The 63,045-nt window shown below is 45.9% G+C and overlaps 4 protein-coding genes across 8 annotated transcripts in view; 3 read left to right on the top strand and 1 right to left on the bottom strand.

The window, feature by feature from the left end:
• The first annotated feature begins 2,337 nt into the window (after positions 1 to 2,337).
• On the top strand, positions 2,338 to 15,642 carry LOC143834483 (vomeronasal type-2 receptor 26-like). Its single transcript, XM_077331310.1, has 6 exons — positions 2,338 to 2,555; positions 5,289 to 5,580; positions 9,017 to 9,814; positions 11,294 to 11,521; positions 12,254 to 12,380; positions 14,726 to 15,642. The coding sequence occupies exons 1-6, from the start codon at positions 2,338 to 2,340 to the stop codon at positions 15,640 to 15,642; spliced, it is 2,580 nt and encodes an 859-aa protein (XP_077187425.1).
• Positions 15,643 to 21,128: 5,486 nt separating this feature from the next.
• Positions 21,129 to 30,000, top strand: LOC143834484 (vomeronasal type-2 receptor 26-like). Its single transcript, XM_077331312.1, has 5 exons — positions 21,129 to 21,155; positions 23,384 to 24,190; positions 25,809 to 26,036; positions 26,843 to 26,969; positions 29,087 to 30,000. The coding sequence occupies exons 1-5, from the start codon at positions 21,129 to 21,131 to the stop codon at positions 29,998 to 30,000; spliced, it is 2,103 nt and encodes a 700-aa protein (XP_077187427.1).
• Positions 30,001 to 37,264: 7,264 nt separating this feature from the next.
• LOC143834241 (vomeronasal type-2 receptor 26-like) lies at positions 37,265 to 45,693 on the top strand. The gene is made up of 5 exons (XM_077330894.1): positions 37,265 to 37,519; positions 39,633 to 40,445; positions 41,615 to 41,842; positions 43,587 to 43,713; positions 44,783 to 45,693. The coding sequence occupies exons 1-5, from the start codon at positions 37,265 to 37,267 to the stop codon at positions 45,691 to 45,693; spliced, it is 2,334 nt and encodes a 777-aa protein (XP_077187009.1).
• Positions 45,694 to 49,724: 4,031 nt separating this feature from the next.
• The window catches only part of LOC143834378 (zinc finger protein RFP-like), a 14,134-nt gene continuing 813 nt past the window's right edge, over positions 49,725 to 63,045 (bottom strand). Inside the window, exons 2-8 of one of the 5 annotated variants that reach the window (XM_077331186.1) lie at positions 60,483 to 60,918; positions 58,353 to 58,448; positions 56,495 to 56,725; positions 55,583 to 55,605; positions 54,760 to 54,878; positions 53,351 to 53,383; positions 49,725 to 52,468 (exon numbers count right to left, since the gene is read on the bottom strand). In XM_077331186.1, the coding sequence (XP_077187301.1) occupies positions 53,361 to 53,383; positions 54,760 to 54,878; positions 55,583 to 55,605; positions 56,495 to 56,725; positions 58,353 to 58,448; positions 60,483 to 60,887 (897 nt within the window). In that variant the 5' untranslated portion in view covers positions 60,888 to 60,918 and the 3' untranslated portion in view covers positions 49,725 to 52,468; positions 53,351 to 53,360. Of the gene's footprint in view, positions 52,469 to 52,858; positions 54,879 to 55,582; positions 55,606 to 56,494; positions 56,726 to 58,352; positions 58,449 to 60,482; positions 60,919 to 63,045 lie in introns of those variants that run through there. The other 4 variants (XR_013229764.1, XM_077331187.1, XM_077331185.1 and 1 more) reach the window with 4 other exon arrangements.

Below are 63,045 nucleotides of genomic sequence, written 5' to 3' on the forward strand. Positions count from 1 at the left end.
CTTCCCTGGGGCCAGGAATGACCAGTAAGTTGGTACCTGCAGAACGTAAAGCCCTGTGTGGCGCATAGAGAATGTAGGTGGTGTACGCAGAAAGTCCAAAGAATACAGGTGCTCTACTTTTATAGAAAAATCATAACCTTGGACTAAGTCTTGGCATTCTAGCTCCTAAAACAATGTACTGATGAAAGTTTGTCTGTGACAAAGAAACTATAATGCATGTGATGGGTCTGTCTGGCGAGAAGATGGGTGAAACCTCAAAGGCTTCCCAAGAAGTAAACCATAACTGTGATTACCAATACAAAACTAAAGATGTTAGTGCAGCTTGATGACCCAAGATTGCAGTATGGAAAGCTGTTAAGGTGTGGCATGCTATTAGTAGTTGGCTAATTGAGTATCATGGGTATAAAAGCAAAGGAAGGAGCTTAGGAGTTGATGAAATTAGTGCCATCCATTGTCCCAGTGCATTTTTAAATTTTATTTATTTATTTTTTCTGGGATTTATAGTCCACCTTATCTTTGGGAACTTTTGGATGGGGCCAGTGAATCAGATAATGTCTACTGGGCTCCCCCTATCTAAGCCACCTCCAGACTGCAGGAGAACTGAGCAATATAATACCTGTCTAGTCTATGCTGACATTGTTGCACAATTTAATTTCAGTTTAAATCTCATTTTACTGTATGTTTGTAATTAATGTTATTATGTTTACACGTTGTACACCACCCTGAGCTGGTCTTCTGGGAGAGCAGTATAAAAGTCAAATAAATAATAACTCAGCAGATCATAATTTATAATGTATGTATAAATTTAAATTTAATTCAAATCAAGACAATAGCAATAACCTATCTACATTAATATCCCAGACCTTAAACTCATAAATTAACAATAAATATGGAACATTAAAATTAACCACCTGCAAGGAGGTGGGAGGGAGGGAAGGGGAAGAAAAAAGCCATTTGTTCGTCTGCTCCTGAAATCTCAGGATAATCTTATCTGAGGAGACTAGGAATCTCCTGGAGATAAAACATCTGGATAACATTTTTGCTCAATGCATACACTGCCTTTTGGGCAGTTTGAGGCACAACTGGCATATCTCTGCATTTCAGCCAGGCAGTGCAATAGCAAATTATTGCAATATTAACAGTAGGTTAGCAATCCCCAACCTGTGGGCTGCGGACCACATGTGGTCCTTCGACTTATTGGAGGTGGGCCGCGAAGGACGCCTTCTCTCCCCCCCCCGGCCCTTTACTTCATCCCCCCCAGCCCTTTACAACAGGCTTCGGGTGTCATTGTCTCCCATCACTCCCAGATGGGACTATCTCGTTGTAGAAAAACAAGCTCAGGGTTCACATTGATTTGTCATTGTCATGAGTTAAGATTCCCATGCAAATAAAATGTTCCTTATGTTCATTGTTGTGGCGTGTCTGTATCTTATTTTGAAGGGATGTTTAAACATTACCATAGCGATCAGAGAGCATTAGGGCAGTGGTTGAGAGTAGAGGAGTAAACTACTCCCCCCACCACCGGGCCTCAGTAAAAGGCGTTGAGTGGTCCCCGGTGAGTGGTCCCCGGCGTTGAGTGATCCCCGGTGATAAAAAGGTTGGGGACCACTGCAGTAGGTGATTCTGGGGGTGCTAGCTATAAACTACCCCTCAAGGCAAGGAGGGGTCTGGCTACTAACAGAGCAGACAACGGAGACTAGATGGACTTTCAGGGAGCTTCATATGGTCCTGATATTTTGGGAATAACAAATGCATATTTTGTAAGCATCCATACACATCAAAATGGAACGGTTTTCTTAAATTCCATAAAGGCCACTCTGACTTCACCCATCTGCCTCCTTGCTGAACTGTGAAAAAAAAACATAGGGCCAAACTGCCAAGTCTCAAAAATACATCTTTTCCAGTCATGCACCTGCGCATGGCGCAACACACTATGGGTTGCTGCCGATGCGGTATTTTCCCTTATAATGATGACAATCACGGTGATTTTCTCTTCCACTTCCCAACCCTCAAGAGTCCTTTCCTAACATCACCTTTGAAGATAATTATATAAACCTCAAAATCAAAAACCACGCATGGTAATTTGTCAAGGGTGTTTGAAACCACCAGTGCATAAATGCCTCCAGAGACATTGGGCTGAGATTTAGAGTAACTGGGAGGGGGGGAAGTCATGCCATGCTGATGCTGTGAGATCCAGAGTTATCCCCCTGGATCAGAATCTGTTGCTGGGCTCCTTCAGTATAAGGACAGCCTCTCCGCTGCTGGTGTTGCAAGACGTTTTGTACTTCTTGCAGTTAACCAGATAAGGGGAGCCGCTTTAATCAGCCGTTCCCAAGGATGATCCTGCTGCAGCTGTTGGTGCTCCTTGGGCTGCTGCCCCATCTCTCCTGCAGGGTCCTGAAGGCAAAGTGCCCGTTCCGTAGGATAACTGATCGGAAAAGCCCACTGAACTATTACAGGCCAGGAGACCTGGTCATTGGTGGAATCACCTCGACAGCAAACATCATACTTGAGCTGTACAATTTCTCCAAGCCTCCCCGTATTAGATTTCACAGGTAAGTAATTATGGATTGATGAATTGAATTAAGCAACAGGCACCCTAGATAGAAGTCCCAGGAATGTTTTGTCTGCTTGTTGTTGTTGTTAGGTGCGAAGTCATGTGCGACCCATCGCGACCCTATGGACAATGGTCCTCCAGGCCTTCCTGCCCTCTACCATTCCCCGGAGTCCATTTAAGTTTGCACCTACTGCTTCAGTGACTCCATCCAGCCGCCTCATTCTCTGTCGTCCCCTTCTTCTTTTGCCCTCGATCGCTCCCAGCATTAGGCTCTTCTCCAGGGAGTCCTTCCTTCTCGTGAGGTGGCCAAAGTATTGGAGTTTCCTCTTCAGGATCTGGCCTTCTAAGGAAGAGTCAGGGCTGATACAGACCCCTTAACCTGAACCGACTCCACTTTCTCTTGGAAGGCTGAAGGTGGGAGCAAAATCAGCAATAGATCAAAGCAGGATCAAGGTTATAGCTTTATGTTCCCATCTGATGGGATTGCCATATTTATGGATGGAAAATAAGGGTTTTCTCATTCCCGAGATAAATTTACCACCCAGTTACTGGGCATCTTTTTAGGCATTTTGCTGTATGTGACCTTCTAGATAAATAGAGTTGTGGGTAACATTAATCTACAAACAAGGTACAGCTTTCTAAAATGTAGCAGTTCTTCCTCGAGCTGTCTCCAGCTTCCTTTAAGTACTTGACCCTACTCACAGTCATAACAAATTCAGGGAGTTTTTTTGTTTTTTGTTTTTGTCATGATAATTTGACACACACACTCCCCCAAAAAATCTAGAGGCATATCAAGGAGGCAGAACTAAGCAAATCAGATGAATGGAGTTTGGGGCACCTTCATTTTAGAAGGCAGGATCCTCCAAACCTCTGTTTTTTAATGGAAAATGCTCCCCTCTCAATGAGAAAGATGCTTTCATTTTTCGTAATAAAAGTTAGAATCATAGAATCATAGAGTTGAAAGGGGCCATACAGGCCACCTAGTCCAACCCCCTGCTCAAAGCAGGATCAGCCCTAAGCATCCTAAAGCATCCAACTAAAGTGTGTATCCAACCTTTGCTTGAAGACTGCCAGTGAGGGGGAGCTCACCACCTCCTTAGGCAGCCTATTCCACTGCTGAACTACTCTGACTGTGAACATTTTTTTCCTGAGATCTAGCCTATATCGTTGTACTTGTAGTTTAAACCCATTACTGCATGTCCTTTCCTCTGCAGCCAATGGGAACAGCATCCTGCCCTCCTCCAAATGACAACCTTTCAAATACTTAAAGAGGGCTATCATGTCCCCTCTCAACTCCCTTTTCTCCAGGCTGAACATTCCCAAGTCCCTCAACCTATCTTCATAGGGCTTGGTCCCTTGGCCCCAGATCATCCCCGTCACTCTCCTCTGTACTCTTTCAATTTTGTCTACGTCCTTCTTGAAGTGAGGCCTCCAGAACTGCACACAGTACTCCAGGTGTGGTCTGACCAGTGCCGTATACAATGGGACTATGACATCTTGAGTTTTTGATGTGATGCCTCTGTTGATACAGCCCAAAATGGCATTTGCCTTTTTTACCACTGCATCACACTGCCTGCTCATGTTTAGCTTACAATCCACAAATACCCCAAGGTCTCGTTCACACACAGTGTTACCTAGAAGCGTATCCCCCATCCAGTAGGCATACTTTTCATTTTTCTGACCCAGATGCAGAACTTTACACTTATCTTTATTAAATTGCATCTTGTTCTCATTTGCCCATTTTCCCATTGTGTTCAGATCTCGTTGAACTCTGTCTCTATCTTCTGGAGTATTTGCCAGTCCTCACAATTTGGTGTCATCTGCAAACTTGATGAGTAGTCCCTCCACCCCCTCATCTAGTTCATTAATAAATATGTTAAAAAGTACCATGCCGAGCACCGAGCCCTGAGGTACCCCACTACTCACCTCCCTCCAGTCTGATGAAACACCATTGACAACAACTCTTTGAGTGCGGTTCTCTAACCAATTCCCTATCCACCTAACTATCTGTAAATCCAGATTACAATCCTTCAATTTATCCATCAGAACATCACGGGGAACTTTATCAAAAGCTTTACTAAAATCCAAGTAAACAACATCAACCGAATTTCCCCGATCCAGCAAACCTGTTACTTGGTCAAAAAAGGAAACCAGGTTGGTCTGACAGGACCTGTTGGAGACAAATCCATGCTAACTTCCTTGGATCACCAAATTGTCCTCCAGATGTTTGCAGATCGCTCAAAAGTTGCATTGTCACACATTTTAAACCCTACTACCTAAAAGGAAAAAGAAAAAGCCACCAACCATTGGTGGTGTACACCAGATGAGATGGCACGTGCATTGGATGCACTGTAGATATGGTCCAAGGTAGTATGCTTCTAATGTGCAACAGTGACGCATTGACCGTTTCTACACCGAAGGCTTTGTGCCGGGCTGCAGACTGGAGTTTGAGCTGGGTGGGTTGTCCCGTCTCTTCCTGCTCCCACATGGGGGAGCATTTGGCCTGGTGTACCTCGCCCACCCCAGATTTGTGCTCCCACATGGGAGCCAGGACAGTGAAGGTCAAAAAGGACCAAATTGCAGAAAGCTTCAAAGACAGCAGCCACAATTAAACCTATTGTTTATTATATTTGCTCGCAAGCAGAGTGCCTGAAAAAGCCCTAAATGAGAAAGAAGCAGGATGGTTAACATTGACTAGCAAATGAAATGTAGCCTCCATATTGCGTTGCAGTGTGAATATGGTGAAGTTCTTGGACCTCCTGCCCTTCTTGTTTGCCACTGAGGAAATCAATAAACAACCCAGGATCCTGCCCAATATCAGTCTGGGGTACAACGTCTATGAAAATCATTTCAATGCACTAATGACTTCTGATGCGGTGGTAGACCTGCTTTCTGGTGGGCAGAAGAATGTTCCAAACTACAGCTGCGGAGGACAGAATAAGCTCTTGGCTGTTCTTGAAGGGGCCAACTCTGAAACTTCCAACCAGATTTCAACCATCTTAAGCATCCACAAAATACCTCAGGTATGAATTAAGCCAATATCTCTAACCTGTGGTTGGGCCTGAAGCCAGACTGAAATGGGTCCAATGACAAAGTTTCATTTAGGAATTCCTTTACTTGGTCCAGAAAGACCCACTCCCCAAGAACAGTAAGTGCGAAATGGGGAGGAGGTAGTTGGTGGGATCCAGAGATGGTTTCTTCAGCAGAGGCCGAACCATGGCCTCCTTTAGCCCCCTCCTTTAGCCCCTGTCATTAGGGACAGATTGATTATTTCCCAGCGAGGCCTCCCAATCCTTGTATTGTCCATTTTAAGGAACCATGAGGGACAGGGGTCCCATTGAAGCAAGGAGCCTATCCACTTAGAAGAAGAAGAAGAAAAGTTGGTTCTTACATGCTGGTTTTCTCTCCCTGAAGGTGAGGCTGAAAGAGCCCTAATATTACTGCTCAGTCAGCCAGTAATTTGTAAAATATGAAATAAGTTAACATTTTGACTCTAAGAGCAAAGATTCATAGTAACACCGAGTAGAACAAGGGAAGAGAACAGAATATGCAAATGTATCTGTTTCAGGCCACAGGACAGTGTAAGAAATACTTTAGCCCTAATAAATTTACCTCCTAATTAAATTAACCATGACACAGCATTTCTGCTTCTTCTAAAACAGCCTTTCTCAACGTTTTTGAGAAACCCCAGAAACATTCTTCAGACTTTGAGAAACCCCAGAAGTAGCTGTGTACACGCCCACCCAAGCCCCCTCGCCTTCCCACCGCCTTCAGGCCCATCACTGACTATTTTGGGAGGGGGAGGCGGGTTTACATGACCATATATGGTCATATCACCTGATAGATGTTTAAGAATTTTTTAAAATGTATTAAAACTTAACTCTCACCCATTCAGAAAACCCTTCCAGGGCCATCAAGAAACCCCAGGGTTTCACAAAACCCTTTTTAAGAAAGTGTGTTCTACCAGAATGCACTCCAGAAAATTGTCTTGCACATTTTCTGATACAATCAAAATATATAGACCTTCCTAATAGCCTCAGGAAGACCATTAAAATATGTGGGGACCAACTCAAACTAAAAGCGGATTAGCTACGCTATGTGTTTACATATACCCTGAGCACACTAAATGATCTACTGCAGTGGTCCCCAACCTTTTTATCACCGGGGACCACTCAACGCTTGACAATTTTACTGAGGCCCGGTGGGGGGGGGGGTAGTTTACTCCTCTACTCTCAACCACTGCCCTAACGCTCTCTGGTCGCTATGGTAATGTTTAAACATCCCCTCAAAATAAGATACAGACACGCCACAACAATGAACATAAGGAACATTTTATTTTCATGGAAATTTTAACTCATGACAAGGACAAATCAATGGGAACCCTGAGCTTGTTTCTCTGCAACAAGTGATGGGAGACAATGACACCCGAAGTGTGTTGTAAAGGGCCGGGGGGGGTGAAGTAAAGGGCCGGGGGGGGAGAGAGAAGGCGTCCTTCAGGGCCCACCTCCAATTAGTCGACGGACCACATGTGGTCCGCAACCCACATGTTGAGGATCGCTAATCTACTGCATACCACTAGACATACAGTTGGGGTTCTTCTGATCTGTTGAACATGGAATCACACTGGAAGGATTTACAACAAGCATCCCGTGGGTTACAAAACCTACTTAATGAAGCAAAGGGGGGGAAAAGCTAGGTTCCTTCTTTAAAATCTATTGTCTCTAATTTGATATTCCTTCCTTGAGAATCAATGATCCACTTTGTGATCCAAATGACTGCTGCCAATTGTCTGTATAACTTAATATTTGGAACTGCAAGGCCTCCCTGGTTTTTGTCATCTCGTAAGAGCCTCTTGTGGCGCAGAGTGGTAAGGCAGCCGTCTGAAAGCTTTGCCCATGAGGCTGGGAGTTCGATCCCAGCAGCCAGCTCAAGGTTGGCTCAGCCTTCCATCCTTCCGAGGTCGGTAAAATGAGTACCCAGCTTGCTGGGGGGTAAACGGTAATGACTGGGGAAGGCACTGGCAAACCACCCCGTATTGAGTCTGCCATGAAAACGCTGGAGGGCGTCACCCCAAGGGTCAGGCATGACTCGGTGCTTGCACAGGGGATACCTTTACCTTTACAAGACCTGAAATCTTATCCTTTACTTTTTCGTTTTAAACCTGCCTTTTATACCAGACCTAGGCAGAGTCAGCACTTGCTTTCTTTATTCCATTGTCAATCCTGTTGAATTCAAATCACTTTGAACTCAGGTCTTCTTCTCCCCCACCCCCTCCCCATTGAAACAGGAAAGTCTTCTGCACGTGGTTAGGGTGGTTCAGAAGGTGGGGGGGGGAGCCAAACCTCTTTCTTTCTTTTCTTGAAGGAGGGGGGGAGAGGAGCCAGGCAGGGAGCCTCTTTCTTTTCTTGGAGGGGAGGGGGAGAGGATCGAAAAAGACAGAGGAGGGAGGAAAAATCCAGGACCGACAGAAGTTGAGAGAAATTAGGGGCTTCTCCTTTAAGGCAAGCGTGTCACATGACCAGGTGTAGCCTATCAGAGGTTCTCTATCACGGAGATTTCTTTCCCAATCTGGATACTGGGCATTAAAAGCACTCCAAGATATCGCACAATAAAGGTAGGGTCACTCCAGATCAATCCTTCTTGCTGCAGAAGGAAAATTTAAATCGCCCAAAATCCAAACGGAAATCGCATTCTGTGTAGAGGGCAGGAACTGAATCGGTCTGGGGTTGGAATAAAAGCTCCGTGCAGTTTACACCCTAGAGCTGTGATCCCCAACCTGCGGGCCGCGGCCCGGCGCCGGGCCGCAAAGGCCATGGCGCCGGGCCGCGGCTCCCTCTCCCCGCCCCCCCCCCCCGCAGTAAAAAACTTCCCAGGCCGCAAGCTTGCGGCCCGGGAAGCTTCTTACTACGAGAGGGCGGGGAGAGGGAATCAGGGCCGGGCCGCGCCCGCGCGGCCCGCAGGTGCGGCCCGATCCACGGGTGCGGCCCGCGGGCGCGGCCGGGCGCGGCTCGCGGGCGCGGCCCGATCCGCGGGTGCGGCCGGGCGCGGCTCGCGGGCGCGGCCCGATTCGCGGGTGCGGCCCGCGGGCGCGGCCGGGTGCGGCCCGATCCGCGGGCGCGGCCGGGCGCGGCCCGATACGCGGGCGCGGCCGGGCGCGGCTCGTGGGCGTGGCCCGCGCGGTCCCTGCGGGCGCTGCCCAATGCCCTGCCGGTCCCCAGCCTAATAAAGGTTGGGGACCACTGCCCTAGAGGGAAGGCAGATTAGGTTTAGCTCCCTTCCGGTGGTGTCTCCAAGACACTTTTGAGGTGCAAAACAGCCAGGTTCCCCATTTTGCAAGAACTGTAATGTACCTATGAGACAGAGTCTACATCCACATGGATGACTATTCTAATGGTGAGCATTTTTAGAATTATTAATAATTATTATAGGCCAACACCTGTCTCTTCCTCTCCTGACTAGATCAGCTATGCTTTTGTTAATCATGTGCTCAAAGATGAGACTCAGCTGCCTTTTGTGTATCGGCTGGCACCAAAGCAAAATGTGTATTTCATGGGGATTGTCAAAATGCTCCTGCATTTCCGATGGATGTGGATCGGTCTCCTGGCTCCAGACAATGCCCAAGGAGAAAGATTCCTGAGGACCATGAGCCCCGTGGTCATCAGAAGTGGGATTTGCATTGCCTTCACAGAAAGCATCCCAAAGTTAAACAGAGATGCCAAAAAGTTCATTTCACACACATATTCACTTTTCAGGCAGAGAAAATGTAATGTACTTGTTTACTATGGAGATTCTAACAGTGTGATTACCCTGGGATTGATGATCAAAGAAGCTGAAAAAGGACAAAAAGCCACTGTGGGGAAAGTTTGGATCACAGCGGTCTTGCGTGATCTCACCTTGAGGTACTTCTTCAAGGTGTTTGATGCCCAGCATCTCCATGGTTCTTTTTCCTTTTTGATCCAGAAAAGTATGAATACTAAATACGACAACTTATATTCCTTTTTCTCTACTCTCAAAAAAATCGGAGAGGGAGCATTTTGCTGTACGTTTTCAAAGCACAGGCTGTCTGTGAAAGGCTGGACAAGATGCCGAGAGAAAGAGGAACTGGAGACCCCATCCCAGAAGGAGCTTGAAAGTATCCTGTCTCAAGATAGCTACAGTATTTACAATTCGATCCAGGTGGTGGCACATGCCTTGAACGCTGCCTATCAAATGTCAAACGGAGGCTTGCTGGGACTTCAGAAGATGCAGCCGTGGCAGGTATTCCTTCTCTTACTACCTCAGACTCAGAAACCTTTAATGCCATACAATCTCTTACTGCCTCAGAAAATGTCTGTCAGTTCTTCAGTTACCTATTTGTACTCTGAGAAGCACATTTCCAAGGCAAAGATGGCCCTGATGCAGCTCAGTCTGAGGAATGCCCAGTGACCCAATCTCCATTGATTGAGGTGTACTGGAATGTTATGTATGCAGGAAACACATAGAGGTAGCCACTCCTTAATTAACCATTTAGGATTCTTGGAATACTTAATGGAAACAGATACATAGACATGTCTATACACGTATCGACATTGTTGATAAGGTTAGGGGATTTGTTAGACAGGTGATACCCTCAGAAGGAGGTACGGGGGACATGCTCATGTGCATTGGACATCAGGATATCAAGATCATCCACATATTGTGTTATAGAGCAGTGGTCCCCAACCTTTTTATCACTGGGGACCACTCAGCGCTTGACAATTTTACTGAGACCCAGTGGGATGGGGTACTTTATTCCTCTACTCTCAACCACTGCCCTAACGCTCTCTGATCGCTATGGTAATGTTTAAACATCCCTTCAAAATAAGATACAGACACGCCACAACAATGAACATAAGGAACATTTTATTTTCATGGAAATTTTAACTCTTGACAATGACAAATCAATGGGAACCCTGAGCTAGTTTCTCTGCAACGAGAGAAACTGGGAGTGATGGGAGACAATGACACCCGAAGTGTGTTGTAAAGGGCCGGGGGGGATGAAGTAAAGGGCCGGGGGGGGGGGGAGAAGGCATCCTTCACGGCCCACCTCCAATTAGTCGACGGACCACATGTGGTCCGCAGCCCACATGTTGGGGATCACTATTATAGAGGATTTGGAATGATAATATGTTCCATGCTGCCACCAAAGCCATATGACTCCCATCCCAAGCACATTTATTTATGCCTAGAAACATGAAGCCGCCTTATGCTGAATCAGACCTTGAGTATATCAAGGTCAATATTGTCTACTCAGAGTGGCAGTGATTCTTCAGGATCTCAGGCAGAGGTCTTCCAGATCCCTAAAAAAAACTGAAAATGTTGGGGATTGAACCTAGGACTGCATGCCAAACAAATGCTCTACCACTGAGTCTTTCCCACCCATATAGAGCTATAAAGAATACCTAGCAATGTAGAAATATAGTAACCATCAGAAATTGATATTTACTGCTTTTTTACAGCTAGAATCACTGGGCCTTCTTGGCTCAATGGTAACAGTGGCTTCTGCTTGTACAGTTCTCTTTACAATGTAAAGCCAAGCTTATAATTCCAAAGATTCACACTGTCATTGTAAAAAATAAATAAACTGATTCTGGAGGCCAAAAATAAACTGATTCTGGCCCTGAATCATACAAGACTAAATCTCTGAATAGGCAAGGCTTAAATAGATAATATGGCTTCCTGTATATCTAAATGCTTGTGTTTTCGATCTCATTCTAGCTTCATCGTTTTCTCAAAGACTTTCAGTTTCTTAATAATTCCATGGAAGGAGCTTATTTTGATGAGAACGGAGACATGGCCGTTAACTTTGATATTGTGAACTGGGTGGAGACACCCAATCAGTCGATTATTAGAGTTAAAGTTGGGAGCGTAGAGAGACAATCATCTCCAGAGATAAAGTTCACTGTCAATCAGGATGCCATTACATGGCCCAGATGGTTTAATAAGGTGAGGGGAAACATGGCTTTCAAATAATTCGCGTTTACCGCTGTAATCAAAAGTCTGTTTCTACGTAAGTTATCTAAATGAGAAAATTTCTATTTCGTCATTTTATGGTTTAATAGTGCAGTGAATAAGAATGGCAGGGGAAAGCATGATGGAAGACATGTTGGAAGAGCAGTCAACATCAGCTCTTACTTGTAGTGATTTCCAGAAAGGTGCAGTTAGCCTGCATTTGCTCTTCTTTACTAGATATGGACTGTTGCCTCAATGCTGTCCTAAGTTGCCCTGTGACCTTAGCTCATAGCCCTTTGCTTTCTTCTTCTGTTGTTCCCTGGAGGTGGCTATGTGTCCTCCTTGGCCAGTACAATCTCCCAGCCCTTTGTAAGGATTTGACCTCCTGTAAGGAATCAGTTTCCCTAAATGATATCCTAACACCACCTCAACTTCCCCAACACAATCTTCTTCTCCAAGCATCAACCACTGTTTCAAGTGTCTCTGGAATCTTGCTGTCCAGTCCTGCCTTCACCCCTTAACCTTCTATTTCACAGTAGCTGAAGCACATGCAGTAAACCAGGGTTCCTGCCAAGCCACTGTGTATCATCAGTTCTGCCCTTGGTTCTGCCCAAAGCGCACTGGAGGTCCCATTGAGTCATTTACAACTGGATTTCTGTAGAGAACGTAAGGACATAATAAGCCAACTAATGCATTGTCCTTGACACTCCTTTTCTTTATGCTTAGACCCTGCCTTCCTCTCGGTGCACCAAAAGCTGTCGCCCTGGATATGCCAAGGTGATTAAGGAAGGAGAGCCTCTCTGCTGCTATGATTGTACTCCCTGCACGGAAGGGACAGTCTCCACTCAGGAAGGTAGTTGGCACAAAGAAAAGGGCTAGTCCTTCGGGAACAGAGCAAACACTCGTGGGCCATTCTCCTGGAAAGATATTTAGATGATTTAAGCCATGACTTAGGCATATTTTTAGATCTTCTGAAACACTTTGTACATATTATTTATTCATGCAAGCAGAGTAAAAAAGTTTAAAATCTCAGCAGCGGACTGTGAGAGTCAAAAGATCAGCAGAGAGAGGGTTTAGCACGAGCCACCTGTGATCACTTTGGGCCCTACAAAACATGCCATTCATTCTGTTTGTGAGTGGAACAGCCTTATCATTAAAGATATAGGTCTGCCATCATTGTAGATAGTATGCCTTAGTAAACTATTCTTGAAAGGTGAGCAAATTACAATCTACGGCAGGGGTAGTCAACCTGTAGTCCTCCAGATGTTCATGGACTACAATTCTCATGGGAATTGTAGTCCATGGACATCTGGAGGACCACAGGTTGACTACCGCTGACCTATGGCGTGCATAATTGATCAGAAAATACTGCCATCTCTGAAAATTGGCAACTGGCATGAGGATGAAGAAGGAGGAGGAGGAAGAGGAGTTGGAGTTTGTTTTTAAACCACTCTTTTCACTGCCCAAAGGAGTCTCAAGGTGGCTTATGATTGGGGGAGCTGCAGTGCCAAATCTAAGAGGAATCGGAATATCCTGGCTGATCCTATCTAAAGAGCCCCCCATGCTATTCATAATGGAAGCCAAGGGTCTTTATTGGTGGCAGATAGAAATAAACAGAAAATGAAGTCAGGAGTGGCAGATTTGTCCATCAGCTTCACCATTGACTGTGGGAATTGGAACATCCTGACATAGATTCACTACAGAACATCCCTCTGGTATGCCTAATATATACTCACAAGAAGCCAGGAAGAACAATCAGGGAGGCTGGAAAATATTCCCACTGTTACCAAATTAAGGGGGCTTCACCATTTCCCTGATCTATCAGAACCCATTTGCCTAGGTTCAACTGTCATAATAGGCCCTGAGAGAGAGAGATTTGAATCCTGTCATGGTAGCTTGCTGGGCGATCTGGGGCCAGTCACATCCTCTCAGCATAGCATACCTCACAGGGTGATTGTTGTGAGGAGAAAATGGAGGACAGGAGAACAATGTGACCCACTTGAAGGTTCATAGGGGGGACAATGGCAGCACAGACTGTGAGGGTAAATAATATATGCCTACCAGGAAGTGTAACCACTTTCCTGAGGTACCAGAGCACATGTGGTGTATTTCTTTGGGCGCCAGACTATGATCAAGAAGATCCACAGTGGAATTCCTGATCTTTCACTAATAGCTACTCAGGGACCTTGGGCCAGTTACACACTGCCAACTAGACCTACCTCACAAGGTTGTTGTTGTCTCCCCACTGCGTAGAAAGGCAGCATACAGAGAGAGGATAGAACACGCTTCCTCCTTTATCAAATAAAGGGTGTCTGAGAACAAACCTGAGCTATCAGAGACAGTTTAGTATAGTGTTTAGATCAGGGGTAGTCAAACTGCGGCCCTCCAAATGTCCATGGACTACAATTCCCAGGAGCCCCTGCCAGCATTCGCTGGCAGGGGCTCCTGGGAATTGTAGTCCATGGACATCTGGAGGGCCGCAGTTTGACTACCCCTGGTTTAGATTATCAAACTAGGGTCAAGGAGATCCTAGTTCAAATCCCATCTGCCACTGAAAGATCCTGGGTGACTTCGAGTGAGTCACACATTCTCAGCTACCTCATAGAGTTGTTGTGAAGGAGACAAGAAAGTGAACTACCCAAGATCTTCCTTACTGTTGTTTCGTTTGGCATTGTTTCTGCTGTTTTGGAGGAGGCAGGACTTCTCAATTGTATTCAAGCTACAGTTAAATATCACAAGAACAGCAAGTGACTGGGTTGATGAGCAGAGAAAGCAGGTAATTAAAAAGAAGAAGCTTCAGTCACATAACTTTGGGAGAAACTGTGGGGTGGGAGAGAATATGTCAACTTGTTGTCTTGGGCTTGCTTTACCACTTGCTCCACTGTAATTTGCATAATGTAGAGAATGCCTCATAGTCCGTTTATGCACTGGAGGTTTCACGCCGGGCTGCAGGCTGGAGTTTTAGCTGTGGCAGGTTGCCCCACCTATTCCTGCACCCACACGGAGGAGCATTTGGCTCAGTGCGCCTCATCTGCCCATGATTTGTGCTCCTGCACGGGATCTGGGGCAGTGAAGCTCCCAGTGCATAAACGGTCATAGAAAAACACACCTTAGGATCTTTCAGTCCTTTGTTGTCTATCTGATTGGCAATAGATGTCAATAGTAGATATCATACTGAAGCAAATACGTTCTTTTCAGATGCAAGTCATTGTCATAAGTGCCTGGAGGATCAGTATCCAAATAAGGCCCGAGACCAATGTGTTCCCAAGCATATCACCTTCCTGTCCTATGAAGAACCTTTGGGGATCACCCTAAATGTCCTTACTCTTTTCTTCACTTTAATCACGAGTTTGGTTTTGGGAATCTTCATTAAATACCTAGAAACTCCAGTGGTCAAAGCAAACAATCAGGACCTCTCCTACATTCTCCTTGTCTCCCTCCTACTTTCATTTCTCTCCTCTTTGCTGTTCATTGGTGAGCCAAGGAAAGTCACCTGCCTTCTCCGACAAACTGCCTTCAGCATCATCTTCTCCATTGCTGTCTCTTCAGTGCTGGCCAAAACTGTCACTGTGGTGGTGGCCTTCATGGCCTCAAAGCCTGGGAGCAGGATGAGGAAATGGCTGGGGAAGAGATTGGCTAACTCCATTGTCTTTTCCTGTTCCACCATTCAAGTGGGCATCTGCACTCTCTGGCTGGGCATCTTTCCCCCCTTCCCGGACTCTGACATGCACTCCCAGCCTGGAGAGATCGTACTGCAATGTAACGAAGGGTCCGTCGCCATGTTCTATGCTGCCCTTGGCTACATGGGCTTTCTGGCCGCCATCTGCTTCACGGTGGCCTTCCTAGCCAGGAAGCTGCCTGGGGCCTTCAATGAGGCTAAGCTGATCACCTTCAGCATGTTGGTGTTCTGCAGTGTGTGGGTGTCCTTTGTGCCCACCTACCTGAGCACGAAGGGGAAATACATGGTTGCCGTGCAGATCTTCTCCATCTTGGCCTCCAGTTTGGGCTTACTGGGATGCATCTTTCTTCCCAAATGCTACATTATTCTACTGAGGCCCCATCTGAATACAAAGGAACAACTAATGATGAAACATCAAGAGGGCATCTGCTTTTGAGTACATTTTCAAATAATTTGGTTGTATTTTATATAAAATTGTTGTCTTTTATAATTTCACATAATAAAGCCCAGTATGTTACCTGTGTCGTTTTCTTGTTCCATGTAAACTCCCCTGAGTCTTCAGGGAGGGCAGTATATAAATACAATAAACAAATAAATAAGCATGCATGTGCTGGATGTACTTGTTACCTGATTGGTCCTTGATGTCACTCACCCCCCCCCCCCAGATCATCAAACAAGTAGGCAATGTCCACCCCACTTCCTCCACCTCCTTCTTCCAGCCAGAAAAACAGCCAGCTGCTCTGCTGACCTACCTCCAGGAGGTAAGATGGCCAGTGAGTGGGGGCTGGAAGGAATGGAGAGCCTGGGATGTGGCTCAGCCCCGCCTCCGCACCCCCTGTTGCAGAGGCAGGAAGGCCCCAAATCCCCAAAGGCTGCCCCAAGAGGGATACCACTGGCGTGCAGCATTTGCAAGACCTCCAAGGGCCGCCAACCCTTGGAGCATGCCGGTACTGCCCCAGATGGTGCAACGAATGGTGTTTGTGGGGCCTCTGAGAGCCAGCAGCCCTCAGCATGCTGGTGTTGCCCTGGTCAATGCGGTATGCGGCATTTGTGGGTCCTCCAAGAGCAATTAGCAACATTCCAGCTGGCAATTTTCAATGTGATTCTTGCATGGCTTGCAAACTTATGTTGTCAGTAGAGCATTACAGATTTGAGGAAGCAAATTTTCTAATGGAGATTAAATGCTTTGTTAATTGTAACTCTAAAAATGTATATTGTATCTTATGCAAACGCAATTTAGTTTATATTGGAAACTCAGTTTCTAAAAATGCATAGAATGGAACATTTATCTCATATTAGAAATAAAATTATTGAAGCTCCTATGGTTGACCATTTGTTGACCAATCATAACCATGAACCCAATGATTGGCCCTTTTTGGTTTAGAGATCGTAAAGCGGAAACCAAACAGACAAATACATTTCACAAAAAAATTACAGTATTTGCTGACGTATAAGAATACTTTTCCGCCCTGAAAAACATGCCTCCAAGTGGGGGGGTCATCCTATACGCCGGGTGCACTTCAGTTGGGATAGACATAGCTGCCCATAGTGGCCCATAGTACTGTATTTTGAGTGGAAATGTTGGGGGGTCGTCTTATACGCCCAGTCGTCTTATACGCCGGCAAATACAGTACTTCAAAGAGAAGCATTCTATATCCACAGGCCTAATGGACTTAACTCTTCATTGGATTTGTTTTTTTGTAACTATGGTTTTATGAATGACTAGGCAATTTTTTGCTGCAATGTATTTAAGTCTCTCGGATCAGTATGTCAATGGCATACATGGACATTTTAGGGTGCAGACTAAGAATATGGGTTTGAGGAGGGGAGGGACATCGATGAGCTATAATGCCATAGATTCCAGATTCCAAAGGAAGGTGGCATATCCATATAGGATCTCCTCTACCGTCTAAACTACCTAAAACTGTTAGGTTATGTAAAACTGAAACTCTGAGAATCATAGGGTTGGAAGGTGACATACAGGCCATCTAGTCCAACTTGCTTAAAGATGCTTTGGGCTGATCCTGCGTTGAGCAGGGGGTTGGACCAGATGGCCTGTATGGCCTCTTCCAACTCTATGATTCTATGATTCTATGACTAGATGGCCTGTCGGCCCCTTCCAACTCTATGATTCTATGATTCATATAAGAGCAACCTAAAACATTGATAGTCTTATCGAACTATAAGGTAAGCTCCAGTCTAACTTCGTAAACTCCTTTGGGTGAAGACTGGCTCTCTTTGTGGTGCCAGTAACTCCAGAGGACCTCTACAAATCATCGTTAATACTGTGCAATCATTTGTATATTCCATGAATATCTTGAACTGGGCTCTCATTCAATTCTTTTTTTTCTTCTTTGCCTACCTGCTATGTTTCACTCTGTGGGTTTTTGCAAACATGTTTTCTGCACCAGCACTCCAGTCCACTGCAGAAGTGATTCCCCCACCGCCATCAATCTTATTCTAAAAGTGACCATGACATGACACAATCCCAGTGGGTTTACTAAAGATCACCTTTGAGACAAACAACAAGGGCATGAGAAACATAGCAATTTTCTGTGTTCAGAAAATTGTGTTCAGTCTGCCTGTCTTTCTTTTTTATATACAAAACTTTGCCCAAGATTTTAAAAATATAACATCAAAAGAAGAAGATACAAAATACCAAATAAGAAAAGAGAAGAGAAGAGGCTTCCAGTTCCCACTTATGACAATTATTAATCAAGTTGATATCTGCTACACTAGCAGATAAAAGAATTTTTAAAAACTATGCTTTTCTGTACGTTCATTCCGCCCTCTTTAGTCCTGAAAGCTGTAAACTAGCGATCCCCAACCTGTGGGCCACAGACCACATATGGTCCTTCAACTAATTGGAGGTGGGCCCCGAAGGACGCCTTCTCCCCCACCCCGGCCCTTTACTTCATCCCCCCCCGGCCCTTTACAACACACTTCGGGTGTCATTGTCTCCCATCACTCCCAGATGGGACCATCTCGTTGCAGAGAAACAAGCTCAGGGTTCCCATTGATTTGTCATTGTCATGAGTTAAAATTTCCATGAAAATAAAATGTTCCTTATGGTCATTGTTGTGGCGTGTCTGTATCTTATTTTGAAGGGATGTTTAAACATTACCATAGCGATCAGAGAGCGTTAGGGCAGTGGGTGAGAGTAGAGGAGTAAACTACCCCCCCCCCACTGGGCCTCAGTAAAAGGCGTTGAGTGGTCCCCGGTGATAAAAAGGTTGGGGACCACTGCTGTAAACCATTATTTCATTTTTTGTTTGGATCATGCAGGAAGTCAGTAAAAATACTGATATACTGAAATATATACTGATATACTGAAAAAATACTGAAATTGATAGTTCTGGAAGGGCCCATATCTCTGTCAGCAACTCATTCCACCAGCCGGGATCAGGTCCTTCTCTGGGACTGAGGACCACCAAGAAGTTGGAAGCAGCTGAGCGAAGCACTCTTGGGGGGATGTATTCCAAGAGTTGCTCCACTAATCGTCATTCACTCCAACCCCATGAAGTTACACACTGTTTGTCCTGACAAACTTGTTTTCTCCAGCATTACACCTGAATATGAAGCAACTCAAAGCAACAGGGATGTTTTGCAGGTGACTCTTCCCCTCATACGTTTCCAGATCATAGTGATTTACTCTGAATCCCAAAGCTCAAGGGATTTTGTCTCCAAAGAGGGCTTCTGAAGTCAATAGCGTAAATATCAGACTCAAAAACATAGATGAGGCAATTTCTTGTACTGAGCCTGAAAGGGCCAGGGTATAAATACCTCCTGGGCTACTGAGAGGGTGCCCAGAAATTTAGGACAGGTGGAGATTATGCCCTTCATTTCTGGAATGATGGCTCATCTCCATCTGTGTTGGCAAAGCCACAGCATCCATGCTCTGGCATAGGGAAAGGGCAGCTTCTCCAATTAGCGGGACGTGTTGTTGAGAGCAGCGGGAGTCGGGCAGGACAGGGGACAATCGCAATAATTCCTGGTATGATGCTGCTGCTGCTGCTCCTGATTCTGCTCCTGCCGCTCCTTGCTCCATGCAAGGAGAAGAAACTCCCACTCCATCTAAAAACCAATCAGCCCGATCCACTGGATTATTACAAGCCTGGAGACCACCTCATCGGTGGGATCGTCTCAACGACAAACACTCTGTTTTTACCGTACGTTTTCCATCCTATGCCTCCTAATACCAGCTTTCTTGCGTAAGTCATTTTGATGCTCTGATTCATGCTTTCTCGGGTGTCCCTTCTTACTATGGATAGGGTTGTGCTGTTGTTGTTTTTTTCTGGGGAAAATTCCTGGTAAATTTGTGGCCTTTGTCCAAACCTGGTTTCCGTGAGGAGAAAAATTTAATTTAGATCTTGCCGGGTGTGCAGCCTTTCTCTTTGAGACCATGGTGTCAGCAGTGGGAATAAGCTGTGAAGTGACTAAATTGGTGAACATCACTAAGTTGTTCAGGGTGGTGGGAACCAAGTAGGACTGTGGGGATACATAGAGCTGAGGGCCCTGTCGGAATTGTCAGCTTTCCGCAGGGCCTGCAAGACAAGAGTTCTTCCACCAGGCATTAGGTTGAGGCCAGGGTAAAACCCCGGTGTTTTCATCAAGGACCCCTTCCCAAATTCTGTCATAGTCTACTAGAGTCTATTAGACCAGCTCCCACTCACTTCTGGTGGAAGAAGACTTGGCCTCCGTCTGATCCATCTGAACCGTCTGAACAAGGTGGGATGGGATAGATTATCTGTATTTTTGACCACTTCCTTCTTTTATTGTAAATTGGGGTTTTATGGGGGTTTATTGTATGAGCCTCTTGTGGCGCAGAGTGATAAGGCAGCAGACATGCAGTCTGAAAGCTCTGCCCATGAGGCTGGGAGTTCGATCCCAGCAGCCGGCTCAAGGTTGACTCAGCCTTCCATCCTTCCGAGGTCGGTAAAATGAGTACCCAGCTAATGACTGGGGAAGGCACTGGCAAACCACCCCGTATTGAGTCTGCCATGAAAACACTGGAGGGCGTCACCCCAAGGGTCAGACATGACTCGGCGCTTGCACAGGGGATACCTTTACCTTTCCCTTTATTGTATTTTACTGTTGTATTCTGTGAACCGCCGCGGGTTCCTAGGAAATGCGGTGGTATATAAATCTAAATAATAATAATAATAATAATAATAATAATAATAATAATAATAATAATAATAATAATATAATATGCAAACCTTTAATGGCATTCAAAAACAATACAACTTACAACAAATACCTTCACGACAGAAGATTTTTACAGCTAGAGCTGTTATAAAGATGTATGTCTTTGGTTGAGGCCAGGACATGGAAGATCTGAGGGGCACCTCCAGGTTAAACATCTATAGCAGGGGTAGTCAAACTGCGGCCCTCCAGATGTCCGTGGACTACAATTCCCAGGAGCCCTTGCCAGCGAATGCTGGCAGGGGCTCCTGGGAACTGTAGTCCATGGACATCTGGAGGGCCGCAGTTTGACTACCCCTGATCTATAGTAAGCATCTTTTGATGGCACCCCTGGACTTTCCCCTGAGGCATGGGAAGGGGGAGATTGCTGGAAATAGGTGAGGAGGTTGGGGTTTTATTTGGCATGTTGCTCCTGAACGGAAGATGCAAATGCGATACTTGTTTCCTTGCAGCCTAGGTGACATAGAATATTGGTACATCTTGCCCTTTTTGTTTGCCATTCACGAGATCAACCAGAATCCCAGGCTCCTGCCCAACATCACGCTTGGCTACAACATCTACGAGAACTATTTTAATGAAAGGATGACTTCTAACGCCATGGTAGACCTTCTCTCTATCGGACGGAAGAACATCCCCAATTATCACTGCGGTGGACGGAAGCACCTGATCGCCATTGTGGAAGGGACTGGCTCAGAAATCTCCAACCAGATTTCAACCATGTTGGCCTCCTACAAGATCCCACAGGTATGAAGTGTTTGTACTATGTGATGTGTGCACACTGGAGCTCTCCTAATAATGTGCATTTTTTCTTGTTAACCTGCCCACTTGATGTACAACCTATGGCCAAATTTCTTGCTGAGATATTATCTGGTCTGTTTTCAGATTCTGTTACTGAGAAGATAATCCATCTCTTGTCTGATTCTGATGACTATGTGACATATGAAATGTCCTTGTATGCCCTGGCAGCAAGGAAAATAAGAAACAACGTTGTCAGTACAACTGCAAATACAATTTTATTTGTGTGTGTGTGTGTGTGTCTGCTGCTTTTAATGTTTTATGGTTTTATGTAGTAAAACTATTATAAGGTGCCATTTATTTTATATTATCACATATATCTTGCAAATGTGTTGTTTATATTTTTATTTTGTAAAGGCCTATGGCCATAGACAAATACATCTTATTAAATCTCAATCTAATGGTTAACACATTTGGGGCAAACCCAATGAAATAGTATTTATTCATTTACAGAATTTCTACCCTGCCTTTCTCATCAGAGCCACCGAAGCCTCTAACAGATTAAAAACATACATAATAAAAAGTACACCAGAACCAAATAAAAATACACAACTCAAGTAGTTAAAAACAGGACAGGAAGGAGAGATTGCTGGGGAAAACCAGGCAAAACAAACAACAATAAAGCCTTCACCCGCAGTTGGAAGATATCAACAGAAGAGTTCAAACTAGAAGAAGAAGAAGAAGAAGAAGAAGAAGAAGAAGAAGAAGAAGAAGAAGAAGAAGAAGAAGAGTTGGTTCTTATATGCCACTTTTCCCTACCTGAAGGAGGCTCAAAGCGGCTTACAGTCGCCTTCCCATTCCTCTCCCCACCACAGACACCCTGTGAGGTGGGTGAGGCTGAGAGAGCCCTGAGATTACTGAAGAAGAAGAAGAGTTGGTTCTTATATGCCGCTTTTCCCTACCCGAAGGAGACTCAAAGCGGCTTACAGTCGCCTTCCCATTCCTCTCCCTAGTCTATCAGAGGAGAGAGATTCAGAATTTCGGTGCCATGACTGAGAAGTCCCTCTACCTGGTTGCCCCCCACCTAACCTCAGAAGATAGGAACACATAAATTAGGACTCTGGAAGGATGGCAGTGGTTGGGTGGTTTTGTGATGTAGCAGGCATCTGGAACGAGGTTACGACCCAAGCAGTGGACACAATCCCACAAGGCAAATGGCAGCCCCAGGGAGCAACTGAGGTTGCAAAAACAGCCACAAGGGAAGGGTTGATCAACACATTTGGTGGACACAGTCCAAATCGGAGGAGAAGAAAGGCTACCATTTACAAATTTTAAAAATGCACAGGAGATCCGTTCACACGTCTCCCAGGCTCTTGTCTTCCTTGGCTCTCCGGTTAACCAGTACCGTAAGTTCGAAACAAAAGCACCTGGCCACAGTGATCCACATGATGGTAACTTCTGGATTTCTGTAACTCGCTCTAGAAACCGCAACTGGTCCAGAATGCAGCAGCCAGGGGCCTCACAGGAGTACCTTTGAGAGCCACATTCTGACTGTGCTCCAGCAGCTGCACTAGTGACCAGTTGAATTCTGGATCAGGTTGAAGGTTTTGGTAATTACTTTTAAGGCTATAGGTGGTCTGGGCCCAGACCTGCCTATGCCCCCCCCTCTGGAGACCATTAAGGTCAGCCAACCAGCTAGTGATCCCTGGCCCCAAGGAAGTACATCTGGCCTCAACCAGAGTCAGGACAATTTCTCTCCTAGCCCCTGCATGGTGGAATGAGCTCCCAGAGTTGACCTGGGCCCTGTCAGAGCTAGCACAGTTCTTCAGGGCATGCAAAACGGAACTCTTCCACCGAGTTTTTATTAGGGCCAGTAAGCTGATAACATCTACTGGGTCCTCCAGCACCCACCCCCCAGCAGAAATGCACAATGGGTACATCAAGAGTCAGCCAGTTAAGGTCCAGCCAACCTGTTAATTTAAATGGCTTAAATTTAAAGTGCTTAAATGGCTTAAATTATTTCAATGATTAATAATGTCGATGCAATTTTATTGAGATTCATTTTTAGTATGGATTCTATTTGTGTATTGTCTCCTAGACCGTGTTGTAAACCATCCTGAGCCTTATGGGTGGGCAGTATATATATTTATTATTCTTAATTACATTTATATACCGCCCTCCCCTACGGCTCAGAGTGGTTCATATTAAACACACCTCTCTCTTCCTCTCCTTACTAGGTCAGTTATGGTTTTGCCAGCCATGTCCCCAAAGATAAAACTCAATTCCCTTTTTCCTACCGGATGGTCCCGAAACAAGAATCCCATTATGGGGGCATCCTCAAAATACTCCTGCATTTCAGATGGACCTGGATCGGTCTCCTGGCTCCAGACAACGAGATGGGAGAGAACTTTATGAGCACGTTCACCCCCATGGTCACCAGGAAGAGCATTTGTGTTTACTTCTCACAAAAGATACCAACCTTTCAGCTGGACAAGGTATTGCTGGACAATCTGGTTGACTTTCTGACGCAAAGAACATGCAATGTGGTTGTTTACCACGAGGATTCCTACACCATGATTGTCCTGGGAACCTTGATGAAAGAATTTGAAATGGTCAAAAAGCGCAGAGTTGGGAAAGTCTGGATCACAACAGTTCTACATGACCTCAGTTTGACGTGGTTTTATGAAGTCTTTGATATCCGGCATATCCATGGCTCCTTGTTCTTGATCCAGACAATGACCAAATATTCCAGTTTTGACTCATATCTCTCTGTTATCAACAAAACTGGAGGGGAAGCATTTCATTGTTTCCTTTCCAAAGACAGGTTGCCTGTGAAACGCTGGACAAGGTGCAAAGAGAAGGAGGACATGGAGATGCCATCCCAGGAGCTGCTGGGTAGAATCCTGTCTCAGGATAGCTACAGTCTTTACAAAATTATCCAGTCTCTGGCTCATGCCTTAAATGCTGCTTATACCTCCCGGTCCCATCTGATAATGATGAAGGACAAAGAATGGCTAGGACATCAAAGGCTACATCCTTGGCAGGTATTCCTTTTCCCACATGTTTTCACAGACAGTTAGAATCATAGAATCATAGAGTTGGAAGGGGCCATACAGGCCATCTAGTCCAACCCCCTGCTCAACGCAGGATCAGGCCAAAGCATCCTAAAGTAGCGATCCCCAACCTGTGGGCTGCGGACCACATGTGGTCCTTCGACTAATTGGAGGTGGGCCCCAAAGGACGCCTTCTCCCCCCCCCCCCCGGCTCTTTACTTCATCCCCCCCAGCCCTTTACAACACACTTCATTGTTGTGGCGTGTCTGTATCATATTTTGAAGGGATGTTTAAACATTACCATAGAGATCAGAGAGCGTTAGGGCAGTGGTTGAGAGTAGAGGAGTAAACTACCTCCCCCCTCCATTGGGCCTCAGTAAAAGGCGTTGAGTGGTCCCCGGTGAGTGGTCCCCGGCGTTGAGTGGTCCCCGGTGATAAAAAGGTTGGGGACCACTGTCCTAAAGCATCCAAGAAAAATGTGTATCCAACCTTTGCTTGAAGACTGCCAGTGAGGGGGAGCTCACCACCTCCTTAGGCAGCCTATTCCACTGCTGAACTACTCTGACTGTGAAAAATATTTTCCCGATATCTAGCCTATATCGTTGTACTTGAAGTTTAAACCCATTACAGTTGTTCAACTCTGGATCCAGATTGTGATTCGTGAGGTGAACTGTTGCACAAATCCTAGCGATTCTGATTTGGCATGCACGCATGTTTCCATTTTGGTAGGCCCTGAATCCCGTCTTGCTTGTGAGAGGTGAGGTTCACCTCATCACTTGTTTCCTGCTTACTGCAGCCCCTTTCTTAGCCTCTGTTGCTACAGGAAAGCCTCAGCTACATGAGGGCCTCCTTAAGCAGGGGTTCAGTCATGGGACATTTGTGGCCCTTCCTTTCTTCTAACTGGATTGCAGCAATGGAGTCCACCATGGGACCTCATTCCCTTGGTCAGCAGACCTCTTCTTCTTCTAGTGATGCTTCTCTGGTGACTGATGATGGAGACATGTATAGGCGCCTGGAGAAAAATGTCCTGTCCCTTTAATAGAGGCTTACCCTGTGAAAATGGGCAGCAGAAGTTTTTCATAACATGGCGGTAGCTAGTATCACCCAGTATGGTGTAGTGGTTAAGAGCAAGGCCTCTAATCTAGAAAGCTAAGTTGATTCCCCACTCCTCCCCCACATGCAGCCAACTAGATGACCTTGGGCCAGTCACAATCCTCATTAGAGTTATTCTCACAAAGCAGTTTCTCTGAAAGATCTCTCAGCCCCACTTACCTCACAAGGTATCTGTCTTGGGGCAAGGAAGGGAAGGCGATGGTAAGTCTCTTTGAGATTCCTTCAGGCAGTGAAAAATGGAATATAAAAACCAACTCTTCTTCTTCTTCTTCTAATTTAAACTGTGAGAATTGTTTTTAGGTTTTTGCTATTATTGCTATAGTTTTATTGACTTTGATATTGTATGTTACGTGATTGCGAACCGCCAGCTTGCAGAGAGCAGTGGTATATAAATCCATCCAATAAATAATACCTAATGAAGCTGCTATTTTTGTTTTAAATATTCAGCGTGGTTTTCTGGAATTTCTTAATGCTCCTGTGTTGTGTGTCATTCTAGCTCCATCCCTTCCTTAGGAACATGCAGTTTTACAATATTTCCAGGGAGGGAGCTCATTTTGATGAGATCCGGGACCTGACCAATCACTTTGATATTATAAACTGGACTGCGTTCCCCAATGGGTCCATTGTTGGCGTGCAAGTTGGGAGTGTAGGAGGACAGGACTCCTCAGGCGTAACGCTCATTATCGACCAGGAAGCCATTGTGTGGCCCGGTTGGTTCAACCAGGTAGGGAAACCAGATCTCTCACAGAATACTTTTAACGTCCCTTGCACTCTGATATTTCGTTATTCCTGTATATGATATATGATTCCTATCCAATTAGTTTAAAGTATAAACTCACGGATGAGGCTCACATCATAGGCCCATTAGGCACGGAGTGGAAGGTCCGCATTCGGGGTGGAATGGCGGCAGCTAAAATCACCAATTATGCACGCTGCAGACAGCAACCGGGCGCAGAGTGAACGTATGCCGCCGAAAAAGCCGAGTTAGCGAGATGTGGAAAAAAGTGGAACTTCCTGGGACCAGGGTGCAACCAGAAGCGGCTCCGGAGTAGCCGTGTGCATAATCAGATACTCTGGGTTTTGCCGCCGTTGCATTCCATCCTATGTGTAAGCAGTTTGCTTCGCTTCTTCCTCCTCCGCGTTCTCCATGCTGCCGTTTCAGCGGCCGTGCATAATAGGCCATATGGCATAATTACACAGTAACACCAGTTGATGTCTCTGTGGTATCCAGTACTGAGGGTTGTAGCAGAATTTAACAGTGCTTGGCTTGGCATAAACCTAGATTATTGGTGAGTGACATTGGTTGTTCATAACAGCATGCCAACCCATAGGGCAGGGTCCTGACATCCATAACAATGCTCAAAGACAGCCATCCTGTCCTCTCTCATCCTCCTCCTCTCCTGGCTGAACATTCCAAGTCCCTCAACCTTTCCTCATAGGGCTTAACCTTCATGCCACACATCATTTCCATTCTCACAAATGTCCCTAACATTTTTCTTTTGCTTGACCTTCCTTGTTTTTTTGCATCAGACCCTACCTCTTTCTAGGTGCAATGAATACTGTCATCCTGGATATGCCAAGGTGACCCAGAAAAACCAGCCTCTTTGCTGTTACAACTGTGATCAATGCATGGAAGGGACAATCTCCACACAGGAAGGTAAGGAGCGTTCACCAAGACACATTCTAAAGATTGGGGGTGGGGGAACATGTTGAAACTTGCCTGGCCTCAAGCATAAAACAGCTTTAAAATGGGATTAGGCAGATTTGTGGAGGACAGGTTGTGAAAGACCCACACAGATAGGAACCCAAAGGGAGATCTATAGCAGGGGTAGTCAACCTGTGGTCCTCCAAATGTTCACGGACTACAATTCCTATGAGCCCAGGTGCTCATGGGAATTGTAGTCCATGAACATCTGGAGGACCACAGGTTGACTACCCCTGATCTATAGGACCTAGGAATCCTGAGTGGGAGGGGGCACTCCTGAACGTAAAGATGGAGGTGTCCTTGGAGGGTTCCAAGGGAGAGAATTTCAATGGCAGTTAGAAAGTGGGAAGAAGATAACCATCTCCATTTTTTCTAAATTTTGGTGGCATATCTCTTTGCTTGTTCTGCTTCTAGAAGTCTACTAACTCTGTTAGATTTTACTCCTTTTGGGGGATTTCTTATAATAATGGATTTTAAAATAATGGATTTAGACATGCACAAAAGGAATTTTTAGTGAAAAATGTAAAGTTCTGAATTTAGGTAGGAAAAATCAAATGCACCACTATAGGATGAGTGAGACTTGTCTTGGCAGTAGTACATGTGAAAAGGATCCAGGGGTCTTTGTAGACCAGACTCTGAATATGATTCAGCAGTGTGACTTGGTAGCTAAAAAGACAAATGAGATTTTAGGCTATATTAAAAGAAGTAGAGAGTCCAGACCACGTGAGGTGATGTTACCACTTTACTCCACTCTGGTTAGACCTCGCTTGGAGCACTGTGTTCAGTTTTGGGCACCACAACTGAAGAAAGATGTAGAGAAACTGGAGCATATCCAGAGGAGGGTTACAAAGATGGTGAGGGGTTTGGAGACCTAGTCGTATGAGGAAAGGTTGAGAGATCTTGGTCTGTTTAGCCTGGAGAGAAGATGACTAAGAGGTAATATGATAGCTATCTTCAAATACCTGAAGGGCTGTCATATAGAAGAGGGAGCAGAGTTGTTTTCTGTTGCCCCAGAGGGTCAGATCAGAACTAATGGGTTAAAATTAATTCAAAAGAATTTTCAGCTGAACATCCAGAAGAAGTTCCTGACAGTTAGAGCAGTTCCTCAGTGGAACAGGCTTCCTTGGGAGGTGGTGAGTTCTCCTCCTTCGGAAGTTCTTAAGCAGAGGCTAGATAGTCATCTGACAAAAATGCTGATTTTCTTAACTTAGGCAGATTGTGAGTGGGTGGGCAGGAAGGGATGTGCCCGTGTTTGTCTTCTGTGGCCCTTCCTTGCACACCCAGGGAATTGCTAATTGCCGCTGTGGGATGGTAGGTGAATTTCCTACATTCCAGGCTAGATCCTGGAGATTTTTGGTGGAGGGATCACTTGGACATGAAATTAGGGTCACTCTGGGTGGGCAGGTAGTTGTGAGTTCCTGCTCTGTGCAGCAAATTGAATTCAATGACCCTGGAGGTCCCTTCCAAACTCTATGATTCGATGATTCTATAGAGGCCTTAATAGACCTTAGAGGATTTCCTGGTCCCATCAAAGACCTTTAGAAAGGACACCACAGAAGGGAAATATGGAAACGACAAACTATATCAGCTGTAACTTAGTAACATCTAATATGTATAAAATAAAGGATTTGTTAGTTACAATGATTTATCTTGATGTACTAGATTCAATAGAAATATACAATCATAGAATCATAGAATCATAGAGTTGGAAGTGGCCATACAGGCCACAGTACAATAGAATACAACAGAATGCAATAAAAATGGGAAGTAATTGCTCTCTAATTATTTCTCTTTTCTGACACAGAATGAGAGTGTTTGGTAGAACAGAAATATGCCGGAACTTTCCCCACCCCAAGGCATTAGAATAAAAATCAGCACATCAATTCCATATTTATATCCAATTCTGAAATACACCATAGATATTTAAAACAGTAAGAGATACACCCTACGCGGAGTGTACTTGCAAAATATCAATTTCCTCCAAGATCAGTTAAAAATCTTACCAGTTTCTTGTCTCTTCTTGCACCTTCTTTCATCTTCTTGCATTTGTATCTTTCCTTCTTTTTCAGATGCAAGTCATTGCAATAAGTGTCCAGAAAATCAGCATTCAAACAAGGACCGGAATCAATGCATTCCAAAGGTGATCACCTTTCTATCATATGAAGAACCTTTGGGAATCCTTCTAATTTTCGTTACGCTAATCTTAACCCTAATGACGGGCATTGTTTTAGGACTCTTCGTTAAATACTTTAAGACTCCAGTTGTCAAAGCCAACAATCGGGACCTCTCCTTTGTTCTCCTTATCTCCCTCCTGCTTTCCTTTCTCTCCTCTTTGCTGTTCATTGGTGAGCCAAGGAAAGTCACCTGCCTTTTCCGACAAACTGCCTTCAGCATCATCTTCTCAGTTGCTGTCTCTTCTGTGTTGGCCAAAACTGTCACTGTGGTGGTGGCCTTCATGGCCTCAAAGCCAGGGAGCAGGATGAGGAAATGGCTGGGGAAGAGCTTGGCCAACTCCATTGTCATCTCCTGTTCCAGCATTCAAGTGGGCATCTGCACCCTCTGGATGGGCATCACTCCCCCCTTCATAGACTCTGACATGCACTCCCAGCCTGGACAGATCATACTGCAATGTAACGAAGGGTCTGTCGCCACGTTCTATGCTGCCCTTGGCTACATGGGCTTTCTGGCCACCATCTGCTTCACGGTGGCCTTCCTAGCCAGGAAGCTGCCTGGGGCCTTCAATGAGGCCAAGCTGATCACCTTCAGCATGTTGGTGTTCTGCAGTGTGTGGGTGTCTTTTGTGCCCACCTACCTGAGCACAAAGGGGAAATACATGGTTGCCGTGCAGATCTTCTCTATCTTGGCCTCCAGTTTGGGCTTACTGGGATGCATCTTTCTTCCCAAGTGCTACATTATTCTACTGAGGCCTCATCTGAATACAAAGGAACATCTAATGACAAAACATTTTCTTTTGCATTTTTAGTAATTTTTATGCATAATGAAACCAATGTCCTTTTCTTTGGAATCCAAGCCCTTAAGCTACTACCTAGCAGAAATCTCAATTCCTTTCACATATATCATGAAAAGAACTGGTTACATGTGAATAGATTCAAGTGGGCAGCCGTGTTGGTCTGTCTGAAGCAGCACAACAAAGTTGAGTATATAATAACACGATATCCACAGGTTAGTTTGCATCAATGCATCACCCGTTTGATCACAGCATGATCCCAACTTTATTTGCTACAACTGAACTTTGTTACTGTCACCTCTATAAATCCCTTATAGCTTCATGCCCAAGGAGAACACTGGTACAGAAGAAAGGTCTCTTATTGATCAGTTCATAAAACCATGGTCTACCTTGCTAGGAAATAATTTACTTTATTTATATAATAGGTTTATTAGCCACCTTTCTCTCTCTTGCTGAATTTAAGACAGGTTACAATATGCAAGAAACATCATAAAAACACAGTAACAAGAGCAATTATAAAACCCATATAAAAAGTCACAATGAAATGACGTCTCATGAGGAGGTAACCAGGGAACTGAGCTGAACCAATGTCTAAAGATGTTTTGTGACTTCAGGAGATCACCCCAGATCTGGACTAACATGATGGGCAGTGCTTGTGAGCCATTAAAGCATCCTTCAGCAAACTTCATACCAACCATCAGACAGAGAAATTCCAGTTCTTGGCAGAAGCTAAGACTATCTCCTGTTCAAAGGCAGAATAGGCCCAGTGCATTTCTATACTCTTGGATCCTCATCTGGACCAGAAAGCTTGCAAACTGAAAAGATACTGGCCAGTTTGTAGTGTGATAAATTAGACTCTGTTTTACCCTCTATTGGACCATGGCATTAATTTCACATGCAAATAAAATGATGCTCAAAATCTTACAGCAAAGATTGTTCCCGCATGTGCAACGTCGAATGCTAGATGCTCAAGCTGAAGTCAGAAAAGTAAAAGACACTGGAGATCATGTTACAGATTTACATTGGCCAGTGAAGCATACAAGAGAATTTCTGAAGACAATCACCTGTGTCTTATCAGTCACAGCAAAACTTTTGATTGTGTGTATCATGAAAGGCTCTGGTTAGCTTTAAAGGAAATGAGTGTGCCACAGCATCTGATCGTTTTGATGAATAACCTATAGTCAGGACAAGAGGCCACTGTTAGGACAGAATATGGGGAAACAAAATGGCTTCCAATCGGCAATACCTCCCTATCTCTTCAATCTGTATGCAGAACATACAACAAGGAAAACTGGATTCAATTTAGATGAAAGTGGAGTGAAAATTAGTGGAAATAACATTAACAGCTTATGATATGCAGATAACATTGTGGTATTGGGAGAAAACAGTGCTAGTGATGATCATGAGAATTAAAAGCAAAGCAAAGGGGAGGTTAATTGTGAAGAAAAATAGCCAATCTGCCAGGAGAAATCACTTCCCCAATCCAACAGCTAGACCCATTGAGACATGATGGTTTCCTTTATTTGAGCCCATTAGGACCCATCTCCAGACCCGGCCGGGCAATTTAACAACTTCTCACTCCTAGAAAATTCCATCATGCACTCATCTTGTTCCTATCATGCCCCCATCATGAGCCCAGCATGACCCCCCCTCCCCAAAAGATATAAAAACACTGGCTTTGCCAAGCCAAATTGTGTTTCTGATCACCCTTTATGCTGCTGGTTGGCCATGTCCTATCTCTGCCTTAACTACTCTTCAAGACTGGTAAATATAATTGCACTCCTTTCCCCCCTTTGAATTTCCTATCCAATTGACTATTAGTGTGCTAAATATATGTTTGTCTATTTGCTTTTATTATTTTCTTTCCAATAAAGGTTGCTTGTTATTTTACCATAACTATCGGTTGTCTGCCTTGAGTTCTAAGGGGTGTAATCACTTCATAAACATTGACAAATGATCCCAAACACTATGTTACCAACCTCTTGCAAAACAATTCTTCACTGCTTATGGACACATGTCCTGGACACATGTCTTGGACATGTGCGTGTATTTCTGGTAACAATTGTCCTTTCACCAGGCAGACCCATCTCATGTTTTATAGCTTTATAGTTTCTTTGTCAGAGACATAAAATGTCATCAGTACATTGTTTTAGGGGCTGGATTGCCAAGACTTAGCCCAAGGTTATGATTTTCCTATAAAAGTAGAGTACCTCGCTGGGCATTCTCCATATACCACCTACTTGCATATACCACCTACTTTCCATCTATGAACCACTAGCCATTCTTCTGAACCCTCAGACCTCCCTCATCATGTCATGATGGCATCAATCACCTCTACCCTAACACTATTCCCATTCACTTCTAATTTTCCTTAATTTCTGCAAGTATGTTTTAAGACTTTTTTTGTGTGTATACTCCTTTTAATTTTCTTTAGTAAAACAGCTTTCCAGTTACCTCAGATGGGTTTAGTAACAGTTTCTTAATGGAATATCTGGGTATATACGGGTAAATATCCTACATTTATCCACATCTCTCTAAGTCTCCAATTAATATCACAAATATCACAAAATCTGTGGACCTCCAATTTGGGTAACAGTTCCACAAGGCATTGGGACGCAGGAGTCCCCAATGGAGCTTTCCCAACCCTGGCACCTGAGGGGCAACAAGCATAACAACAACAACAACAACAACTTTATTTTTTATACCCCACTTTTGCAGGTTAGATTAGGGTAGGTAACAATAAGACATATACAATTTATTTTTTCGATAAGCAGTTCCCAAGTATGTAGATTCATACCAAAAGATCAAAGAGCCCTGCAGGAAGCATAAACAGATAAGCAATCCCACAGATAGATAGGGCCCAGGCTGTGTATTGCCTTAAAGGTTAAAATCAGGACCTTAAACTTGATCTGGAAGCAGACTGGTGACAAGTGGAGATGACACATCACCAGCTGAATATGGACCCTCCAAGATGTCCCAGTGAGGACCCTTGCAGCTGCATTTTGTACCAGCTGTGATATCTGGATCAGAACCAAGGGCAGGCCCATGTAGAGCGAGTTACAGAAGTCTAATCTGGAAGTGACTGTAGCATGAATCACTGTAGCCAGGTGTTCTCAAAACAGGTAGGGCACTAGTAGCCTCGCTTGGCACAGATGAAAAGACACCATTTGGACTACTTTGGTGACCTGAGCCTCCATACAAAGGGAAGCATCAAAGGTCACACCCAAATTCCTGGCAACAAGTGCCAGTGTCAATTGCAACCTGTCCACACATGGGAGGCGCGCTTCCTGATCCTACCCTTGCCTCCCCAGCCACAGGCCCCCGGCTTGGAGGAGTTTAGTTTCAGGCAACTCTGCCTGAGCCATCCAGCCACTGATTCCAAACAGCTGGCAAATGTATCTGGGGGGTCTGGCCATCCATCCATTAGGAGGTAGAACTGGGTGTCATCCACATATTGGTGACAACCCAGTCCATAGCCATGGACCAGCTAGGCTACAGGGCGCATTTATTCCGTAAAAGTCAGTCTGACAACATTTATCTGACCCATTAAAAAGTAGAAAGCCACAACTATGAGATTCACAAACATGTTTTTTGCAGCCATGCTCCCACACATGGAGTCACCTAAACATGGAACTTTTCCTTCTAATGAAGAAAATCATGGTAATTTCCTCTTCTTCTTATGAATACTCAAGGGATTTGTCCCGGCATCACCTTTGGAGACAATAATTGAACCACCAGAGTGAAGAACAACATCCCCTCACTTCTTGAACTGAGCTTGAAAAGGCTGCTGAACAAATAACTCCTGAGGACCTGGGCAGGTGGGAGACAAGCCTGATGCAAGATTCAGAGTCATCCTGTTGGATCAGAAGCCAGAGGTGGGCTCCAACTAGACCGGCCCTTGTCCCTGAATCCTTGGTGGTAGAAGAGGTTTTGTCTTCTTCTAGTTAGTGGGATATGGGGCTGAGAGTCATCACTAGGGATGTAGCTTCAGCAAACATACCCAGGATGTCCCTGCTGCTGTTGGTGCTCCTTGGGCTGCTGCCCCATCTCTCCTGCAGGGCGCTGAAGGCAAAGTGCCCATTCCATATAATCACTGATCGTGAGCTAGATTATGCATTGAATTATTATAGGCCAGGGGACTTGGTCATTGGTGGAATCACTTCTACAGCAGACTCTGTGCTTAACTCATACAATTTCTCCGTGCCTCCAGTTATTCGATTTTTTACGTAAGTAAAGATAATGATGTGTTGATGAATCTATAGCTACTCTGTGGTATTCTGCTTCTATGCTCTTCTTACCATGGACAAGCCCTGTTTTCTGGGATCCATTCTGGGAAAATTCTATTGTGTTTTTGTCTTATTGGCCAATATAAGATCCACTGTCCTGAAGAACATTTGGTCCAATCCAGGAGAGCTCTTCTTACATCTTTATGCATCTGTATTGTCTTTTGTACAGTGTTAGGTATCCCCATATGCCCAGTCTGTTGTTTCCCATGCTGCAATGTCCAGTGCTCATTCTCAACTATTCAATATAATAATGTATTAACTTGCCAAAAGCCTTTGCCTGGGGCTAAGATCATTCTTCTGGGCTCACCTAGGAAGGAAATGCCAGTGCAGCTTTCTCTCTTTTCCCCTGTAGAACGTAGTTAATCATAAGAACAACTATATCATTTTATACTTACGTATGAAGTTGACCAGTTCTATGAAGCCCTACAACACCTTCTAGAAGCTACAGCCAAAAATGATGTGCTTATCATCATGGGGGATTGGAATGCTAAAGTAGGAAGCCAAAAGATAACTGGGATAACAGTCAAGTTTGGCCTTGGAGTACAAAATGAAGCAGGGCACAGTTTAGTAGAATTTTGTCAAGAGAATACAATAGTCGTAGCAAACACTCTTTTCCAACAACCCAAGAGACGACTCTACACGTGGACATCACCAGACGGTCAACACAGAAATCAGATTGACTATGTGCTCTGCAGCCAAAGATGGAAAAGTTCTATACAGTCAGTAAAAACAAGACCAGGAGCCGATTGTGGTTCAGACCATCAGCTTCTTGTTGCAAAATTTAGGCTTAAATTGAAGAAAGTAGGGAAAAGCACTAGGCCACTCAGGTATGAGCTAAATCAGGAGTCGGCATCGCACCCTCCCTCCCCAGCCCGGGAGAGCCCACCTTGGCCATAGGGAGAAAGGGAAGGAGGGCAGGCTGGGCACGAACCCTACACATGGGGCAGGAGGACGCACTGTGCACAGAGCTTCCCGCCGCCCGGCACAGCCACCAAGGACAAGGTAGGAGGGAGGGAGAGAGGACGCCGCTGCTGCCGCACCCACACCCGGACCGCTGTGCCACCACCACTGCACACGCTGCCGCCACGCTGCCGCCACAATGCCGCCACCGCAGTGGCACGTCCCGCCTTACGGCCCGAGAATTCTGGTCACTTTAATGTAGAAGGGGGTTTGGTTTCAGCTTCTGCTGGGAAGGGATCTCCTGGAAAGTATCAGCTGAGGACGTATCCCCTCCAGCTGCACACAGGTTGAGTCCCAGCGTAGGATGCTGATGATTTACCCGGTTCATTCAGTGAAGGGCCAGCCTTTCCAGCGAAAGCTTCAGAAGTGGCAACATTTTGAAAATAATTATCTATTTGGCTTTCTTCCAAGCCCTATGAGATCGCCCCACATTGTTAAGCGAAATGCTCGTTTTATCCCTTAATAGTCTGATCAAAATTGAGGAAATTAGCTATGCAAAAAAGGGATAAATAGCAAGATCTGTCTGCAGTATTAACAAGATGATTAATCCTTGTAGGAATCCACGGGAGACGACAAATACTGTTAATAATAAGGCGTATGCTTTAGTTAAGAAATAAGATACAGAACAACACTAACAATTACAGCAGAAAACAATAAGATATGGCTAAGTTCTGAGGGGGAAAGGGGCAGCAGAAATCATACAATGACCTATCTTGCTCAGATGGTAGAAGTTGGATGCCTTGGGGGTGGGGTGAGGGTCAGCAACACAAATGGACCAGCCTCCATGTCAGGCATCAGTAGAGGGGAGCGAGTGAGTGAGTGCTCTAGGGCAGGGGTAGTCAACCTGTGGTCCTCCAGATGTCCATGGACTACAATTCCCATGAGCCCCTGCCAGCGAACGCTGGCAGGGGCTCATGGGAATTGTAGTCCATGGACATCTGGAGGACCACAGGTTGACTACCTCTGCTCTAGGGGCTCCAAGGAAGGGTTTTTGTACCCTTTTCTTAGCTAGATACGTGGTAAAAGTGACATGGGCAAAAGTAGGCTTTGGCCAATAGGTGCAGATAATCCCTTTGATATGGAACCAAAAGGGTGATTTTATCCAGGTTGTCCCTAGATCAAAGTGATAAAAGAGAATGTTCTGGAAACTATAGAGAGCAATAATGCTATTGGCAAGCTGGCGTCATGCTCGGTGAATAGGAACGGGGTTTTCAAAGGTAAGACATTTCTTCCGGGATCTGCATGTTTAGTGGGGTGAGGTGGGGGGGGGGGGGAGTCAGAAGGATGCTCTTCAAAGTTACCAGACCTGTGTTTTCTCATGGCTTCAAGGATGCTGGGTTCATGAGGTCAGCCAGTCATACCAAACTCCACTGATGATTTGCAAAGACAGGTTGGCCTGGCTTTTTGGCCTTATGTCTAGGCCAGAGCCAAAGTTCAGAGATTTCCTTGAAGGGCACACAGGGCTAGGCTGTTATTATAGGTGCTGTTATTATAGGTGCTGATTCAGGGTTTCTAGCACCATAGAATACAGTCCGGAGTGTCTGGTTGTCACTAGTTATAATCCAGGGTCTGGGACCATTCAGAGGTAGGGTTCCATGGGTTACAGCATGTCACTTTCAGTATAGCAAGTGCCAGAAAAATTGCAATCGTGCCCCAGGATAGATTATTAACTTCATTAAGCTATGCTATGAAGATTTCATTCTTTGAAGGCTGTGGTTTCCCCTGCACCAGGATTGGGACTGACCAGAGCCCTCTTTTGCTTTGTATTCAGAAAGGAAATGGTAATACTCTTTTCCAGCACAAACGTCCTCTGACAATGTCAGGATCAGCTCTTGTTTTGCGGGCTATGGACATGAGCTCGCTGGAGTACTAAGGAAAAGTTGTACTAATGAAAAGATGCTGAGGTTTTTGTTGCCTGCAAAGGCCCTGAATGGAAAAGAAGCAAGATTCTGGCACTGAACACAAGGTGAAATGTAACCTGCATGTTATGTTGCAGTTTCGATGCCTTGAAATATACAGACTTCCTGCCTTTCATGTTTGCCACCAAGCAAATCAATGAACATTCCAGTCTCTTACCCAACATTTCACTGGGGTACAACATCTATGAGAATTATATTAATGCAAGAATGACTTCTGATGCAGTGATGGACCTGCTGTCTGGGGGACAGAGAACTGTTCCGAACTACAGCTGTGGAAGACAGCATAAGCTCTTGGCTGTGGTTGAAGGGGCCAACTCTGAAACCTCTAAGCAGATTTCCACCACGTTAAGCATCTACAAAATGCCTCAGGTATGTATCCTAGGTGGTAGGGGGCTGAGTCAAGCAATGCCATCCTAAGCCAATTTAACTCCTTATATTAATAAGGGTCTGAGGGTAAAGGGGCCTGAGACAAGCAATGCCAACCTAAGCTGATTTATCCCCTTCTAAATTCATCAGCTTCATAGCTTTTAGAACAGAGTGTGCTAAATAGGACCCCACCCCACCCCACAGGTGCCTGTCTGAACCATGGGGTTTGCAGAATGTTATCAGCTGGCCAAGGTCTCAAGAGGTTCGGGAATAAAGATGAGGTCCCCTTTTGAGATCATAATTTGAAGTTCCTTCCTTCAGTACAATTCAGATCTTTATATGTAAACCAATCTGATTTAGAACTTTTTCCTGACCTCCTAAGCATTTCTTCTGGTGACAAGCATAATGGAGTAGATGGTTCAAGTCTTTGTCTCTATTTTTTCCATACCATAATTAAATTTCTCATAATGCATTGTTCTTTAGAATCATAGAATCATAGAGTTGGAAGGGGCCATACAGGCCATCTAGTCCAACCCCCTGCTCAACGCAGGATCAGCCCAAAGCATCCTAAAGCATCCAAGAAAAGTGTGTATCCAACCTTTGCCTGAAGACTGCCAGTGAGGGGGAGCTCACCACCTCCTGAGGCAGCCTATTCCACTGCTGAACTACTCTGACTGTGAAAATTCTTTTCCTGATATCTAGCCTATATCGTTGTACTTGTAGTTTAAACCCATTACTGCGTGTCCTCTCCTCTGCAGTCAACGGAAACAGCATCCTGCCCTCCTCCAAGTGACAACCTTTCAAATACTTAAAGAGGGCTATCATGTCCCCTCTCAACCTCCTTTTCTCCAGGCTGAACATTCCCAAGTCCCTCAACCTATCTTCATAGGGCTTGGTCCCCAGGCCCCGGATCATCTTCGTCGCCCTCCTCTATACCCTTTCAATTTTATCTACGCCTTTTTTACCGCTGCAAATTCACTATGAATTCTATCCTTGTCATGCCAAAGGTATTCATGCCAACTGAATTGTTTGTTGAACACAATGGAAAAATGGGCAAATGAGAACAAGATGCAATTTAATAAAGATAAGTGTAAAGTTCTGCATCTGGGTCAGAAAAATGAAAAGCATGCCTACTGGATGGGGGATATGCTTCTAGGTAACACTGTGTGTGAATGAGACCTTGGGCTACTTGTGGATTATAAACTAAACATGAGCAGGCAGTGTGATGCAGCAATAAAAGAGGCGAATGCCATTTTGGGCTGTATCAACAGGGGCATCACATCAAAATCACAAGATGTCATAGTCCCATTGTATACAGCACTGGTCAGACCACACCTGGAGTACTGTGTGCAGTTCTGGAGGCCTCATTTCAAGAAGGACATAGATAAAATTGAAAGGCTACAGAGGAGAGCAACAAGGATGATCTGGGACCAAGGGACCAAGCCCTATGAAGATAGGTTGAGGGACTTGGGTATGTTCAGCCTGGAGAACAGGAGGTTGAGAGGGGACATGATAGCCCTCTTTAAGTATTTGAAAGGTTGTCACTTGGAGGAGGGCAGGATGCTGTTCCCGTTGGCTGCAGAGGAAAGGACACGCAGTAATGGGTTTAAACTACAAGTACAACGATATAGGCTAGATATCAGGAAAAAATTTCACAGTCAGAGTACTTCAGCAGTGGAATAGGCTGCCTAGGGAGGTGGTGAGCTCCCCCTCACTGGCAGTCTTCAAGCAAAGGTTGGATACACACTTTTCTTGGATGCTTTAGGATGCTTTGGGTTGATCCTGCATTGAGCAGGAGGTTGGACTAGATGGCCTGTATGGCCCCTTCCAACTCTATGATTCTATGATTGAACCCTTCTAGGTCTAATACTTTATTGTCCTTGTTGAATCCAATCTTTTATCCAAGTCAGTGAGGCTGCTTCATGATAGATTTGGAAATCAGGGAGTGGGAGACCTCTTCTCTCCTTTGAATCCATTAACAATGTAAAACCTAATCCAACATTTCTTCCCATTCCATAGAAAGGCTTGAATGTCTTTCAGCCATTGTTCAAAATATTTTTTTGGAATTGTTATTGGTAATGTCTGGAAGAGGAATATCTCTGCTTTTCTTGACTAGATCAGTTATACCCTTGATAATGATATGCTCAAAGATGAGACTCAGTTGCCTTTTTTGTACGGGATGTCCCCAAAGCAAGACTCCTATTTTGGGGGGATTGTGAAGATGCTCCTCCATTTCAGATGGACGTGGATTGGTCTAGCTGCTCTAGATAATGCCAAAGGAGAATGGTTCCTGAGGACCTTGACCGCCACGGTTGTCAGGAGTGGGATTTGTGTTGCCTTCACAGAACGGATCCCGGAAATCACCAGAGGGGACAAGGGGTTCCGTTTCCATTCATATTCGCCTTTCATGCAGAGAAAATATAATGTATTTATTTACCACGGAGACTCCGGTACCGTGATAACACTTGGGATTTTGATCCAACTAGCTGAGAAAACACAAAACTCCATTGCAGGAAAAGTCTGGATCACAGCGTTCTTGAAGGACCGCAGCATGATGCAGTTTTTCAGGATGTTTGCAAGCCAGCACATTCACGGTTCCTTTACCTTTTTGGCCCAGGCAAACATGAACACCAACTATCAAAGTTTGTTATCCACTTTATATACTGCCGAGAAAATTGGGATGGGATCATTTGATTGTTTCCATTCAGCACCTGCATTGAGTGTGAAAGGCTGGGTCAGATGCAGAGAGAAAGAGGAACTGGAGACCCCGGCCCCTGAGAAGCTCGAAGGGATCCTGTCTCAAGACAGCCACAGGATTTACAACGCGATCCAGGTGGTGGCCCATGCCTTGAATGCTGCCTTCTTGTCCAGATCTAATGGGAAGCTGGGAGGAGGCTGGCTGAGACTTCAGAATCTGCAGCCATGGCAGGTATTTGTTTTCTTCTTATTTCTTACCTGCCGCTCCTGGACCTGCTGACTTTCTCTAAGAACAGAAGAATATTTGAGTAGCTACACTGCGTCAGACCGACGGTCTATAAAGTCCCATGTCTACAACGGTGGCCGGTCACATGACAAGGGGAAGCCCCCAAGCAGGTCCCACAGAGGATAGCATTCAGCTGCTGACTACTAATCAACGCCAACCTGTGAACCCAGAAGCCCCCTTCAGGTGTCATGTAGATCAGCCAACCAAAGTCCTCTCCTCCATCAATCTGTCCAAGCGCTTTTAAATTCATCTAAGCCAGTGGCCACCACCACGTCTTGTAGCAGCGAATTTCAGAAGGGTGTCATATCTCGGGTGAAAGAATATTTCTCCTTTTTAATGCTTTCAGCCTTTTACCATTCAGATGTCCTTAGTCTGTTCCTAGAGTTCCCCCAGGCGGTCTATGGCAGGGGTAGTCAACCTGTGGCCCTCCAGATGTTCGTGGACTACAATTCCCATGAGCCCCTGCCAGCAAACACCATTCTTCCTGGGGCATGAAAAACCAAAGGTACATGCCTGATTCAAACTGTGGAGTGTACTCAGAAATGCCCCACTGGAACTGAAAGTGTGTCACTATGCTGAGGATTGCAATTTGGCTGCAGAGGGAAGGACGCGCAGTAATGGGTTTAAACTACAAGTACAATGATATAGGCTAGATATCAGGGGGGGAAATTTCACAGTCAGAGTAGTTCAGCAGTGGAATAGGCTGCATAAGGAGGTGGTGAGCTCCTCCTCACTGGCAGTCTTCAAGCAAAGGTTGGATACACACTTTTCTTGGATGCTTTAGGATGCTCTGGGCTGATCCTGCGTTGAGCAAGGGGTTGGACTAGATGGCCTGTATGGCCCCTTCCATGATTCTGTGATTCTATGATTCTATGATTCATGATTCTATGATTCTATTATTTTAGTCTCTCTCAAAAAGCTGAAGCTGAAAAAGGAGACCCAGAAAAGGACATTAGATCAATGCTTTCAAAAGATTTTTTAAAAGACATTTCTGAGTCTGGATTCCATTGGCCAAGGCCATGAACCATCGGAGTCTGGAACTTCAAATAAGCAAGGCTAGAAACCAACATGACTTCCCTGATTTCTAAATCCTGCTGCTTCATTTGTCCCTCTAGCTTCATCCTTTCTTGAGAAACTTCCGGTCCTACAACAATTCCATGGAAGGAGTTTATGTTGATGAGAACGGGGACTTGGCCGTTGACTTCGATATCGTGAACTGGGTGGCCACACCCAATCGGTCAGCCGTCAGAGTGAAAGTGGGGAGTGTGGAGAGACGTGCTGCCACAGGGACCAGGTTCACCATCGATGACGACGCCATTGTGTGGCCGAAATGGTTTAATGAGGTGGGAGGATTTTATACCTTTGTTGCACTATAAAAACTCTTAATACCGTGTTAAATGTCATTCATGCCAAATCATTCTGTAGTCTGCCAACATGAAGAACGAGTAGAGAGAAGAAGGATGGGAGAAATGTTTGGGAATGGGCAATCAACGACGTTCAGGGTAGTCTCTGGGTGCAGTCAGAGCTCCGGGCCAATCCTGCCGGTTTGGTGTAGTGGTTAGGAGTGCGGACTTCTAATCTGGCGAGCCAGGTTCGATTCTGTGCTCCCCCACATGCAACCAGCTGGGTGACCTTGGGCTCCTCACGGCACTGATAAAACTGTTCTGACCGGGTAGGAATATCAGGGCTCTCTCAGCCTCACCCACCTCACAGGGTGTCTGTTGTGGGGAGAGGAAAGGGAAGGCGACTGTAAGCCGCTTTGAGCCTCCTTCAGGTAGGGAAAAGCGGCATATAAGAACCAACCCTTCTTCTGCTGCTGCTCAAGAAGCATCCCCTTCTCACACCAACCACCCAGAGCACCCAGCATGAGCCCTGGGACACAAAAGCTTCCGTGGCGTCCATTGTCTTTCTCATTATCTTTCTGTGTCTTTTTAGGAGAATCATCTAGAGCAGGGATAGTCAACCTGTGGTCCTCCAGATGTTCATGGACTACAATTCCCAGGAGCCCCTGCCAGCATTGTAGTCCATGAACATCTGGAGGACCACAGGTTGATTACCCCTGATCTAGAGGTAGATGTGGAAGGTCACGACCTTGGAGGTCGTTCCACTCCCGTTCAAGTTTCCAATCCAGGCACTGTCAGGCCTGCATAGCTTTACTGGGGATATTTCATAATGTGCCTTCAGTGTTGGATCCCAAATTGTTTAGGAGTGAGCAAATGTTTTGGAAATATTTTTGGGTTTGGGTCTATTTTGGGATTCCCAAAAAATTCCAGATCCCAATAGAAGTGAAATATTCAGATATAGGATTTTTAAAAAACAAATCCCATGTTTTCTTCCAGTCCAATACACCCCTCAAGGCGGGGGGGGGGGGGGGTTAAAAAAAACACCACAAAACAGTGGCAAAGCCCCCAAATCCTCAAAAGATGGAGGTTCTGTGATTGGGGAGGAAAGGACCAAACTGTTGCCACACAGGGGAGGAAATACATCTTTCCTGTGTTGATGGGGTGCAGCTTCAGGCTGCACATTCTGTCACGGATGTGGGAGTGATCCTTGATGTCTCCCTATCTATTGAGGTGGAAGTCACTGGCCAGGCAAAGTTACTAGCACCCTAGCTGGCCCCGGAAAACCTAGCCACAGTGATCCTTGCAATGGTCACCTTCCGGCTAGATTGCTGTAACTTGCTCTATGTGGGTCTTCCTTTATCCCTGACCCGGAAACTACACGTGATACGGAACACGGCTGCCCAAACCACCCACGAAGGAATGGGGACAGACAATGAAAAGAAGAGCACAAAAGAGCCCATTAAAAGAGGCCATTGTTTTGTCTCCTACCTCTAGCATAAGGACTCCAACCCTTCCTTTGTCATTTGCTCTGACATAGCCGAACTGCTGAAGTATGGGCACCAAAGCCGTGTCCATTTCATGCATCTGTGAATAAAAAAATGCTGCCCTAAAAGAAGATCGGGTTCACATGACGGTACATTAACCGGGGACAAGCGATCCAGTTATTTCTACAGATCAAGCTCACGGACATACAAAACAAGGCCCCAAAGATACTTCACTTAGTACTCCTTGTCTTTCTGCCTAGACCCTGCCTCAGTCCAGGTGCACTCCAAGCTGTCCACCTGGATACGCCAAGCTGATTAAGGAAGGAGAACCTCTGTGCTGCTACGATTGTGCTCCATGTGTGGAAGGAGCAATCTCTATTCAGGAAGGTAAGCCATGTTGATGGAGAGCCAGCTTGGTGTCCTGACTATGAGGGGGGACTTCTAATCTGGTGAGCGGGGTTTGATTCCCCGCTCCACCTCCACATGCAACCAGCTGCATGACCTGACCAACAGGAATATCAGGGCTCTCTCAGCCTCACCTCCCTCACAGCGTGTCTGTTGTGGGGAGAGGAAGGGGAAGGCAACTGTAAGCTGCTTCAAGACTCCTTCGGGTAGAGAAAAGTAGCATATAAGAACCAGTTCTTCTTCTTCAGTAATCTCAGGGCTCTCTCAGCCTCACCTCCCTCACAGGGTGTCTGTTGTGGGGAGAGGAAAGGGAAGACAATTGTAAGCCACTTTGAGACTCCTTCTGGTAGAGAAAAGCGGTGTATATGAACCAACTCTTCTTCTTCTTCAGTAATATCAGGGCTCTCTCAGCCTCACCTCCCTCACAGGGTGTCTGTTGTGGGGAGAGGAAGGGGAAGGCGACTGTAAGCTGCTTCGAGACTCCATCAGGTAGAGAAAAGTAGCATATAAGAACCAACTCTTCTTCAAAAACAAGCAGTTCCTGTTCATTACTAACCGCTGGAGAGAGCTGTTTAAGTGTAATTCCAATCGTTGCCGATAAAAGAATTTGAGACTTATCCTAGTTGAGTTTATTGCCTATTTGAGGGTTCGTCCAATTTGTAATTGCTTTGTCTACTGATGAAGCACACTTTAAACACGTTCAATATTTCTGTTAAATGATGTGAAAATTTCTGTACATATTTTTACGAGCAGTTGCTTGTCAGAGTGATTTGGAGCCAAGAAATACAGCATATATATAGCATTTTATTTCCAAGTAGGCTTGTTCATTGAGATATTGTCATTTATATACATAGACCTGCTTGTTTTGGGATACTTTCACTTTCTCCACGTACAACCTTTGGGTGAGGTTGAAGGATTACACTGAAGACAATCTACAATGAAGGAGTGCAATATGACTCTGAAAGTTCCTTGCCCCCACCCTTATTATGCATTGTTGGTTCATCGTTTTAAACTAGATGTGATGATATTGAAGCTCATATGTCCTTTTCAGATGCAAGTCATTGTCACACGTGTCCTGAAGATCAACATCCAAACAAGAACGGAGATCGATGTGTTCCCAAACATATCACTTTCCTGTCCAGTGGAGAACCTTTGGGGATCATCCTAAATGTCCTTACTCTTTTCTTCACACTAATCACGAGTTTGATTTTGGGAATCTTTATTAAATACTTAGGAACTCCAGTGGTCAGAGCCAACAATCGGGACCTTTCCTACATTCTGCTCATCTCCCTTCTACTTTCTTTTCTTTCCTCTTTTCTATTCATTGGTCAACCCCAGAAGATGACCTGCCTACTCCAACACACGGTCTTCAGCGTCATCTTCTCCATTGCCGTCTCTTCAGTGCTGGCCAAAACTGTCACTGTGGTGGTGGCCTTCATGGCCTCAAAGCCAGGGAGCAGGATGAGGAAATGGCTGGGGAAGAGCTTGGCCAATTCCATTGTAATTTCCTGCTCCAGTATTCAAGTGGGCATCTGCACACTCTGGCTGGGCATCGCTCCCCCCTTCCCAGACTCTGACATGCACTCCCAGCCTGGAGAGATTGTACTGCAATGTAACGAAGGGTCCATCGCCATGTTCTATGCTGCCCTTGGCTACATGGGCTTTCTGGCCGCCATCTGCTTCACGGTGGCCTTCCTGGCCAGGAAGCTGCCTGGGGCCTTCAATGAGGCCAAGCTGATCACCTTTAGCATGTTGGTGTTCTGCAGTGTGTGGGTGTCCTTTGTGCCCACCTACCTGAGCACAAAGGGGAAATACATGGTTGCCGTGCAGGTCTTCTCCATCTTGGCCTCCAGTTTGGGCTTACTGGGATGCATCTTTTTCCCCAAATGCTACATTATTATTCTGAGGCCTCATCTGAATACAAAGGAACAACTCATGGTGAAATATGAAGATGGGATCTGATTTTGAGTAGTCTTTGTAACAATGGCAACCTGTCTCCACACATTTATCAATCCAATGTACTTTTCTTGATCCCTAAATTAATCCATAATACTATATATTATCTATAATAATAAATCTGTTTCCAGACTGAGATACTTCTGCATTGTGGAACAGTAAGGAAATGTAAAACTTGCTGGTACACTTCTTTTGTGTTTCCTTTTTCTTTCTGAAGCAGCCATATTCACTAATGAACTTGTGGAAAGTTTTATCATAATTATTTTTGTTTGTTCTTGTTAGTTTTATGGTACTAGGATTGGACACAGATGAGAGACTACTTCCATGTTGAGGGAAAGTGAGGAAACACAAGAACTTGGTGTTACGCTTCTTTTGGTTCTCATTTTTTCTTTTTGAAACAGTCATATATATTAAATAACGAACTAGTGGACACCATTATCATCTAACGATTATCTTTGCTCTTGTTAGGGCCATGCAATTAGGATTACCTAATTTTTTCTAATAGTCTTCTCATTCTTAAACTCAGACCTTGTTGGACACTAGAGGAAAATGGCAACATGTTCTGTAGAGCAGTCACAACGCATTATGAGCACTTTTTTGCATGTGGCAATGGCTCTTGGCCATTGTAGAGAAATATCTTAGCTTGGAGATTTGGAATGTTCACAAACCTGGCTGGCTTTAGAAATGCTAATAGCCTCTCAGGCAAAAGTCTAGGTTGAAGGCGATGCCTGGTAGGGAAATGAAATTTGAGACTGACTTAAAAGGTATCTTCCTGGTGATCTCCGTAAGAGCTTAGTAGACATACAGGCAGCAGGGGGAGGGAGATAAGAAAACCTCTTGGCTTACAGGGGAGGGTATATCTTTGGCTGATTCCATGGAGGAGGAAGGAGCTCTTATATGGGGACTCCTGCTTGCTGCCAGTGTCATAAAGAGAACTACATGTCTGAACAGAGAGTTCGAGGTAATGGGAAGCTTTTAAACCACTGTAACTTCTAAGTGAAACAGCCAACCTTAGAATAACCTGAGTCGTATGGAAAAGCGGTATAAAAAATCAAATAAATAAGATCCGCTACAGAATGTAGTGTGAGAGAGAAGAACTGATGTTTACACTCTTTGGCAACCCTTGATCCACCTGTTGCTCTGCTGAAAGTAGGCATGTAGACAAGTTATTTCTAATAAATGTTTTAACATTTCTAATGCTGGTAGTTCTCTTTATTACACAGACACCCACCCACCCCCGCTAAAACATGTTATTTCAAAATGGACTTTAGGAGAAGAGAGGAACCTTCATCAATTGGCAAGCTGCAAACCCTCCACTGAGGTGCAAGAGTGGTCAGCTAACCTCCAAAGTCTGGGTAGCAGAAGGGAAATTAAGAGCACTGGACCTCTCAGTGACTAATTCCTAGTAAGGTATTGAAGTGGGTAGCTTGGATTTAAGTGTGTGGAGCAGCAGTGCGACCGTTTATGCACTGGAGGTTTCATGCCAGGCTGCAGGCTGGAGTTTTATTCGTGGCAGGTTGCTCCACCTCTTCCCGCACCCAAACCGGGGAACATTTGGCCCAGTGTGCCTCATCTGCCCGATTTTTGCTCCTGCCCAGGAGCTGGGGCAGTGAAGTTCCCAGTGCATAAACGGTCTGTGAAAAAAGGCAAATCCCATGCTGGGTCTCATGAGGAAACACTGTTATGCCCCTGTATAGATGCATGAGGTGGCCACAACTGGAATGTTGTATACAGTTTTAGTCACCGTGTCAGGGGAAAAAGCTGAGAACAGCCTCTGTTTGGACCCAGGGACTCAAGAAGAAGAAGAAGAAGAGTTGGTTCTTATATGCCGATTTTCCCTACCCGAAGGAGGCTCAAAGCGGCTTACAGTCGCCTTCCCATTTCTCTCCCCACAACAGACACCCTGTGGGGTGGGTGAGGCTAAGAGAGCGCTGATATCACTGCCCGGTCAGAACAGTTTTATCAGTGCCGTGGGAGCCCAAGGCCACCCAGCTGTCTGCATGTGGGGGAGTGCAGAACCGAACCCAGCATGCCAGATTAGCAGTCCGCACTCCTAACCACACCAAACTGGCTCAAGGCCAGTGCTAAAGCAGAGTGAGGTCAGATGGGTGATCAGGCAGCTATCAATGGTCATGTTTTGGGGTTAATGGACGCAGGTTTGGCTAGGTGGGTAGCCATGTTGGTCCGAAGCAGCAGAGTCAAGTTTCGGTCCAGTGGTACCTTTAAGGACAACAAAGGTTTGTTCAAGATGTAAGCTTTTGTGTGCACGCACACTTCTTCAGAAACGTTAAAATGGAACCGCTTTGTCTTAAATTTCCTAAGTCAATCATATCTTACTGATCTTTCCGTTTGCTAGACCACAAAACAGCATCCTTCCCAACCATTCATCTGTGTATGAAGATGCAGTTTCATGGTTGCCGCAGAGATGGGACTTCCCTTCGCTATTAAAATCACAGTGATTTGCTCTTCCAACCTATCAACACTCAAGAGACCTTTCCTTACAGTGCCTTTGAAAATAACTGTATAATCATTAACATCAAGAAAGCATGGAAATTTGTCAAACAGTTTGAAATAGCTGATAAATATCTCCTGAAGACCAGAGGAGAGAATATGAACGACTTGGGGGATGGGTGAGAGAAGCAGCTGTGTGGCGTTGGAGTCAGGGAAGCCAAGTTCCCTGGTCCTCTTGGGGGTCAATTCCTAAAAATGCAGGTGACGGCGGAGGATGTAACAAAAGTGGGCAATGGAGACCCCTCTGAAGGCTGGGAGTGTCAGATTGGCTTGTTGCCAAGCAGAGACTGGGCCTTTGCATATGACAGAAATGTGTTTAACGTTCTGGAATCTTTAGAAAATCATAATGAAATATAGATATCAATGATTTTCTTAGATGCTGAGAAAGTGTTTGAGAAGCTGGGCTGGACTATCCTTTTTAAGGTTCTAGAAGTCATGAACTTTGTGGAGAAAAATGTATAAAAATGTGTGAAACCCATTTCTACTTCAGTCCGCCCCAATAATTGTTAATAGAGATCTTAGTAAACCATGTGAGATTCACAAAGGAACTAGACAGGGTTATAGAATCCTAGAATTATAGAGTTGGAAGGGGCCATTCAGGCCATCTAGTCCAACTCTACACAGGATCAGCCCTGATTGTCCATTGTCACTCCTTTTGTTTATATTGGTTCTGGACAGCAGTTCTCAACCGCTGCCACTCCGCGACCCCTACAGCAGGGGTGGCAGTGGTCCTGCTGTAGGGCTTGTGGTGTGGCGGCGACCAGAGTCGTGGCAACATGGCACTGGTCTCCTCCGTGCCGCCTTGGAGCTTGCTATACAGCTGATGGGTCTACACCAGTTGAAGGGTGGATTCTGCAGTATCGTAACCCACTAAGGTCCTTGTCCTTCCCTACTCCACCAATTTCCAAATTCTACCTCCCCAAGGGGAGGAGGGAGAAGGCTGGCAACCCTAATTGTCATCAATCCAGCCTGAGTTGAGGTAGTTACTTGAGATGAGCCCCCATTTGCAAAACAGTATTCAAAAATGACCATGCAAAATACTCACATCTCCCTCATCACCGGAAACGCAGTGACCACGTGAATATGCTGGATGTTCGTTACGAAAAAGATGGGCAGAATGTCTGTTGAATTCTTATGTTGTCACAAGGAGACCGTTGTTGCAAAATACACATATAGTTATTTAAATTATTAAATATTCATCAGGTGATATCAACCAGCCCATCCGTCACCCAATGGTCAATGATGGGCCTGGAGGGGGTGAGAAGGGGAGGAGCCCCAGGTGGGCGTGTCCACAGCTCTGCTTCCCAACCATATTCTGCATGATCCTGCCACTTCTGGGGTTTCTTGAAGCCTGGAGAAAGTTTCAGAGTTTCTCAATAGTAAAAAAAAATTGAAAAAGGCTGCCATCAACCATTTCTGAGTAGTCATCACTTCAGATTGCAGGTGCCAGGTTTATTTTTAACTATTTTTAAAAACTCATTAATTTAACACACGGCTGTAACAGTGCTAGATTTTATTTATAGGTACAACTCTGTATATGTTTTTTAATCTTTTGTGCCCTGGTCTAAGACCGTATAACCAAATAAACCGACTCAAGGATGTACAACTCTTGTGACTTCATCTGGTTACCGTGTGTCTGAAAGAAAACCTTGACATGACTCCATGTTCCACTCAAGGCAGGCAGGTTCAATCCTACTTAGAGAAGAAAATATTCTGTCTTGACTTCCACTGAACTAACGAGTCCATCTTTCTCCTTAAGACAAGTTCATGACAGAGAGCAAGGTGCTGGGTTTAAGGGGCCATACTGAGCTTGGTGAAAGCCAGTCCAATTTGGCCATGAAGCTCAATGTGCAACCCTGGCTAGTGATTTTCCTCCACGTAACCTTCCTCTCCAAGTAATTAATTAAACTTATATACCACCCTCCCGGAGGCTCAGGGCGGTTTATATGAAACATAGAAAACAATACAAGAAACAATCCATAACATATTGATAACCATAACATTAATACTATTAACTGATAATTAACTGTCCCACCCCTTATGCCCCTTGTGGGTCGCTTAGCTTTGTGAATTCTAATAAGTTGGTCTTCCCTGCATGAGATTTGCCTGGCCTCAACCTGGGACAGGGGCTTTTGGGGCCTGGCCCCTACCTGGTGGAATGAACTCCCAGAAGAGCTACGGACCCTAAAGGAGCTAACAGTTCCACGGGGCTTGTAAGACAGAGCTCTTCCGCCAGGCATTCAATTGAGGCCCGGCCAAAAGAAAGATCTTGGAAATTCCTCTAACGCATATTTATTTTATTTATTTATTTATTTGGATTTTTATACTGTCCATTCTTTACAGCTCTGGGCGGTTTACATGGAACATTATGAAATTTGTACACGGAACATTATAATAATTTAATCTATAACATACAGTTTCAATACAGCATAACAATCAAGTCACAATTTATAACACAACATAAATAACAACAACACTGGGGAGATCGAATTTGTTCAGTCATGGAAGGGAGTCTGAGGGGGGCCCAGCAGATGTTCTCAGTCGGGTCGGCCTCAAGCGAATGCCTGGTGGAAGGGCTCCCTTTCGCAGGCCCTGCGGAAATGTGGAAGTTCAGGCAGGGCCCTGATCTCCTCAGGGAGCTCGTTCCACCAGGTGGGGTCAGGACCGAAAAGGCTCTGGCCCTTGTTGAGATCCGCCGTGCTTCTTTGGGACCAGGGATCCGCACCCAGTTGGAGGTGGTGGAACACAAGGCTCTTTTGGGGGCATAGGAAGGACATAACTTGGGAAGTAGTCAGGGGGGATGTGTCTGGGGGGTGGGAGTTGTTTTAGTCTCGTTATACTGTTTGTAATCATATTTTAATGTATTTTAAACTGCGTTGTTTGATGCCACAAGCTGGCTGTCCAGAAGCAGCAGCCTATAAATCCAATTAAGTAAATAAATAAGATCAAATAAATTTACTCTTCATCAAGCTCACCACGCAGGGAAGAAGCCATATAACTGTTTGCAGTAGGAAATGAGTTTCAATCACAAAATAAACAAACCTTACTATGCATCAAAAGATTTCATTTGGGGGAAGAACTATATAAATGCTTCTGAGTGTGAACATTTCTGTTCACCGACAAATACACAGAGATGGCATGTCAAGAGGGAGGAACCCTTCCTATCCAGAGCAGGGATCCTCAACCTGTGGTCCTCCAGATGTTCATGGACTACAATTCCCATGAGCCCCCTGCCAGCAAATGCTGGCAGGGGCTCCTGGGAATTGTAGTCCATGAACATATGGAGGACTACAGCTTGAGGATCCCTGATCCAGAGGATAAACCATATCAATGCCTGGGATTTGTAAACACAGCTTCAGCCAAAAGGCTATTGTGAAGGCAGAGACCATATTAAGGGAATTTTCTCATCGCTTCCAGCAGAACCTCCTGTTCCCCAAAAGTCCTCACGGTTCCTTGATTTCCTGAAGGTGCTGGGTAACTCCCACACTGATATCCCTGTCCATACAGACTGCTACTTGGCCTCCCTTAGTGCAGCTGTGGACATATGCGCCCAATTTTCATTTACCTTCCGCCTCGGTCAGTACAAAGGAACCTTATAGAGTAAGGCAATACAGCTGAAAGAACCATCCCCAAACATAAATAGAAAACTGCCTGCAGTTTTCAGACACCCAGGAAAAGACTGCTTTGAAAAAGCAAGCAAGTTCTACAAATTGTGTCCCTCTACGACAGCAGTTCTCTACCCTCCTGCCACTACAACCCCCACCACCATGGTGGCCCAAAGGGGGTCGTAGGGTTGCGCGCGCCCTGGTGATCATAGAAGGCAGAGTAAACCAGCAGTGGGGAGGGGTGGGGAGGAGTGGCCTCTCCCCTCTGCGCTGCTGGCCACCTCAGCCTTCCATGATCACCAGTGTGCATGCAACCCTACGACCCCCTTTGGGTTACCGTCAACGCTGCCAGTAGTTCTCAACCCCTTCCCCCTTTGCGTTGCCTGAAAGGGTGGGATCAACCCCACTGGGGGTCAGGACCCCCAGGCTGAGAATCGCTGCTCTATGACTGACCTAGTGCGGACACGCCCATAGACCAGATGGCTCCACCCCCCTACACTTCCCAACAGTGTATCTATAGCAGGTGAACAACAGCTGAGTACATGACTGGTAAACTAATCTCTGCAGGGGTTGGGCAGAACCTGCTGTGGGTTAGTCAGAATCACAGTTTTGTAGTCCATTCATAATAGGAGCTCAACATCAGCACTGTCCAAAGTTATTTCAAGCTGTAAATGAGAGGGGAGAAAAGATTAGTGACCATTGGGGCTTTCCCTCCTGCCATTAGAAATAGAGAGTGAACTTTGTACAGATTAAGGTACCTGTAAGGTGCCTTGGCAGCTTGCCTGGGGGGGGGGAAGTCCCTGGGAGGTGCTCTGGATAGGGAAGGCACCCCCCCTCCCACCAGGTGCTTAAAGAAGGGCAAGGCTAAAGTGATAAGCAAGCCATGCACTGACTGGATAAATATGGTTAATTAGATCAGGGGTGGTCCAACCTGTGGTCCTCCAGATGTTCATGGACTATAATTCCCATGAGCCCCTGCCATCAAACGCTGGCAGGGGCTCATGGGAATTGTAGTCCATGAACATCTGGAGGACCACAGGTTGACTATCCCTGAATTAGATGGTGACTTTATTTGAGCGGGTTATTCAGACTGTATAAAAACCTGTACCCAGCGTGTTTTAGTATGGATGCTGGATTTCAGACATGACACAGTGCCACCCCTTTTTAAAGCTGCAGCTATTAAAACGGCATTTTGAAAGAATTCTCTGGCACTGAGGATAATTTGGATTTCTCTCCATAATTAGTTAAAACGAACCTGAACATCTTAATGGTGGATGCATCAGAGTGGCAGGGTACAAATATATAGACGGAGCTACATTATGGAGCGACACTTAAAATTACTGAGTTCCTAGCTAGATTAAGTTTTTTTAAAAAAACAGCATGAAAGGACTTAAGCTTGTACTTGCAGGCTATTCTGTCTACCCTTCCCAGATGGAATTCTGTACTTTACCCAACTGCTGTCCCAAACAGACACACAAATTAGTAGATGCCCGTGAGAACCCCCCCCCCACCTACTGTCCCCCTTCTCTGTTCTCCCATGTGTTTACCTTTCTGCAACTAGTAGCAGGTGGACGCTGACTCTGTGGAAGCAAATGGGAGAGATCATAGATGAACGAACCTTGAGGATCGACAGATAAGGGCAGTCAGGAAAGGAAACCACAGGGTGTGTGTGGGGGGGGTGACACCATTCCCAAACCAGCTTCCAATCTGGTTCCAACAAAGGAACGTTTTGGAATTTAGTTGAACATCCTGTGAGGGTAATAGTGTGGTATGGTAAGGCAAGTGACAGGGCAGAATCAGGCACCAGGGCAAAGTGAAAGAACTTGGCTGTTCTCTTGCAGGCCTCTTAATCAGGGTTTCTGGACAGCCCTGGAAGGGAATCCTGAACAGATGGGGAGTTAATTTTTAATATACTTTTAAAGATTTATCAGGTGATATTAGCATATATGGTCATGTCAGCCTGCCCCCGCACCCAAAATGGCTGACAATGGGCCTGGAGGAGGGGGGTAAACAGCAATACTTCCCCACCATACTCTGCAGGGTCACACTACTTTGGGGGCTTCTCGAAAGCCTGAAGACTTTTTTCAGGGGTTTCTCAACTGTAAAAGTTGAGAAAGGCTGCTCTATTGTATCAACACACACACCCGTCCTTTACATCTAGGAGAACACAACTGTACACACAGTTCTCCCTTGCCTCCTTTGACAGCACAGGGTTCAGCTGCGGGTTCAACAGGCCCAAATATGATTCGGAAGCCTTGGAATTGGAGGACTCCACCCCAGGTCCTGATCTGACTCATTAGTCCATCATCCGGTCATCCTCTTCCTTGGCCACTGCCACAGGTTTCTTGCCATATGCTGGTTTCCACAGTGATCTGCCTCCTACTATACTTATGGTGAAGTCAGTACTTTGACATGTTTGTATTTGTATTCTGTGAACCATTTTCAAACAAAACCACAAGGAGTGGCAAGCTAGGTGGAAACGAAATCCCCACTTTTCAGGCTCGTCTGACTTCGGAGCCAGTGAGGTGTCACGGTGACGAGCGGCTGAGTCTAATCTGGAGAAGCGGGTTTGAGTCCCCAGATCTTCACATGATGCCAACTGGGTGACCCTGGGCTAGTCACAGAGCTGTTTGCAGAGCAGGTCTGTGTGAACTCTCTCGGCCCCGCCTACCTCACAGGGTGTCTGATGTGGGGAGAGGAAGGGGAAGGCGAATGTAAGCTACTTTGGGACTCCTTGGGGTAGTGAAAAGTGGGGTATACAAACCAATTCTTCTCTCTTCTACCAATGCATAGCAGAAAGGTAATCCTGTATCTAGGATAGGACTTCTTTCGGAAGCGAAAAGCAGGTATTTTTTAAAAAAGAAAGAAAAAAACAGCTCTTCTCACTTCTTCAGTTTTTTTTCTATTTTTAGAATACTTCTTTGATCAGAGATTCCCTCCAAGGAAGCTTCAGTACCTTCAAATTGTTGCATGGCCCTCCCCAGATTCGCACTGGTAGCAGCAAAGGTCGAGACTTTCTGTTTCAGCGCAGGAAGAAAACACGATGGATTCTTCAACTTCACCTTCTGCTGACTCCTGGAGAAGCACACAGAGAGTAATCCTCTAGCTCACAACTTTAAATAAATCTCAAAGCAATCAAAGGAAATGAAGGATGGGAAAGGAACTCCAAGAAGTGGGGGAAGGGTGTTGCATTAAAAAAAAAGGTAAGTAAATGCTCTTAAGCCCAGAGTCTCAAGTCTCTGCTTAAGAAAGCTGAAGCCATCCCTGGAAGAAAATTAAAACGGTGCATAGTATTCAAGGCTGCTCAGATTCAGTATTTTCAGCCTCTGAATAAAAAAACAGGCCAGAAGCTGCCAACCAGCCTCAGATCCTTCAGCACCTGCTCTCTTCCTTGCTGAAGACTGAGAGAATAAAAATCTGCAGCAGCGCCACCGCCTGGCCTACTGCCCTCACTAAGCCTCCGGTGTTCGTTCCCAGTTGGGGGAAAAGCACATATTTCCACAACTCGGAGCACAGCTAAGCCCGAAGTCTAGAAAAGCCTAGTCACTAACTGTCCAATAACTTCCTGTTTTGTTTCTGTTTTGCCATACGCTTGTCGTTTCAAACGGCACCCTATCAAGCACAAGGTGTCTGACCTTCTTCCCAAGGGTAACTACTACATTTTAGGACAGCAGCTCTACAGTCTCAGACTCACCTCCCTTCTCCCGACTACAAAGGCAACACTTTACAGACTACACAATTTTTCATTCCATAAGGAGAAAAAGGAGGGTTTAGCTTACCTCTTCAGTATACTGCCAACATCCTGGGTGAGAAGAAGAAAAAACAAGTTCAGCGTCTACCCTAGCAATCCCCCACCCAGATCCAGGATATTGAGGGTTTCTTGCTCCCCTGCTGCACCCAAAGCACATGGGCATGTATCTTACTTATTAAATGTCTACAGAGGAATCTCGTGTTAAAACAGTTAAAGGGCACGGCAGCCGTCTCCCTCTGCCTGATCCCCTGGAGAGCCACTGCCCAGGAGATCTGGTTTTCTCAACAGGGATTTCATGAAACCCTGGGGTTATTTGGCAGCTCTGGAAGCATTTCTCCAATTGGGTGGGAGTTAGTTAATTTTTCATATATTTGTAATTTTTTTAAAAATTGTGCGATGACTATCTATTGTTATGTCACATACCCCGCCCCAGTGAACAAAGATGAGCCTGGAGGGGGTAGAAAAGGGAGGGTCCAGGTTATAAAAATCTCTGCTGGACTGGTCTCATGGCATGTGATAACGACTGGAGTCCGGAGAGCAAAGTTCTAACATTCTGACTTAAATGTATTGTGGACGGGGGGCGGGGGGGGGGGGGAGAGAAGGAGGCAATGGAGTGGGGCAGATGCCTGCTCCAGCCCAGTGGAAATAGGTCCCTGGGCCTTTTCTGGCCCTGGGGAAGCAGGGGGCAACAGAGTGATGTCAAATCCGGTGGGAGGGTCTGGATGGTGCCACTTTTGGTGACATGTGACTTCCAAGGGTTTGGCAAAGAGGCGTAGCCTGCTGACATGACCTCCAGAGATTATCGAAGCCTGAAGAATATTTCAGGGCTTTCTCAACAGGAAGAGGGTCGAGAAGACAACATTCGGCACACTAATGGCCAGAGTGAGGGGGGAAAAACAGCCTCTGGCTTCCACACAAGACAGCCGGCCGATCCTCTCACCTGCAAGAGCCGGCTGGCAGGCAGCTCCCTCCTCTTTTCCAGTTCCTGGATGAGGTCTTCCACAGAGGAGAGTCTCTGGCGGAGTCGATCCATATGCCGGTCCCGCTTCGTCTCCATCTGGGTCTGGACGCGTTTCATCCGGGCCAGCGTACGATCCTCTTGTTTCTCCAGGAACGGCCACAGATTTTGGAACATGGCTTCCATCCTCTCCCGCTGCTTGGCCATCTGTTCCTGCAGCGAAAAGATGGGATGAAAAGCAGGTGAGAGGCTCAGCAACACAAAAAAGCCCAGTTCAGTGTTACAGTGGACGCACACAGAATTCATGCGTCGAGTACAATTAGCAATGTGATAGTCAATGCGTTCTCAGATCGTGTGATGGGAGCGACACTTTAAATGGGCACCGGCACCAAGATTAATGTGCTAAGTGTGTTCGGGTGAATGCTCTTGGCTGTGACAAACTGGCATGTGCACGTAACACACAATGCGTGAGCATCCGCTGCAATATTTGAACAGGCCTGAAGAGTAAGAGAGGCATCTCAAGATACACTCAAGTGAGTTCCAAGGGCAAACTGAGGACACTGGGAGACACCGGAATTCTACAGCTCAAACGTCAGGTACTTTAAGCTTGCATTCAAAAGCAAAATGGTTTGGGGCTCTGGTACAGAGCATCCTCCACATCTCATTTCCTTGACCCCCAGTAGGTCAAAGGCACAAAATTGAGGTCGACCTAAACCACTGCTTCCCACTGCCCCCCAAGCCTCCCTCCTCCTACGACTACTACAAATCCACCCCACCCACTGGGCCTCAGTAGGAGTTGAGCTGATGATCTCTGCAGTTCCCACCATTCTTTAATGTTATTGCTGCTATCAGGTTAATGTTATTGTTATTACTATAAATGGAGTTACCTGTATCGTTTCTTGTTTCATGTAAACCACCCTGAGCCTTTGGGGAGAGCGGTATATAAATACAATAAATAAAATGAGTATTTATTTGCCCTGCAAGCATGTTTTTTTTAAATCCCTTTCCTTTTGCCTTTTTTTTATCCTAACAACAACCCTGTGAGGCCATTAGCCCGAGGAATTGAGCTTGCCCTAAAGACATTCTGCAAGGTTTTTCAAAGCCTGAATTCTGGGGTTTACCCAGTGGTAAAAAAGTTGAGAAAGGCCGATATAGAGGTTACAAGCAGCCGCTAAAAAAAATCTTGTAAGCCAGGTCTGATTCCCTGCTCCTCCACATGTAGACAGCTGGGTAACCTTGTGCTGGTAACAGTCCTGTTAGAAGCAGTTCTCAGAGGAGCTTATCTCAGCCTCGCCTAACAACAGGAAGACTGTTGTGGGGGAGAGGATAGGAAGGCGATGGAAGCCACTTTTCCTTCAAGCAGCGAAAAGCGGAATATAAAACCAATTCCTCTCCCAGTGTTGCCATCCAAATCCCCACGCTCCCCAATATAGCTGATTTCTCAGGCCAACGATCACAACTGGGGTTCCAGTGACAGAAGACAGACATGTGCCCTAGAGTTTGGCCTGACACTGTACAGAGACAATACTCTACACCAGGGGTAGTCAACCTGTGGTCCTCCAGATGTCCATGGACTACAATTCCCATGAGCCCCTGCCAGCGTTTGCTGGCAGGGGCTCATGGGAATTGTAGTCCATGGACATCTGGAGGACCACAGGTTGACTACCCCTGCTCTACATTGAAGAGTCAGGAAGTTTCTACCATATTCCCAAGTCGCCCAAAACCCCATTCCCAAACTACTGATAGGAAATACCAAGGAACAGATTCTCTGAGGGGGAGGTCTGACTTTGTGGAACAATTCATAGAACATACTCAGAACATCACCAACAGTGATACGTACAAGGAGATCATCACACCTCTCTTCTGTGGATGTAAACACCTCCATCAGATCTCTTTTTCGATTGTTCAGTTCCACCAAAGAGGCTGAAATCCGATCCTGAAAGAAAAACAAATTTCACATCAAAGTCAGCTTTGAAGAGTTACAAATGGGGGGGGGGGGGCGGCGGGGAGAAGAGAAGTTCAGGCTTAAAGGTGGATGGAAGAGCATGCAGCTCACTTGGTCCTGAAACAGATTGGAAGAACATAGAAAATAAGGACAGATTTGTATAGTCTGAAGCTGAATGACGCCGTGATCCTAGAGGCCAACAAAATTTAATTCCTGGTATCTATTTTTATGTGCATCCACACTTAAGATAGGGAAGGGAGGTTAATTTTTATATCCTTCCGTGGCGTGCAAGATTTTGTACAGGAATTAGGAGTCAGGAGATCTGCATGTGCACACTCCTCTTGTCCTAGCTTTCATCCCATTCGGGGGCCCTGTAAGATGGAATTGGGGGTCCAGTGGCACCTTTTAAGAACAAGTTTAAATCTGGGTACAAAAGCTTGTGCCCAGAATTTAAATTGTTCGCCTTGCAGGCGACACTGGACTCAAAATTCATTCTACTGCTTTGGACCACCGCGGCTACACATCTGGGATACCTCAAAGTATTTTAAAAGGACTACCCCTCCAAAAGAGGATTTATTTATTTTTCAATTCATATACCACTGCTCTTCCTATGGACCCGCGGTGGTTCACAGAATAAAACGTTAAAATACAATAAAACCCCCATAACCCCCTTCCCCCCACCCCCAAATTACAGTAAGGCAGCAAGAGGCCATTCTTCTGATTAGCCAGTCCCATCCCACCTTGTTCAGCCAGAGGCTGAACAAGGTGGGATGGGACTGGCTAATCAGAAGAATGGGTGCAGGTCTAGGAGACCTTGGGAAGGGTACTTTGGTTGGAATCCCGAGGTTCTGCCCTGGCCTCAACCATACACCTGGCGGAAGAGCTCTGTCTTGCAGGTCCTGTGGAAAGCTGACCACTCTGGCAGGGCCTTTAGCTCTTCCGGGAGCTCATTCCACCAGGTTGGGGCCAGGACCAAAAAGACCCTGGGCCAGGTGGAGGCCAGGCGAACGTCCCGGGGGCCAGGGAAAACCGGTAAATTCAGGGGGCATAAGCAACTTTTCTTCATTTAAGATATGAAAGGGGCAAAAGTCTATTGAAAGCCGGGATATCCTGGAGGCAGGTAACTCAAGGCCCTGCATCACAAACTATGACTATGCCATAGCCTCTATTTCATTAGATACACAAAGCTGGACCATGGAACAAATTTTTGTTTCAGCTTCTTTTTTTGAGGGGATAGGACAAAATCAAAGCTTAGAGATAGCCATTTCTCCTGCCCCCCCCCCAAAAAAACATCCGCAGCTGCCCAATTTTTCTTCAGGATAAATAATTTCAAGTGCAGTTAGGTCTGGGAGCAAGATAAATCCCCAGCTTAGTGTAATGGTTAAGAGCAGCTGTCTAATCTGGAGAACTAGGTTTCATTCCTCACTTTTCGCCCAGACGTAGCCAGCTGGGTGACCTTTGACCAATCACAGTTCTCCCAGAGCTCTCTCAGACCTACCTACCTTACAAGGCATCTGTTGTGGGGAGAGGAAAGGGAAGAAAACTTTAAGCCACTTTGAGACTCCTTCGGGTAGAGAAAAGTGGCATATAAGAACCAACTCTTCTTCTTCAGTAATCTCAGGGCTCTCTCAGCCGCACCTCCCTCACAGGACGTCTGTTGTGGGGAGAGGAAGGGAAGGCGACTGTAAGCCGCTTTCAGACTCCTTCGGGTAGTAAAAGGTAGGGTACAAAAACCCAGCTCTTCTTCATGCCACAAGAACTTGTCCTGCGGGGTAATGCAAGGGATCACCAATTCCCAGCGCCTTCCCAGCAACTCAGCCTATGCACTGTGGGGCTGCCAGAGTTTTCTGGCCCAGGATCCCGTGCTTTTTTTAGGTTTGCGCACAAACTTTGAGACCCAGGATCCCCAGTGAGGTTCTGCCGTTCAGAGCACCAGGGTCATAATAAAACAGGCCATTCTAGGTGTGGTGCACAGCTCATCCTCCCGTTTCAAAGTCCAGGCTCTTTTAAGTAAAGGGTTCATACCTTGCATTTTTTGACAGCCTCTTCCGCCGGTACAATGTCATGACCTTGGTGCTCCTCCTTGCACGAGGTGCAGATGAGGACCTGACTGTCCTTGCAGAAGAGTTTCAGGGGCTCCTGATGGTTGGCGCAGACTTCTCCCCTTCCCGCCTCTTTCTGGTCATTCATGAGTTTGATGAGGCGAGTGAGGCAGAACACTCTGAAGTTCAGCTGAAGGTCCATTCGGCAAAACGACCTTTTACACAGCGGGCACAAGGTCCTGGTGGGCGATTTGGCCAACGACTGCAGGATGCACTTGCGACAGAAGCTGTGCTCACAAGGCAACATCACCGGCGCCTCAAAATAATCCAAGCAGATGGGGCAAGTCACTTCCTCCCGGAGCCTCTTTCTGGGGCTCTCGGAAGCCATGGGGTCTTCCTTTTATTTCCTTCTGGGACTGCTGGAAAGGGAAAGTCAGCCAGAGAGAATATCACAGCAGGAAGGCCTGTGGCTCAGTGGAAGAGCTTACACGCGCGAGGTTTCCGGTTCGATCCCTGACATCTCCACCTAAATGACTCGGATGACAGGAAAAGTGAAAAGTCCTCTGCCTGACCCTCTGGAAAACCACAGACAATCTCATAGGCCAGTGGTCCGCAACCTTTTTGGAGTTGCGGACCAGTGGGGGGGAGGGTGATCCGGGCACCGCGCATGCACGGCAACCCCACCAGGAGTGCAAACGCACATGCGCAGCAGGCCCGCGCTTGCTGCACGCAAGAAACTGCCACGCATGCACGTTTGTGGCCCCACCGGGTGCAAACGTGCATGCGCGAGCCTGCCACGCATGCGCGTTTGCACTGCTGGCATAAAAGGTAAATGTAAAGGTATCCCCTGTGCAAGCACCGAGTCATGTCTGACCCTTGGGGTGACGCCCTCTAGCGTTTTCATGGCAGACTCAATACGGGGTGGTTTGCCAGTGCCTTCCCCAGTCATGACCATTTACCCCCCAGCAGCAAGCTGGGTACTCATTTTACCGACCTCGGAAGGATGGAAGGCTGAGTCAACCTTGAGCCGGCTGCTGGGATCGAACTCCCAACCTCATGAGCAAAGCTTTCAGGCGGCTGCCTTACCACTCTGCGCCACAAGAGGCTCTACTGCTAATCGGCTAATTTGCTCGCGGCCTGGGAAGTTTCTCACTGCGGGGGGGGGGGGGGAGCCGCAGCCCAGTGGTTGGGGACCACTGTCATAGGCAATGACAGCCAGGCTAGACAGAGAATGTGACTTCCAGAAGACACCTTCATGCGTTCAACTCTTCAGGATTCATGGCTTCCCAATGGAAAACAGCCAGAACTGCAGAGCGGTCATAGTAGGACTGGGCAGGTTACCTGTTTGTTTTACTGGAGGCCCATATGAACCAATACATACTGACCCAGCTCAAAATAATAACTGAGTTCCATGCATTGTTCTGTTTAGTTCTATGTGAACCTCCCTGAGCCTTAGGGGAAGTTGGTATACAAATGCAATCAATCAATCAGCAAACGAATAACATAAAGCATTTGGCTTCATGAAAAAGTTAAGAGTCATGAGAAAGTCAAACTGGGTCTTTCTCGGGGTCATACGTTTCCAGAGCGCAGCACTAAAAGCAGATTAATCCTAAGGCCCATTTCAATAAATGAAGGAAAGGGTGAGCCCGTTTACCACCACTGAGGAATGACCACATGATTCTGAATTGGGATCTTTCCAGTTCTCAAGTCAGACTCTCAACCACGATATTCTATTGCTGGAGTGCCCAAACTCTCCATGGACTACAATTCCCATGAGCCGACGATTATGTTGAAAACCTCTCTGAGCCCGCCCCACGGGCTCCAGATATCCCAGGGAAAAAAATGCATAAAGCCCTACACCGGCTTCCTCAGCAAAAACTAGGCATGCCTTCCCAGTCCCTCCTTGGAAACGCAGCCTTCGCCTCTGCATGGCCACAAATCGTTTCCTAAATCAGGGGTAGTCAAGCTGTGGTCCTCCAGATGTTCATGGACTACAATTCCCGTGAGCCCCTGCCAGCAAATGCTGGCAGGGGCTCATGGGAATTGTAGTCCATGAACATCGGGAGGACCCCAGCTTGACCACCCCTGCCCTAAATGAAGGGGGCCATTTTGCGATTCCGGCGGAGGCCATTTTGTGGCGACGCCCTCTCCCCCCCCCCCCCGGCTCAAAAACCCCCATATCGGCTCCTGTCACAGAACTCCTCGAGGCCTTTTCCCAGTCAGCCTCCCTCTGCTGCTTGCAAACCGCTGAACAGGAAACACCGTTTGGTTCAGTCTCTTTTGGGGATTTTGGGATAAACTCCGAAGCTTCCCCGCCCCGGCCGGTACTTTAAAGGTGACCACGAGAAGGAAACCTCGTTAATTCCGGCTCCCATGGAGCGCAATGGGACGAAGTTTAAGGCTAGGGGCACCTTGACGACCAGCCAAGTTCAACAATGGATCTAAGGCGTGCATGCTCCTTCAGGCACATTAACTGGGTCTGAAGAAGCGCGCGCGCACGTGAAAGCTGACGCCCAGAATTAAACCAGAGCCCAGTAGCACCTTTA

Source organism: Paroedura picta, chromosome 3, assembly GCF_049243985.1.
Source record: "Paroedura picta isolate Pp20150507F chromosome 3, Ppicta_v3.0, whole genome shotgun sequence".
Classification (NCBI taxonomy): domain Eukaryota; kingdom Metazoa; phylum Chordata; class Lepidosauria; order Squamata; family Gekkonidae; genus Paroedura; species Paroedura picta.

What these genes read in the sequence shown, in the direction of transcription:
- LOC143834483 (XM_077331310.1), top strand. Translation starts at nt 2,338, where the DNA reads ATGATCCTGCTGCAGCTGTTGGTGCTCCTTGGGCTGCTGCCCCATCTC. An exon ending in GGCCCAGATGGTTTAATAAG is followed by an intron (nt 11,522 to 12,253) that starts GTGAGGGGAAAC and finishes CTTTATGCTTAG; the next exon opens with ACCCTGCCTTCCTCTCGGTG. An exon ending in GACAGTCTCCACTCAGGAAG is followed by an intron (nt 12,381 to 14,725) that starts GTAGTTGGCACA and finishes CGTTCTTTTCAG; the next exon opens with ATGCAAGTCATTGTCATAAG.
- LOC143834241 (XM_077330894.1), top strand. Translation starts at nt 37,265, where the DNA reads ATGTTTGCCACCAAGCAAATCAATGAACATTCCAGTCTCTTACCCAAC. An exon ending in GCATCTACAAAATGCCTCAG is followed by an intron (nt 37,520 to 39,632) that starts GTATGTATCCTA and finishes TTTCTTGACTAG; the next exon opens with ATCAGTTATACCCTTGATAA. An exon ending in AGAATCTGCAGCCATGGCAG is followed by an intron (nt 40,446 to 41,614) that starts GTATTTGTTTTC and finishes TTGTCCCTCTAG; the next exon opens with CTTCATCCTTTCTTGAGAAA.
- LOC143834484 (XM_077331312.1), top strand. Translation starts at nt 21,129, where the DNA reads ATGTTGGCCTCCTACAAGATCCCACAG. An exon ending in AAAGGCTACATCCTTGGCAG is followed by an intron (nt 24,191 to 25,808) that starts GTATTCCTTTTC and finishes GTGTCATTCTAG; the next exon opens with CTCCATCCCTTCCTTAGGAA. An exon ending in GACAATCTCCACACAGGAAG is followed by an intron (nt 26,970 to 29,086) that starts GTAAGGAGCGTT and finishes CTTCTTTTTCAG; the next exon opens with ATGCAAGTCATTGCAATAAG.